General features: G+C 35.3%; 2 protein-coding genes across 2 annotated transcripts in view; both read right to left on the bottom strand.

Annotated features, from left to right (window-relative positions):
• Positions 1-12,299: 12,299 nt before the first annotated feature.
• HSPA4L (heat shock protein family A (Hsp70) member 4 like) lies at positions 12,300-57,810 on the bottom strand. Its single transcript, XM_080797450.1, has 19 exons — positions 57,367-57,810; positions 45,803-45,860; positions 44,150-44,290; positions 41,867-41,989; positions 38,909-39,008; positions 38,416-38,549; positions 36,234-36,478; positions 36,020-36,096; positions 35,024-35,175; positions 34,457-34,563; positions 31,799-31,932; positions 29,791-29,990; positions 24,419-24,517; positions 22,785-22,922; positions 19,517-19,642; positions 18,897-19,004; positions 17,294-17,413; positions 15,806-15,967; positions 12,300-13,934 (listed from the first exon to the last, which is right to left on the bottom strand). The coding sequence occupies exons 1-19, from the start codon at positions 57,471-57,473 to the stop codon at positions 13,743-13,745; spliced, it is 2,523 nt and encodes an 840-aa protein (XP_080653576.1). The 5' UTR covers positions 57,474-57,810; the 3' UTR covers positions 12,300-13,742.
• A 9,395-nt stretch (positions 57,811-67,205) lies between these two features.
• The window catches only part of SLC25A31 (solute carrier family 25 member 31), a gene marked incomplete at its 5' end in the record, with an annotated part of 26,588 nt that continues 21,704 nt past the window's right edge, over positions 67,206-72,089 (bottom strand). Inside the window, one exon of the mRNA XM_080830753.1 lies at positions 67,206-68,466. Coding sequence (XP_080686879.1) covers positions 68,266-68,466 — 201 coding nt within the window. The 3' untranslated portion in view covers positions 67,206-68,265. The remainder of the gene's footprint in view (positions 68,467-72,089) is intronic.

Genomic DNA, 72,089 nt, shown 5'->3' with positions numbered 1-72,089 from the left:
AAGACAGGAATGTCTACTCGTTGTTATTTATCATAGTACTAGAAGTCCTAGCCTCAGCAATCAGAGAACAAAAAGAAATAAAAGGCATCCAAATTGACAAAGAAGTCAAACTTTCATTCTTTGCAGACAACATGATCCTCTATGTAGAAAACCCAAGACTCTACCAAAAAATTGCTGGAACTGATACATAAATGCAGTAAAGTCGTAGGATACAAGATCAACATACAGGAATCTGTTGCATTACTGTATGCCAATAATGAAGCCAAAGAAAGAGAAATCAAGGATTGGATCTCATTTATGATTGCACTGAAAACCATAACATACCTAAGAATAAATTTAACCAAGGAGATAAAAGATCTGAATTCTGAAAACTATAGAACACTTATGAAAGAAATTGAAGAGGACAAAAAGAAATGGAAAAATATTCTATGCTCAATGATTGGAAGAACATTGTTAAAATGTCTTTACTACCCAAAGCAACCTACACATTTAATGCAACCCCTATCAAAATGCCACCAGCATTTTTTACACACCCAGAACAAACACTCCTAAAATTTGTAGATTACCACAAAAGACCCCAAATAGCCAAAGCAATCTGGAAAAAGAAAAGCTGGAGGCATCACAATTCCAGACTTCAAACTATATTACAAAGCTACAGTGATCAAGACAGTATGGTACCAACAGAAAAACAGACACATAGATCAATGGAACAGAACAGAAAACCCAGAAATGGAGCCAAAACTATATGGTCAACTAATCTTTCAACAAAGCAGGAAAGAATATCCAATGGAAAATAACAGTCTCTTCAATAGATGGTGTTGGGAAAACTGGACAGCAACATGCAGAAGAATGAACTAGAACACTTTGTTACACCATACACAAAAATAAACTCAAAATGGTTGAAAGACCTAAATGTGAGACAGGAAGCCATCAAAATCTTAGAAGAGAACACAGGCAGTAACCTCTTTGACCTTGGCTGTAGCAACTTCTTACTAGATATGTCATCAAAGGCAAGAAAAACAAAAGCAAAAATGAACTATTGAGACTTCAAGATACAAAGCTTCACAGCAAAGGAAACAATCAATAAACCTAAAAGGCAACCTTTGGAATGGGAGAAGATATTTGCAAATGATATATCTGATGAAGGGTTAGTGTCCAAAATGTACAAAGAACTTATCAAACCCAATACCCATAAAACAATCCAGTTAAGAAATGGGCAGAAGGCATGAATAGACATTTTCCTAAAGAAAACATTAAGATGGCTACTAGACACATGAAAAGATGCTCAACATCATCATCATCAGGGAAATATATATCAAAACTACAATGAGACCACCTCACATCTGCCATAATGCCTAAAATTAACACAGGAACCAAGAGGTTGGCAAGGATGCTAAGAAAGGGGAACCCTTTTGCACTGTTGGAGGGAATGAAAATTGGTGCAGTGGCTCTGGAAACAGTATCGTGCTCACTTCAGCAGCACATATACTAAAACTGGAAAAGAGTATGGAGGTTCCTCAAAATGTAAAACTAAAACTATGCTATGATCCAGCAGTTGCATTACTAAGTATTTATCTGAAGGATATGAATGCTGATTCAACGGGATACATGCACTCTGATGTTTATAGCAGCATTATCAACAATAGCCAGATTATGGAAAAAGCCCAAATATTCATTGACTAATGAACAGATAAAGAAGAGGTGGTGCATATATATACATATAATGGAATATTACTCATCCATAAGAAAAAATGAAATCTTACCATTTGCAATGATGTGGATGCAGCCTAGAGTGAATTATGCTAAGTGAAATAAGTCAGAGAAAGACAAATACCATATCATTTCACTCATATGTGGAATTTAAGAAACAAAATGGATGAACAAAGAAGAGGAAAAGAAAGAGAGAAGCAAACAATAAGAGACTCTTTAACTATAGAGAACAGGGTTGATGGAGGGAGGTGGGCAGGGGGATGGGCTAAATGGGTGATGGATAATAAGGAGGGCACTTAGGATGAGCTCGGAGTGTTATAGGTAAACGATGAACCACTGAATTCTACTCCTGAAACCAACATTACACTATATTTTAATTAACCACAATGTAAATAAAAAATTGATACAAAGAAATAAAGATTAAAATACTAGGCCAGTGCAAAAAAGAGGAAATGGAAGAATTATCTGTCAAACTGTGAAATGTCAATGTTGAATAGGACAATGAGCCAAACTGAAAGTAATAATGCTTTATTTGCTTCCTGAGCTACTGCAGGTAAGAAGCAAAGAAAAATGCTAGCTCTTCAATGTTCCGCTTATCATGGAATGGTACCGGGCATGGGCCAGTCTGATGGTGGTGCTGGTAGTGGAAAATGACTCACTGCTGAAGAGTTGGACAAAACACTTCTACCATTTTAAGGACTTTGGGCTTGGGAGAAGGAAAAGGGGTAATGGCTAGGCGTAAAAAAGTTGAAAATAGAAAAGATTGTATTCTTAGTGTTTGTTCTTCCAATCACTGAGTCAGAAGGGAAAAAAGTTTTAGTCAAAGTCCCCTGATGAGGAAGTCTTGGTAGAGTCTCTACTGTATGGAAGCCTCTGAATGGAAGTGGTTGGGCTAGGAATGCTGAATGTGTATGAGCAGTGTTGGCTCAGGGGTGGGATGAAGATCTGAGTCCTTGATCGCAACTCCTTCCAGAGACTGCAATACACTAACCATTCACCAAGTCTGTTGTGAGGAGGGCAGTTTTCCCACTTGTGGCCAGCTTGGTAAAACCTATATAATTGCCTGTCTTTGAACCTGAAGGATCATGTATACGATTTTAGCCTGGAACTAGACTCCTGTGGAATTTAATATTAAAAGTGGTAACAGGTATAAAGAAGGATGTATACAAGGTCACAACAAATTAAAAAGATGTTATAAACCCCTTTGCACTAAGGAAAGATACACAAAAGTATTAGAAATTTAGAAACCTAATTTTTAAAAATGTACCTATAGGCGGCGCCTGAGTGGCTCAGTCCATTAATGTCTGCCTTCAGCTCAGGTCTTGATCTCAGGGCCCTTGGATCATGCCCCACATCAGGCTCCCTGCTCAGCAGCGAGCCTCCTTCTCCCTCTGCTGTTCCCCCTGTTTGTGCTCTGTCAAATAAATAAAACATCTTAAAAAAATAAAAATGTACCTATAGGAGATAGCATCACAACAGTGACATTCAGAAATGGTATTGAATTGTAATAGATATGTGTGTATATATATACACACATACACACACGTGTATGTAAGTTCACATAACAGTTCACATAATTCATGACTCATGAATTATTTCAGTTGCATTTCATTTGTGTTGCTAAGGAAGAAGTGCATCTAAGACAAAATTTGCAAAACTCTGAGGCTGGTTTTGGTTCTGTGTTTTTTTAGAGCACTAATTTCTTGTCATGTGTTATCACTTATATTGTGATCAAGACTTTTTTTTAAGTAATCTCTGTGGGGTTGACGCTGAGATCAAGAGTCACACGTTTTACCCACTGAACAAGCCAGGCACCCCGAGACAGTATTTTTTTTTTTTTTAAAGATTTTATTTATTTGTCAGAGAGAGAGTGTGCACAAGCAGAGGGAGTGGCAGGCAGACAGAGAAGCAGGCTCCCTGCTGAGCAAGGAGCCCAACATGGGACTTGATCCCAGGACACTGAGATCATGATCCAAGCTGAAGGCAGCCGCTTAACCGAATGAGCCACCCAGGCTCCCCAATACTTTTTTTTTTCAAGTATTTTATTTATTTATTTGAGAGAGAGACAGACAGTGAGAGAGGGAATACAAGCAGGGGAAATGGGAGAGTGAGAAGCAGGCTTCCTGCCAAGCGGGGAGCCTGATGCGGGGCTCAATCCCAGGACCCTGGGATCATGACCTGAGCTGAAGGCAGACGCTTAATGACTGAGCCACCCATTGCCCCTAAAACACATTTAAGATTTAGATTTACCACATTTCTATTTTCTGGTGCTTTCTTTTCCTTGCATTTTTCTTCTGTCTGAAGAGTTCCGTGTAAGTATCACTTTGGGTGCAGATTTAAGAGCTTTTATATGAGAGAATATTGTGCCTTTTGAAGGATATTTTCAATGGGTATAGAACCCTAGGCTGGTAGGTTTTTGTTTCACTTTACTATGTCAGTAGTGAAAATCTTTCTCTTAGATTCTATCATTTCTCTTGGAAAGTCAGTCATTAACTAGTCTTGTTGCTCCTTAGAGGGGGAAATGGTCTTTGTTCTCTGGCAACTTCTAAGATTTTTCTCTTTATCTTTCAACAGTTTTACAGTGCTCTTAAAACAGATGATGACCATTGTGTTGGAGCTCTGTGGTGGAGGAGGAAGGCAGTAAACATGAGGTAAGAGTTAATGGTACAGATCACGTAGGGCTTTACAGGATATGGTGAGGACTTTAGGTTTTACTGAGTGCTGTGAAGATCTACGGAGTGTTTTAATCAGAAGAGTGACCTATGATCGGATATACAAGTTTTAAAAGGATAAATTTGAGTTGTGTTGGGAATGTCAGGAAGGCCCCTTAGTACAGTACTGTAATAATGTAGATGAAGGATGATGGTGGCTTGGACTAAGTATAAGAATTTTTTATGGGGACACCTGTGTGGCTCAGTTGGTTAAGCAATTGCCTTCAGCTCAGGTCATGATCCTCCAGTCCCAGGATCAAGTCCCACATCAGACTTCCTGCTCAGTAGGGAGTCTGCTTCTCCCTCTGACCTCTCCTTTCTCCCCTCTCATGCTCTCTTTCAAATAAATAAAATCTTTTTTTTTAAATCATAAATGAGCAATGAAATGTACTCTCAAGCAACTGTTAAAAATATTTTCTCTTAGTCAAAGTGACGAATAAGGGATTTCCTAACATTAAACTACTCTTGCATCCTTGGGATAAAACTAATCTAACATTTTTTTTTTAAGATTTTATTTATTTATTTGACAGACAGAGATCACAAGTAGGCAGAGAGACAGGCAGAGAGAGAGGAGGGAGCAGGCTTCCTGCTGAGCAGAGAGCCCGATATGGGGCTCGATCCCAGGACCCTGGGATCATGACCCGAGCCAAAGGCAGAGGATTTAACCCACTGAGCCACCCAGGCACACCCCCTGATAACATATTTTTAATATGCTTATAAATTTAGTTTGCTAGTATTTAGAAAATTTGTAATTTGTTGCATTTATGTGCATGATTGGGTTTAGGAAAGTAATTTTGTTCCTCATACCATCCTTTTCTGGTGTGGCATATCAAGAATATACTGAGACTGGTTTTATAAAAATTAGAAGTTTTCTTAATTTCTTAAGTTTAAAGTTGTCATTTCTAGGATATTTGTAAGACTTTCTGGTCTTGGTTTATCTTTTATGGGTAAATTTTTAACTCATAATTGATTTAATGATTATGTTTTTTCCTTCACCCTTTCTGCTAGAGACTTTTTAAAAGAAACTTATTTTCAGATAGAGGTTTTGACTTTGTTGATCCTTTATTCCACTTGTTTTTTTTTTTTTTTAAGATTTTATTTATTTGACAGAGATCATAAGTAGGCAGAGAGGCAGGCAGAGAGAGGGGTAGGAAGCAAGCTCCCCACTGAGCAGAGAGCTCGACTTGGGGCTCGATCCCAGGACTCCGAGATCATGACCTGAACTGAAGGCAGAGGCCCAACCCACTGAGCTACCTCGGTGCCCCTTTTCCACTTGCTATTAATTTTTCCTCTTATTCTTTCATTCTCATTTCTTTAGGTTTATTTTGCTATTGTCTTTTTCCCTTCCTGGGATGATTAGCGTCATTACATTTAAAAAAATATATATTTATTTGACAGAGAGGGGGACATCAAGAGAGGAAACACAAGCAGGGGGAGTGGGAGAGGGAGAAGCAGGTTTCCTGTGGAGGATCCTAGGATCCTTGATCCTAGGACCCCTGGTATCATGACCTGAGCTGAAGGCAGACAGTTAATGACTGAGCCACCCAGATGCCCCAGGGTCATTAGATTTTTAATATTCATTTTCAGTATATGCATTGAAACATAGAAACTCTTTTTAAAAAAAGATTTTATTTATTTGGGGGTTGGGCAGAGCAATAGGTAGAAAATCCCAAGCAGGCTCCACACCCAGCATGGATCCTGACCTGGGGCTAACCTCATAACCCTGATATCATGACCTGAGCTAAAATTTAGAGTCGGATGCTCAACTGACTGAGCAACCCAGGTACCCCGAGGCATAAGAACTTACAAAATAGTACTCCAGTTGCATGTTACCAAGTCTTTTTTTTTTTTTAAGATTTTTGTCAGAGAGAGCACAAGCAGGGGGAGCTGCAGGCAGAGGGAGAAGCAGGCTCCCTGCTCAGCGGGCTTGATCCTGGGACACTGGGATCATGACTCAAGCTGAAGGCAGACACTTAACTGATTCACCCAGGTGTCCCATTACCAAGTCTTACATGCAGCTTTCATTTATTTAAATATTACTGAGCACTTACGTGCATTCTTGTGTATTGCAATGAGAAAAATAGATCTTAAATCTCAAAGAGGTGCATTTGCAATTTAAAAAATATTTTAAAAATATATAAAATGTTTATATTGCCATTCCATTTGAAGTATTTTCTTATTTTTAACATGCTTTAATGTTTCATGAAGTTTATTTTTTCAATTCAAGCATATAGGAACAAGAATTTCTTTTGGGCTCTCTTCATGGGTTACTCATCATCTTATTGTGCTGTTGTCTGAAAATCTGTATAATGGCTTTTGGTGTTTGTTGAGATTTGCTTTGTGGTTTACTGATATTTTTATAAATATTCTATGTGTACTTAAAGTTTTACCTAATAGCTGAGTGATAATTTATGTACGTCTATTAGATCTAGCTTTTAAAATTCAATTTTTTAAATTACTTATTACCTACTATCAGTTATCACAGATACCTTGGACCTAAATGTCTCTTTGTAGCTGTCAATTGCTTTATAGATTTCAAAGCTTGAGTTTTTAATTCCCAGTGAATTGCTCCATTTATCATTATTAAAGCTCACTTTTTATCCCACTTTTTTTCACCTTAAAATCAATTTTATCTGATTAATAGTTTCACAATTTGATTTGGCATTTTCTTATTCCACCAATTTAAACTATTACATCATTGTATTTAAGAATTATTTTTGTAAAAACCACATAGTTTTTAAATTGGCAAGTTTTCAGTATTTACATTTACTGTAACTACTGACATTTGGATTTCTATTATTTTTTGTGATTTGTTCTTTGCTTCTCTTTGCCTTCAACAGGGTTCTCTTAACTACAAATTATTTCCTACTTATTTAACTTTTAATTTAACCTAACCCTTGCTAGCTCTAAAACAGTACACTAAGCCCTTCAGGTTTACACTGATTTTCACCATCACAGTGAACTTAAATAGGAAACCAAATGGAGTCATTTGGCAATGCAGCTGCTGGATATTAGTTCAAACTGCCTTCTGGCATTTCCAGGCTATGTAAACCATCTTGAACCTATTGTTCCTTATACTTAAAAAGGGAGAATTTTTAAGGACAAAGTATTGGGAGGTACTTATAATAAAAGGACATTTCTTCTCCACCCCTGGAAGGTTCTGTCTTTCCTGTTTAATTAACTAATGACTTAGGTTTTACAAGCAAGCAAAACAAACCTAAATCCTATCCAGTTCTCCCCAGTTCAGGATGAAGAGGAATGAAATGCCAATTGTTAAGCCTTCTAGACTTAACAAGTATTTATTTGCATTTCATTGGACAGTCTACAGTCCATATAAACATTTTTCTAGACAGAGGATCCATTAGCCTTTAATTCTTTCATGTTTTTCTGTCCCTAGAATATTAAGTACTGAATGCTCTAATCTAGACCAGGGGACCTTAATCATTTTCTTATCCCAACACCCTAAACTACTTGATACATTTTTGTCAATAGCAGTTCTCAAGCAGGAGCTATTATGAGACTCACTGGGGCATGGAGCTCCTCTATGCCTACTGAAAATGCCTAAAGTCTTCAAAAATTCATTTCTTCCTGTTTTCTCTTCCAGTATATAAAGCTAAATTTATTCTCTGACAACACATCCAACATTAGCAAACTATTTTAGTTTTCAGAATCAATAGCATTAGGAGATTTCAAAAATTTGCCCAATTAAAAAACCCTCATCAACAAGCAAATTTTTGTAAATGTTTCTGAGGACTTGTCTGAAAACTACCATCAAGTCAGTGAAGTTCAATATGTGAAAAATAAACCTCAGGTGTTTATTTGAACTTCTTGAACGCATGGTTCAAGAAGTATTTATAGATTTATTCTGATTACATGACTTGTCAGTGTGCACTGTCATCCAAAATTTAATTGTATTATCAATTACTATTTGTTCACTAGTATTAAGATGTCAATTTACATACATAAATTGTTTTATATTCTTTGATCCTGCCATATGTAAACATTTTTTAGGAGGTTTGTGAACCAAAATTGTATGCCAAATATATATTCCTAGAATGTTACCAACATAACATCACAACCTATTCTCATGTTGGCTCACTAAAGCGGAGGGTCTGTAACATGCAAAAATCAGTTGATTATTTTTATAGACACATCATACTTGGCAATGATTTTATGCATTGCACTGGTTACTCTTTGTATTGAAAACAAACTGGGAAATGAAGAAATCAAGTGTAGTTTCCTTAAAAAAAATTAGCTAGTAGGAACTAAACTGCCAGAAATTGTTTTACACTAATGACTAGAGTCAGAGTCACCATGTACAGAAATTATTTTAATAACGGTTGAAGAAAAGAAAAATGACTTGGATGCCATATTGTTAGAACTAAAACAATGATAATATTTAAAAAACTGCTTCTATATACTGTAGTATTGAACAATGACTTCATCCTACCAAGTATAAAAGGTAACCACTTTTAATGTAAGTCTCCTAAAACACTAAGCCATAAAATTTTATTTCAGGGACAAAAGTACAATACTTTAAAGCAGTACCTTGCATTACCTTGATTTCCCTATCTCTAATGACATTTTAACATCTTATTTTGATTTGATCCATATAATTTCAAGAGGATTTTACTCAAGGTCTTGGAAGCAAAAAATTTAGGAAATTCTAAGAAAACAAAGATGCATAATAGCACATGTATGTAAATCAGAAAGCAACAAAAAATGGAAGGTGGCTAACCCTTTAACAACTATTTTGAATTTCTGAACCTTGTTATTTTTTCACATTGATATTTGTATTAAAAATAAGGAATGCTGGGTTTCTTAATACACAGTAATTCACAAAACTGACCTCTTTTGATCCAGAAGTACTTTAAAGTATTCTACTTAAAAGTATTCTAAGGCCAAAACATGAAAAATCTAGAAGCCATTATTAAATTTTAGAGATATTTATATATGGAAACTTACAACACAGCTCTTCAAGTATGAATTTAAGAGTCAAAGCATTCTTCACAGTAAGATTTGGTATTTAAATGGGACAAAGGTAATAAAATTAGCTATCGAAGTGATAGGATAGCAGTGAAACTATTTTTAAAAATCCATGAAATAAAGCACCTAATGAATCTAAGATTAAAAAAAAAAAACCAAAATGTGCTTGCGAAAAATAGATTATTTCAGAGCTTAGAACTGAATGAAAAGATAAATAAAACAAGATTAACCAGGAATAATAAGATCATTTCCATCTATAAGTTTATACACTATAAAACATACTGAATTTCACTTATCTCTATACAGGATGGGTTATTTTTAAGTATCAATTTACTTCCTTAATAAATCAATCCTGTAACTTAGAACATGACAGTAATAGATTCCAAAGCAAAGATGATACTGTTAATTTTTATTACGGTTATGGATTTTGACCTGCTTGACAGAGTCGAATGTTCATGATTCAATTATTTTCTTCTTTGATTTGAATGTTCCTAGTCATTTAGTAATATATTTTAATAGATATGCATTTTCTCTTGGTACCCACTCTAATAATATGCTAGAGGACGTGTCCTTAGGGATCTGGAAGATGAAAGAACAATTACCACCTAATAGGTACTTGACCACTGCCAGAGAGATTTAAGTTGTCTTCTTAAGCAGTTTCAGTTTAATATTCTAAGAATTCCAGGTGCCCTTTTTTGTGTGAAACAAATAGCCTTGAATTTAGCAAGAAAAGAATTGAGACATCTGTTTTATAAACTCAAAGCTGCTGTTTTCTTGGGAAACATAGGAATATGTGGAAGAACATTAATTTTAGTACTTTTTTAAATTAGAGATTGGAAGCAAAACAGCTGAAATTTTTTGTTTTGATAAAGAGTTTCGTTTGGTCTTTTTCATCTGCATTAAAGTTTTGTTACATTATTGAAAAAAAATTATATGCTTCCTGGGAACTTTAAAATGGTAAGACCTTAGATTAAATAAGACCTTGACAAAAAACAAAAGGTAACTATAAACCTTTTTCTTTTTTGATCAAAAAAAGTGCTTTCTGAAATTGACTGCTTCAAGATTAGTTTGCTAAATGATAGTTACAAACCACTGTAGAGTAAAATGATAATAAAATATTAGAATCACACTTTATAAGCATCGCTACTACCTATGTCATTTGAAAAGTTCTCAGTTGCTCACTTTAATTAGTGCCATCAGATTTTAAATACTGATAAAATTAAGTTATGCTTATCATTTTGTAGGATCAAATATCACAAGGCAAATTCCACTTAAAACTTCCAAAGTTTAACCACAAAATAACATTTACCTTAGAACTGCAGTTATTGGTTGTAAAACTCTAAAATGTTAGGTAAAGTCATATTTTTCTTGTCATTTAAGAATCACTTCTATATGTAAGATCAATGCCAGAGTTTCATTTGTTGTAAACTACCAAATATCAGCTATTTTTAAAAAATCCTAATGGGAAGGTTTATTATTAAAAATCAGATTTATGAAAATGGAGGAATGGTTCTATTTCAGGTCAAAATGAAGTCAGCTAATTGGTTTACTGTATTTGAATGCCTATTGTCTTTAAATGTTGATAATTTCTCAAAACAGTTCAAGATGTGCTAATTTGGATAAAATGCTTTAACACTTACTATACTGAAAATTGAGCCCCCAAATTCACTTTAATATAGACTTCTATCTAGGAAATAATCATAAATATACTAAAAATTGGCCAAGAAACTCTAAGAAATCTTTATTCCTTAATAAAAGTCTAATTAATTACACTCTTAAACACAGATGACCTGTTTATTCCAAAAGCCCCATTCTTTGGTGTGCTGTTTCTAGTTGTTTAAAACTTAAGAATTCTGTATACTGCTAAGGAATTGAAACATCACGAACTTTCTTATTTAAGCAATTTTTGTTTTTAAAATCACAGTATTATTGACTATCAGGAGTTGGATTCTGAAACCAATTTATACTTTTCCAGAGTGTACTAATCTATATTTATTAATCATCCTAGGTATTTTCTACAGACTTAGTTCATATTTGATTATAGGAAAACATTCTAATTTTTTATGTCTTTTAAAATAACTTCTAAAATAGTGACCTTTTATTCTGAAAAAAATTTTGTCTAGTACTGAACATATTTCAGTGACTAAAATTAAACTGAACCATGCCTTCTACCCAAAACTGTATTAAAGAGAACATATTTTCCTTTATTAATATACTTGATAAATAACCACACCATAAGGTTAAAGAGCTTTTGAAAATATTTAAGTTGAATGAGTAGGAAAAGTTATACATATCTTTGTTAAGTAAAGTGTTATATAACTGCAAAAATTAGAATGTTAAATATCTGACTAAAACAGAGCTACATGAACTGAAAAGAAGGAACAGAAAATATCAAGTATAGTTAGACAATTCAGATGCAGAAAGAGCTATTTCCTCATTTGTCTACAAGAAGTTATGGGGCCATATAGCTCCTAATGAAGTTCCTGGAGATTTTCTTGTAACTCAAGAAAAAGCTATAAACTCCCTAATGTGTACTGTTGAAATATTCCTTCCTATCTTTGATGCTCTTCCTGAAATGAACCTACATATTTAACCTATAAAGGAAAAGTAACTGCTTTAAAGGAAAAAAAAGTACTTCATTATTAACGGGTATAGTCAGTTCACCTTTAGAGTATTAAGACAAGTTTGAAGACTAGAAAACATTAAAAATATCTTGGGTCTATATGATTTTTTTAATGCAAAAAAGGGACATCTCCCTCAAAAAGGATGAATAAAAATCCCTGCAAAATGCACTGCTCCATACTCTCCCTTTCAGTGCAGACTACATTGTAGAAACAAAATCTCTCTTAAGAGCACTATCTCTGAGAAATAATGACTATCCCTAAAGATATTCAACTCTCAATTTTTACTACTTAAGAAAAGTCAGGATTAATATAAAGGTTTAGCTTTGGGGAAAAGTGAGCCTTTCAAAATTTTAATTTAAGTTAATCTAGTTGATTGGCATGAAACACCAGTGCCCATGGCATTGTCTAGGCTTCTTGTAGGTTTGGAAAGTCATTTCAGTCTGCTCCCATACTTAAAACAGCTTCAAGCCTCTGGAAGGAACTGAACAATGTGAACAAGTCTGGTGATGGAGCATAGATTAAGTCCTTAAAATATCTTAATTTCACAGTCCTTTGTCCCATGTAATATATATAAGAAGCACCAAAACTGGAGCCAACATCTGAACAGGTAATGTAACAGCAGGAACTATAATTTAATCACATCATATCATATTACACTTATGTAACATTCTATATTTTGCCTGTTGATATGTAACATAGTTTATTACAAGCATTATTTCCTAAGACTTACGGTAGAAGTACTTCTTTTCAAGTATTACTGCTTATTTAATAGTGTTTATCTACTTCTTAACATTGAGTAAATCAGTGATAAATGTATATAATGCGATACACATTGTGCCCATTTCTCCCTACCCTGTGTTATTAACAAAATCAATTAAGAAAACCAAAACAACTATTAAAACTGAAACAAGGCTATCAACATCACAGATGCATGTCTGAGTAGGTCAACAGAATTTCCCCCTTAACATGAAGGTATTTTCATCAATAATGCTTCTTATCTTTAGGCTAGTATTACTTTAGCAGCAGCTGGTCTTCAGGACAAGTAGATCAGAAGTTTCAAGTGAAAATGACACTGAATTACTCTCAGAAAACATCAATCCACATTACTAATAAAAGATGCAAACTGCTGGTGTCACTGTAACATAAAAATTGTGTTTCCCTTTCATCATGTGATTTCATTTATGTGATGACAACACTTTGGAGTTCTCATTGCACACCAATGAGATCATCTGTTTTAATATTTAAATTATAACTACAATAACTAGAAAAAAAGTCAGTGCCTCAGTGGCTTTAAACCACATCAATTTCAATGTTTTTCAAAATGATGATGCAATTAAATCTATGCTTCTGCAACAATAGTGCAATACAGTATCCTCTCCTGAATACAGGAGCTGAGGTTTATCCAAGTAGAAGCTTTAAATAAGGTAGATTGTTGCCAAATACGTATCAGTCTCGCATGTTTGATAGAACATGTATTAAGAAAGCTAAAACTGACTTGTAAATCTATACTCAGCTAAAGCTTCACATAAGCAGCAATGGAAATGAACAGAGGTGCACTCAATATAAAACACTTTTCAAAACTACTCCAAAAAACAAATGACAAAAAGTGGTTAAGAACAACTGAACGTATGTTGTGTGTACCACATGTAAAAGGAAGAATGGACCTTGTGGTTGCTTGCACTGTTTAAATTATGTGAAGGTAAATTAAGACTTAGTCCACTTCCATCTCTCCAGAAGATTTAGTATGCTGGGAGCTGTCTTTTGTTGTATCTGGTTTAGTTTCAGTCCCACTCTGTCCATCCATTGGTCCATTGTGTTCACTATTAGCTTTTGCTTTGTCTTCAGCAACCTCTACTTTTGGTTTGGGCTTGTAAATGATGGGGTTACAGAAATTATCCAGTTCCTAAAGACATGGAGAAAAATGATATCAAAAATACTACAGAACAGATTACCATTAATTTTCTAAATTTCCACATTAATAAGATATTCCTGAATTTATGTTAGCTCAGTTAGATAACCAAGTTTCTTCAAATACATCAATGAAGCATTTATTTCTGGGTTAGTCCATATTAATGCTGACAAGGAACTCTTCAATCTTTAATAAATTCTTTGTATCTAATCTTCTTAAAAACTGGTTCCTCATAATTGAAATATAGTTTTCTTGGGCAGAAATAATTTTTAATTCATTCCTTTAAATTATGCCTAGTGCTCTGAGAATTATATCAAATAACATTTCATAAATTGGTATTTACATGAAAACAGCTTCATAAGTGGAACTGTAGAACTATGCTGAAGGAAAATTAAGTCATGAATGTAAATGCAACTTAATAATTTAAAGTAAGTACAATGTAATTTCTCTATCTTTGCTTATTTCTTTTTAACACAGAAATAAAAGACCATTAAAATCCCTAAGACCAGTGTCACAGAGATTGGGAAACTACCCTTACCACACTACATCTGATTAGGAGTAAATTATTATGGCTTCTTTGCAAAGCTCTCTCAAAAGGAAAACACTTTGCTTTGATTTTAAAAATACCTGTTTATTGTTTAAAAAAAAAGCAAAAACAAAAACCTTGGAAACATACTGAACTAGATAAGGCAAAACAAACAAACAAACAAACAGCACCTGAAATTCCATCTTCTACAGATTAACATGAACATTTTGGTGAACATCCTTCTAGGTGTATGTCCATGCATACACATACCTGCAAACCTACAGATCTGTGAAGATGCTTGCTAATTTATACAGTGAAATAATGTCATTTAGATTCTGTAATCTTTCCTTTTTCATGCAATATGTTGTACACATCTTTCTATCTAAATAGATCTCTGTATCTAAAATTATGTAATGATTGCAAAGTGTTGAATGGATGCTTCAATTTATCTAATTTCTTATTGCCAGGTATGTGTTTCTTCCAATTTTTTGCTAATTAATAAGCAAGGGTATTTATGTGCCTATCCCTGTGCAATGATCAATTTAGAATGAATTCCTAGAATTGTGATTTCTGGGTTAAAGGGTACATATACGTCCTTTAAATTTCTAAACATATACTGATTCAAAATGTTTTAACAAATTCAACCAAGTTGCTAAGGGAAAACATCTGTTTCTTTGCACCCTGACAACTTATGACAAAGATTATGAATGTAAACACAAAACCATGAATCAGATGAAAAGAGATGGGTGGAGGAGAATGTGATGAGGATGAACACTTTTTCATATATATTTATTGGACATGTATACCTTCTTTTGTCAATTGCTATTCAATGTTTTTACTCATTTTTCTACTAAGATGCTTATCTTTATTATAAAATTTGTCTCCATGTTTTTCATGGTGTTCTTTTCTATGATAATCTTTTGTATTTTCATGGGTAATGTTTTTTAGACTGGGAAATTTATCTCAGAAATAAGATTTACCACAGAATTTTACAGGTTTCAAATTATGTCAAAGACCAATACTGTGAAGTTTTACTATGGAGATTTAGAAGTCTTATCTAATCTAGAAAAGTCTGAAGTATTTAACAGTAAGTTATCACATTGCTTTCTTTCTGCATTACACTTAAAATGTAAAAAATAGCCTTGTGTATGTGACTAAATCAAGGGACAGGGATGTCCCACCTAGAATCTTTTTTTTTTTTTTTTTCAAAATTAAAAATTAGCCTTAAACTTGTTATCTCTAAGTTCTTTCGCAAGTTGATTATTTCTCAAAGCACGGCTCCCATTAAAAATGTTTAATGCTTGAACCCATTAAAAGAAGAATTTTGTAGGTAACTTACCTTTGACTTTGCAACTATTTCTGAAACTTTCACCACAGGATCCTGAGTGAGACTTAGTTTGTTCTGTGCATTCATCTTACTGTTCAGCCAACTCATGGCGTCGCTGATATATTTTTCAACTTTTTCCACTTCAGTCTGATCCAGGTGATCGTATCTTTCATCCTGTCAAAAATTTTTTACTTAATGTAACAGATTTTTATATCAATTAATAATTTCTATTTAAAAGATTTAGATTCTTATTGAATGTATACCTCACATATATCCATGCTAAGAAGCCATATACAAATTATATAGAATTGAAGAGAATGGGAGAAAGAAAAAAGATCAGTGTGCGTTTTTTTTTCCTTAACTTTAGTTTTGAGGTATTGTCTTTTCTTTTTCTTTTTCTTTTTTTTTTTAAGATTTTATTTATTTGACAGACAGAGATCACAAGCAAGCAGAGAGGCAGGCAGGGCGGGGGGGGCGGGGAAGCAGGCTCCCTGCTGAGCAGAAAACCTGATGCAGGGCTCAATCCCAGGACCCTGAGATCATGACCTAAGCCGAAGGCAGAGGCTCAACCCACTGAGCCACCCAGGCACCCCTCTGTGTGCATTTTTAAAAGAAAAGGCTTTCTGAAGAAGTCATTTTTGCCAAAAAATGCCTAGTGGGGAATATTCAAGGGAATAATACTTAGCCAACAAAGAAGCTGTTCGGAACTGAATTTGTTAGGGAATAAAGAGAAATAAGAGAAGGCGGCATACTGCAAGCTAGACAGAAAATTCTCAAAATACAGCAGAACAGCATGGTAAGTTGTTGATAAGGAGAATTACATAATGACATTCTGTCTGAAAAACACAACTGCAGCCACCCCATATAGGAAACAATCTAAGAATTCATGGTTCAGGATGGTAGTCACAAGACCAGAAAGAAAGGGCAATGCAACGTGGATTACAGACTGGACATGGAAAATAAAGGGAAATGGAATGAAAGAGTACTCCAAAGCCAAAACAGTGGGAGAATAGTGATAATGTGTTTTAAAACCACACACACCTAGGGAATTTTAAGAGATTAAAGTCATATACCTGCACTGTATTTTAGGAGCTTAAGTACCCTTTATTGGTAACTTTCCAATAAATAAAACTTTTCTGTTTGTTTGTTTTTTTTTGTTTTGTTTTATTTGGTGAGAGAGTGCAGGGATGGGGGTGGAGATAGAGGGAGAGAGAGAATCCCAAGCAGGGTCCACATTCAGCATGGAGCCCAACGCAGACCTCGATCCTAAGACCTGAGATCATGACCTGTGCCAAAATCAAGAGTCAGATGCTCAAATGGCCAAGACACCCAGGTGCCCCTCCAATAAAAAGAAAAGTTTTAAGTTTGGTGCACGAGGTCTCCAGAATTTGGTGGCAACAACTGCTATCACTTTGTAGCTAAGAACTTACAGATTTACCCCACTGCCACGATGAACTACCCACATGCCATCATCATCAGCTGGCTTTGTGGTTTTCATACCTTGTTTCTGTATGCTTCTATCACTTTCATAACAAGTTGAATCTTTTTTCCCAAGTCGTTTAAAGCTTTTGGTCTCTCCTCATGTTCCATGTACCTCATCTGAATAGGTTGGCCATATTTCTATTAAATTTTTTTAAAAGAAAAAGTTATTAACAGAAAATAACTTTTAACACACACGAGGGGGAGGAGCAGAGGGAGAACTACACTCCCCACTGAGCAAGGAGTCCCTGGGATCATGACCTGAGCCAAAGACAGATGCTTAACCAACTGAGCCACCTTGTGCCCCTCACTGTTTTGTTTTTGAAAAAAGGACTAAGTACTGTATTTTTTAACCATCTCAAAAAAAAAAAAAAATACTAAGGCCTGTGAAGCCTTCTACAACATTCATTTCTATGGTTACTTATATATTTGGGGTAAAATAATCCTTTTTGAGAGCTGCTGGGCTTTTCAGTTTCTTCTACTGGCCTCAGCTGCCTGGCTGCTCCTACCACCCAAAATATATACATTCTTCTAGGGAGATGGGGAGTAATGCCACCATCAAGATAAAATGTGATAAAGCCTAGTTTTGGTTTTAAGTTTTAAGGTTTTTAAAGTTTAGGTTTTCTAGTTGATTTTTAATTATTCCATATGGAAGTAATTTACTGGCATGAAGACAGTTGTAACTTTTTCAAGATATTAACTTTTGCTTTTAAGTAACTTCTCTTATACTCCCCACCTCTCCCAGTCCTAAAGGGCTGTCTTTTCCCATAGCCTAGGAATCATTATCGATGTGATCTATGTTTTCTCCTTGCTACTCAGAATGGCTCAGTGACCAGCAGCATCAGAATTTCTTGGAAGCTTGTTAAAAATAGATAATCACGGGCCCATCATTCAGATATATACTGAATCATAGTCTGCATTTAGTAAGAGCCCCTGGTAATTATGTGAACATTAAAGTATTGCTATGATCCACACAGAAGAAGAAAAGACAAATTTCCTATCATCCTTGTAATATGAACTTAAAACTACTTTTTTCAGGGTAGGGCAGATAAGCAGAAAGGAGTAAATGTGGTCTTTTCTTAAAATCATACCATTGGCCCTAGAAAAGGGAGACCTGGTGGCCACATCTCATTTTTTTGTGGAAGGACATTCAAGAGCAGGAGTGCTACTTTTTAATTTCTTCACTGGCCAGGTGTCCCCCTCAGTTGCAATGTGAAAATACAAAATAGGGCAGTATATTACTCCTCAAAATCATGACAGTGAAGGGGAGAGAAGTAGAGAAAGGGTGTAACCTCTAATGGGTAAGAAGGGATTAGGTTCACAAATCTGTTCTTAATGACATCTCAGAAATATATGGTTAATGTAAAACTGGTAACACTCCAATCATCTGCTACATATTTATATCTGAAAATCTTAACAAATGATTATACATTATTTGATTTCAATTATGTAGCATTATTGCCCTCCAAAAATGCTTTTAAGATTAGAGAACATTTCTTCCTACATGCATCTTGCTTTATTATTTTCTAATATATTTATTAAAAATAGACTTTGCTTTTACAGCAGAATTTTTAGGAAAACTTAATGTTCTATTGAAAACTAACATGGACTTTAAAAAATTTACCTTTAGTTCTTGAAGCTTATCCACATAAATTTGTTTAGGCTGGTCTTCTCCTTCTTCATAAAGCCAATTTTCTGTGTCTTCCAATATCGCAGACAGTTTATTCAAGTCCTAGTTATACATTTAAAAGACACTGACTGAAAATTCCTTAGAAATAAAAGTTATCAAAGAAGGACAGAATGTTTTTCAAGTATAAAAGATTAAATTTCAATTTCTCTGGCTTTTTATTCATAAACACGTTTTTCACTATAGTTCTGCAGTTGGGAGAAATAACTAAGAACCATTCCTAAACGTGGCTCAAGGAGATGGACAACAGTAACACATTTGGTATGCTTATTTATATAATTCGTATTAGCATTGTCAAACAAATCATTTTTTTAAAGATTTATTTTAGGAAGACAGTGTGAGTGGGCAAGAGTGCATGGGAGCGCAAGTAGAAAGGAGGAGTAGAGAGGGAGAGAGCAGTCTCCGCACTGAGCGCAGAGCCCAACATGGGGCTCGATCTCACAAACCTGAGATCACGACCTGAGCTGAAATCAAGAGTCAGATGCTTAACCAACTGAGCCACCCAGGTGCCCCTCAAACAAAGAGTTCTAATAAAAAATTTTAAAATTTAGACTTACTTCTTGAGTGATGAATTTTTCATAGACCGTGCCCAGCTTGTCTCTAAAATCATACACATATTCTTCAACAGCATTCTTAGCATCGTTTCTTTCTTTCTCTAATTTATCTTGCATTATCATCTTCCCCTGTATTCAAAATGTTTAGATTAGCTGCTATTAAGAATATGCAGGAGAGTCATCAAGGAAATGCATATAAAAACCACAATGAGCTATCACCTAATACCTGTCAGAATAGCTAGAATCAAAAAGACAAGAAAAAAGTGTTGCTAAAGGCATAGAGAAAAAGGAACCCTCGTGCAGTGTTGGTAGGAATATAAACTGGTGCAGCAACTGTGGAAAACAGTATGGAGGTTCCTCAAAAAATTAAAAATGGAAGTGCCATATGATCCAATAATTCCACTACTGGGTATCTGCCCAAAGAAAACAAAAATAATTAGAGGTATGCACCTCTGTTTATTGTAGCATTATTTACAACACCAAGATAGAGAAGAAACCCATGTCCATTGATAGATGAAGAAGGTATGAGTTGTGTGTGTGTGTGTGGGGGGGGGGGTGTGTGTGTGATGGAGTATTACTCAGCCATTAAAAAGGATGAAATCTTGCTATTTGCAACAACATAAATGGACCTATGTTAAGTGAAACAACTCGGACAAAAACAAATGCCATATGATTTCACTTAGTGGAATCTAAAAAACAAAACAAATGGATAAACAACGAGTAGAAACAGAACTGATGGTTGCCAGAGAGGATATAGGTGGGAAGATGGGCAAAATGGGTGAAAGGGAGTGGAGATACAGGCTTAGAGCTATGGAATGAGTAAGTCATGGGGATAAAAGGTACAGCATAGGGAATATAGTTAATAGTATAATAATAGTGTATAGTGAGGGATGATAGCCATACTTGTGGTGAGCAAGATGTATAGACTAGTTTATCATTATGCTATATTTCTGAAACTAAAGTAATACTGCATATCAACTAGACTTCAATTTAAAAAAAAAAAAGAATATGCATCAGAAAAATGCAAACCAAACCTGTTCATACCTACTAGAATGACTATAATCAAAAGAAATGGATTGTAAGAAATGGACAACACTGGTGAGGATGTAGAGAATTTTTAACCCTTGCATATTGCTATTGGGAATGTAAAATCCTGCAGCTATTATATAAAACAGTCTGGTGGTTCCTCAAAAAGCTAAACAAAGATTTACAGTATGACAGCAATTTCACTCCTAGGTATATAACCAAAGGAACTGAAAACAGGAACTCAAAACAGGTATTTGTATGCCCACTACAGCATTATTCACAATAGCCAAAGGGTAGACAACTCAGTTGTCCATTAACAGATGAATGGATAAATAAAATGTACATATATATCCAATGAAATATTACTCTATTCTAAAAAGGTGTTAAGTTCTGATACATGTTACAACATGGATGAACTCTGAAAACACTATGCAAAGTATACCAAACCAAACACAAAAGGACAACTATTGTATGATTACAGTCATATGATTTATCTAGAATAGGCAAATCCAGAGACAGAAAGTGGCTAGAGTTTACTGGGGGTTGGGATAAGAGAAGAATGGTGAGTTATTAATGATTACAGACTTTCTGGGGTTATGAAAAAATTATGAAAAAGAAATAGGCAGTGGTGACAATTCACAAAACTTCGAATTTAACAATGCCACTGAATTGCTGTACATTTAGTCAAGTGGCAAATTTTATGTTATATACATTTTACTACAATTTAAAAGATTAGTAAAGTGTGATATTCCAAAAGCCACCAAACTATACTTTAAATGGGTTAACTGTATGGTATGTGAATTATATCTCAATAAAGCTATTTTAAAAACCTCACAAAGACTATGTCATTGTACATACTCGGGTTCAATACCTTGGCTCCCCATTTACTAGCTTTGAGATCACAGGAAGTTCACTGAACCTCTCTAAGCCGTTTTCTTATCCTAAAATAGAGAGAATACAACTATCTGTCTGTTAGGGCTGTTAGTAAGATTGATATAATTCACATAAAATTTTAGTATAGTGCCTAGCACCTAACTCGTGCTGAATAAATGTTAGCTCTGGAAGGGGATATAGTATAGTGGTTGTGATCTTGAGCTTTGGAGACAGATTACCCAGATGCAACTCAAAGGTTACTCTCTGACCTTGTGTGATTAGGCTACCTGTTCCTGTCTCTTCATCTGTAAAACATAAATCTCTAACAGTACTTATACTTCACAGGTTTGAGTATTAAATACGATATCAATGTGTTTTAAGAGGTTTAGCAAATATGATTATTGTTATAACTCACGCAAAGAAGTAAAGAATCTGAGAATTGTTAATACCTGAACAAAATTTTCACTTTAACAGAAACAGTATTTTAAACAGAAGACTACAGTGCACAGACCTTTGGAATTTAAAATAGTAAGACATTTAAAACCTTAAAAAAAATCGTATACACAAAATTTGCCACAGCAGCACTTGCCTACAGTTTATTCCTTTGGGAAAATTAATTTGTCTCAAAACAAATTCTTAATTACTCATGGTCTCCAAGAATGCTTGCTTCCACCTTAATAGTTAACGAACAGGCAATATAGAAAGGTACTAAACAGGGCAATCATTATAAAGTCAAATTCTCTTGAAGAAATTCCCAGAATAATGTGCACCAAGAGGAGAATATGGGCGCTTCAAAGAAAACTGATTTTTTCTAACACTAGCCAAGCCTGTAGAAATTACCACTACTTAAATAGAAGTTTTAAAAATAAAATTATTTCTTACACAACTGCTAGTCAAGAAACAAAACTCTTTTCCTCGAGAGACTATAAAATTAGATACATGTAATTAGACATGTAAAGAAAATTTCAAGAATGACAATAGATCTTAAGAAGTCAGAAAATATTCTGAATAGAGCCTTATCTTTAAGAACACATTGGAAGAGGGGAGCTGCTATGCTTCCCCATACAATGTCTGCTGGGTATTAATGCTAAAGACAAAGTACCAGGGGATAAGAATCCTTAGTATTAGAGTGGTCTTTATAGTGGAGACAATGCATATTTTTCACATAACTCTAATGAAAGCTACAATGTACATGACATTAACATAGCTCAGTATTTTGTCTAAAATAAAATAGTTCAATGACTTAAATAATTCCTTAGGAGTTATGGACTAAGTACCCAAACTGTGGGGGGGGGGGGTCATAATCATTCACTTTTACAAAAATTTCAGACTACACTACCACTTATTTCAATATCAACTCAAATTTATATACCTCATTTTCAATGTAGCTGTTGAGAAGATCTTGGCCCAATTGTCTACACAGGCTACTCTGAATAGGCAGATCAATACTCTTGACTTTTCCTTTTTTAATAGTCTGGTTTAATCGATCTTGTTTGTCTGAGGAAGCTGACTGCAAAGAGAAATGCAAGAGAAGTAAAATAAAACCAGCTTAAAAAAAGATTTAAAAGTGATTTCAGATGAAACAAAAAAGTAAAATCAAAACTTTTACCATCTACTGTACTTAATACTACGTTAATATGGATAGTATTTTATACACTGCATACACTACATCTTTCTACATAAAAGACACCAGGATGGAAATGCAAATTAAAGCCAAAATGAGATGCCACTTCACTTCACACTCATTAGGAACAGCTATAATGAAAAAAAGGAAAATAACAAGAATTGGTGAGGATGTGGAGAAACTGGAGGCCCTCATACACTGCTAACAAGATTATAAAATACTGAAACCACTCTGGAAAAACAGTTGGGCAGTTCCTGAATGATGATAACGCTATAAAAATGATTACAGTAATAGTTGCAAAACTCTGCACTATTACATTTATATAATGGAGTATATTAAAAACCACTGAATTGTACACTTCAAATGGGTGGACTATACGGTATATAAACTATATCTTAAGCTGTTATTTGTTAAACAATTAAAGCAAAAAATACCAAGAAAAATTAAAAATCTAGAAAAATAGGCTTTAATTTTTAAATTACAGAGAGCCTAGAACTGTTTTGTTGTTGTTGTTGTTGTTTTTTGGAGAGCCTAGGACTTGAAACAGAATCTTTTTTTTTTTTTAAAGATTTTATTTATTTATTGGCAGAGAGAGAAATCACAAGTAGACAGAGAGGCAGGCAGAGAGAGGGGAGGAAGCAGGCTCCCCGGTGAGCAGAGAGCCCGATGCAGGGCTCGATCCCAGGACCCTGAGATCATGACCTGAGCTGAGGGCAGAGGCTTAATCCACTGAGCCACCCAGGCACCCCGAAACAGAATCTTTATAACCTCTGGAAAACATCTACAACTAACCTATATAGATTAAATTCTACTCAGGTTAGACAGACCTGTTGAAGATGGTTATTTAGAGCTGCAGCCCCATTCATCTGGGTGATTAGATCAGGGTCTCTCCCTTTTATTGGCAACAACTGTCTCAGTAAAATGATGACTTTCAATAAAAGAATTCTCCTTTAAAGTTTTACCTTCAAAAATATTTTTTTTTTGCACAAAGGGAAATATTGTATAATATGCAGCAAAATGCTAAGAGTGGTTAATTTTGAAATGTGAGGTTACTGATAATGTAAGTTTTCTTCATTTAGCTTATTGTATTTCCTATTTTTCTGGGATTATATGGTTTTTTAACGACACAAAAAATTACTGAAAAATGCATCTTCTTTTTCTCACCAAAGGGATAATTTTACTTACATTGTTAGTGTTCATTCTTTTAAAAATCCTCTATAATAAACTCATAGAATTGTATTTATTCTGGTTATATGCCTCTATACTTCCAGAGTACTAAGATTTAAAATATCAAGTGTATTAAAAGCACGCAGTATAAAGTAAATACGTTACTCAAAATACCAATCTCAAAAAGACACAACCACAAAAACAGTAAAACGCACCTTTGTTTTGGTTCCTGTATGATCAATTTCCTCTTCTGGGGTGTGTTCAGCATGACATTTTTGATGCCCTCCTTCTTCTTGGTCAACTTGCATTTTATCCTGGATAGAAAAATGTAATTGATAAAATGAGTGTCCTCCTTATTCTATTTTTTAAAAATAAACAGCGTGTTAAGTGTTCAAAATTGTAATGTGTGAACATTGTAAAGTACAAGGCTGTTTTCCAAATGAGAATAACTACAAATAAATAGATTAACACACAAAAGAAAAAGATCTATTTGATAATAAGTGAATAAACAGTTTCATTCAGCTGTGGTCAAGTAACTACAAAAGAAACAGAAAACCATTTTCAAGTTAAAGTCACCAATCAAAATTCACAAAGATAAGCTTACCAAAAAAAGAACATTAAATTTGACTTGAAAAATGTTTTTGAAGAACTAAATGTGGGAAAATGAGATACAAAATACGTGTATTACATAAGTTCATTTTTTTAAAATGTAGTAAAATACCCAATACATCAGAACTGTCAAAGTAGATGATTCCAAATTATTACAAAGTAAGCTTCAAAGATTTTTTTAATGTCTAAAAGACAAACTTTCAACCAGTTAAAATAAACTCTACTTGGTAAACAATCACAAGTAATAGATTCTTCTGGTCTGTCTTAACATTATATGGCCATCCTACTAAAAAGAAGCCTGGAATTCAGGAATCAGTATAATTTAAGTCTTCTTATATATTTGGGAGTTAAGCAAATATAAAATACTCAAAGACTATCACGAGGAAATGCTTACTTGTGGCAAAGAGAATAAGTTAGAAGATCATTTAACCAGTGTTCTTTGTAGTTAAAAGGTCAATTATCTCTGAGGTGCCTGGGTGGCTCAGTGGAGAAAGTGGCTGATTGGTTTTGGCTCGGGTCATGATCTCAAGGAGTCCTGGGTCGAGCCCCATGTAAGAAAGTCTGCTTGTGGATGCTGTCTCTGCCCCTCCCCTTGCTAATAAATCTTTTAAAAAGTTTTTTTAAAAAGCCAAGTATTTCTGATATTCCACCCCACCCCACCCCCAGCCAACTTCCAACTGTAGAATTTCCCCGATCCTGATCGAAAAAAGGTGAAAAAAAATGATATAGTGGTGAGTTGGTACAATGTAGGAAGACACAAATACATTTAACTCTACTTCATGAAATACTAAGAAAAAAATACTTCCAATTAAGTGGCCAAAATGCTTGATCAGTTAGCATTTTTATTTGATACTTATTGAAAGAGCTCTTCTAACGTATATATTTATCTCTAAAAGATAAATCATATGAAGTGGTTAAGGTATTTCTAAAACTTCACATTCAAATTTTCAACTCTTCTGAATCAGTTAATTGAGTTGTTCAGTTGTTAAGTATTTTTCTACAAAATATTGTCCTCTCTGCCATCAAAAGCATCAGTGACCCAGCATTTGTTTCAAAATTGTTCCAGTATGGTCTCTTAATATTTTCTTATAAGCCCCTGATACCTATTCTGCAAGTTTTATGATGGTATTTTTTTTTAAGTTTTTATTTTATTTATTTGACAGAGATCACAAGTAGGCAGAGAGGCAGGCGGGGTTGGGGGAGGGGGGAACAGGCTTCCCGCTGAGCAGAGAGCCCAATGTGGGGCTCGATCCCAGGACCCGGGGATCATGACCTGAGCCAAAGGCAGAGGCTTTAACCCACTGTGTCACCCAGGCGCCCCTATGATGGTGTTTTCTTTATCACACCAAAAGGAGTCAGTTTTCGGACAGCAACCAGGACTTGAATTCCTTCCATGAAGGGTCTTGAAAACAATTTTTTGATGGAAGTGTCAAGGGGATGCAATTGCCTAATCATGCCATTGGGAATAACAACCAAATTCACACTTGTACAGGTGATGAGACCTGCATCATGAGTACTGCCACTGGCAACAAACAATACATAAAAGATATGATCATTTGCAAAACCTACCCCAATTTCAGATATATTTAAAAAGGTAGAAAATTGTACAGCTTACAATTGATTTGAGTGTAATATGTTAACCTTTTGAAATGATTTGAGAAGGTTCATACAAATATTATCCATGGTGGGGAAATTAAAAGACATGCTTCTAGACTCTGGCTTCTCTAACAGATTTTAAAATTGCATGAGGGTCCAGATCGTTTTTCTGTTCCCTGCTATATCCATATACATATTCTAGTGCTTTTAGTTATTTGCTGAATAAAAAGTACTTAGGAATAAAATCCAGGGGCACCTGGGTGGCACAGTTGGTTAAGCATCCAACTCTTGGTTTCAGCTCAGGTCATAATCTAAGGGTCATGAGACTGAACCCTGCATCAGGCTCCATGCTCAGTGCAGAGTCTGCTTGAGATTCTCTCTCCCTCTGCCCCTCTAGCTTGTGCTTTCTAAAATAAATAAGTAAATCTTAAAAAAAAAAAAAAATAACATCCAGAATCATTATCATGAACTATATAAAGGCTTTACTGGATTTGTCCCTTTATCTGCCTTCTCAATTTTTTTTCTTGCCACTCTCCCCACCTTCTCCACTCCTGTATCTCATGTATCAGCTACCCTTGCACATTTGTTACAACACAAAAGGGCTTTCTGCCTCAGTGGCTTTATACTTGTTACTCACTCTGCCCAGACATCTACCCACACCTTAACTCCAAACTGCTTTCTCATCTTTCAGGCTGGTTTACCTGTTCCTTCTTCACAGAGGCTTTCCTTATCACTACCACACAGTTAATTTCCACTATGCACCCCCCCCCCCATTAATTTCCTTTATATTTAAATGGTATCTTGTTGTTTCCAGCTTGTCCTTTCCCATTAGAATGTAAGTTACAGACAGACGGAGACCTTTTCTTTCTTGCTTACCATTATATTCTCAGTGCCTAAAACAGTGCCTTGTGCATATAAGTAATCAGATATTTTGAAAAAATGGCCAATTGGGGATTAGTAAAATCAAAGTATAATAGTACAATAAATGGCATACAGTCTTTCTGATCTCTGGTTTTGTGACAAAGCTATGATATCACATCCTAAGCTGTGATAACTTCTTTGTATGACTATATATATATATAAACTTAATTTTGAGGTATCTTTATATTGAAGAAAAGTCAGCAATCTGTTATGATTTTTTTTTGGGAAAATCAAAGCTATCCTAACTTTTAATTAAAAAAAAAAAAAGAGGCCCATAAAATAATCTTTCATAAATCAACTCATGGAAAAGCCAAAAACAAACAAATAAACAAACAAAGATTCCTGCTGCATACTGGGTTTACGTCAAAGCCAATAGTGTCTGCAAGCAGGGGAGAGTAAAAAGAACTTACTACCCTCTTAGTTTCCCTCTAAAACTGAAACAATTAAATTCCAAAGTCCACTCTAATTTGGTTCACATTTTTTGGGAAGAAGGAAGAAGCGACTTTATAATGGTATGTAAGACTTAGCTCTTAAGCTTCTGGATACAGAATTTTAAAAATCCGAGAGAAAACCATTAAGAAATAAATACAGCATACAGGACGTTTTCTACACAGGATACTCAACCATCACTCCTTGTTAGCAATGCTTTGGAAATAAACTACAATTTATTCAACACTTATTATATCCAGCTATGGTAGGGATTTAAAAGGAGATAATATATGTGGTACATGCCTGCTAAAAATGCCAAGGATATGATCCACAATATTAACCTTTCATTTTCTCTTGATTATGTATGTTGTAGAAAGAATATTTAGGAACATTTTACTTATCTAGAAGAAATCCCTTATATGGGGACATCAACTACCTGGAAATGTTCCTATAAGCCAAAACATTCTTGGGTAGGCAAGTAAGTCTCTTGAATGGCCAAAGCAGCTGTCATAACTTCATACCCTTTATTCACAGGTGCAATCTTTTAAGCCCACATCCAGATCATTCTTTTAAGCCCACAAACAAAATAAAAGCAGCAAATAAGAAATGCTAGAGGTGGCAGAAAAATGGATGCTGTATTATTGTTTTTAGTGCCTAGGATCTGCTATATACAGAAAACGAAATAAAGGTCTCAGCAGAGATTTTTAAGAAAAAGAAGTGAAGAAAAACTGAACTAGTTATGAAAAATTCATCCTAAAGGCATAAAGAGTGCTCTCAATATTAGTAAAAATAAATCTTAATGGATTAAATTTACATGTCTGACAAATTATTATGAACTACAACTAAGAAAACTAACTTTTCAAAAAAAACCTATTCTTACATTAATTATAAAATATTTATACTCTTTACTAATAGATTAAGATACTTCTTTTCTCCTCAGTTCAAGGAAAGATATAATAGCAAAATAATACATGGGAAGAAGAATGAAAGAAAATGCCATGATCCTTCTTAAATGGGTACTTTAAACAGTAGTAGAATTCTGATCAATGTGGAAGATTTTAGTATAAGTATTAATAAAAACAAAGAGACAAACTTCACAAAAGGGAGAAACAGTCTTGAAATTTAACAAAACAAAATCCACTTTTTAAAAAAGATTTCTTCTTCTATTTGAGAGAGAGAGGGCACATGAGCAGGAATGGCAAAGGGAGAGAGAATCTCAAGCAGACTCCCCAACGCAGGGCTTGATCTCACAACCCTGAGATCACACAGCCTGAGCTGAAATCAAGAGTTGGATGCCCCATGAGCCACATCACCCAGGCACCCTCAAAATCCATTCTTAATATACACAAAACACAAAAAACCTAGGGCAGATTTCCAATTATGACCAAAACAAAATCTAATATTCCATTAAAAATAACTTATAAATGGTACATATATAAAAAGATGAAACCTTTGTGTAATGGAAAATATCACGTTCTCCTACGATTCCTGCATCTAAAGTATACGAAGAGTAATATAGTCTTAGGGTCATGTAACTCTTTCCTAGGGAAATAAACAGTCTAAAATCTATATTAACATTACTGAATGTATAGCACACTCTTATGTTCAAATACCACAGATACCCACTAAGCCCAGAAAAATAGCATTAAGCAGGTACTTTATCTAAAAAAAGGTACATGTATAGTTCAAAATATATCAATCTGAATGGATTTATCTCTAAGCTAAAAAGCTAGCCATAATACATGTTTTTAATGGAAATAAAGAAGAATTTAGGAAAGATGATTCCAAACACATGTGTTTCATATAAGGCTATTAAAGATGCAAAACCTCTAAGAGTTTAAAAAATGTGAAAGATGTACAGCATTTAAAATTATACTTAAAAAAATCATTCTTTGATGCTTTTATTAAAAAAGTTTACATCAATTTTTACAGTAAAATCTCAGAGATTAATATTTTCAACTTTTAAGCTATCAGTTATAATTAAGAAACTAAATATTTATTAGAGGTACCTTGCAATAGGTTTTCTACATACCACATCGTCTTTGCTTTCATTCTTAAATGAAGTTTCTGTCTCCATAGGAGCATCACTGTGATCGCCTTCCACATTTTGCTTCTCAATTACTGATGCACTGGCCACACTGAAGATTCCATGAATGTTAACACGAACTTTAACCTTCACTTTGGAACTGTCACCATCAGACTGAGGAAACACATTCTGAATAGTGAAGCTCCCTTAAGGAAAAAAGAGCTTCCATCAGAACATGAGCCTCCAATTAATTTATTCATTCATTCTTTTAGATGAAGGCAAATAATCATAAATTATATCCAGAATAACTACTGTGGAAAATGCACTGACCCTAGATCCCCTCTTTTTTATATCTTAATGGACCTAATATTAAGATTTAGAAGGGTTAAGTAGCCTGCCCAAAATCATCAATGCTAGGACAAAGGTAAGTTGGAATTTCAACAAAGGACAATTTTTTAAAAAAATATTTTATTTATTTATTTGATAGACAGAGATTACAAGTAGTCAGAGAGGCAGGCAGGGAGAGAAGAGGAAGCAGGCTGACCTGAGCCAAAGGCAGAGGCTTTAACCCACTGAGCCACCCAGGTGCTCCAACAAAAGACAATCTGACTCAAGGCAATAGAGCTTTTAAGTATTTTATAAATTGCTATTTTAAAACCAAAATAACAAAATTCAATTTATGAGCTTGATAAAAATGGACATTATCCTTTTGCTCCAAGTTTTGCAAATCATAACCATCTTGGTAATTTGCAAATAAAGCAATTTTTTAAAATTTCACCCTATAACAAAATTGCTAAGTTATTCAGTCACTAATACCTACAGAGATATTAACCTCTCACTTTAAGAAACTATTTTATTATATCTTTTAAAATACCTTATTTTTAGGTAATCTCTACACCCAACATGGGGTTTGAACTCACAACCCCAAGATGAAGATTCACACAACTCTTCCAAATGAGCCAGCCAGGTGTCCCTCTGATGTTTTATTTTTAAAAATCCATAATACATAATGATATCCATAGTAGAGAAAGGACACTAGGCAGAAAAACTGAAGTAAAAAATTTGGTTGACCTTTGTTACAGGTTGAACTGAGACCCTTACCCTCAAATTAATATAAAGTCCTATTCTCAAGTACCTCAGAATATGACCTTATTTGGAAGACAAGGTCTTAGCAGAGGTAATCAGGTTAAAATGAGGTTATCAGGGTAGGCTTTAATCCAGTGACTGATGTCCTTATATGGAGACAGATACACATACAGGACAAATGTCACATGAACATGAAGACGGCCATCTACCAACCAAGGACAGAAGCCTGGAACAGATCCTTTCCTCAAAACCCTCAGGAGGAATCCTATCAACACTTTGATTTCGTACTTCTAGCTTCTAGAACTGAGACAACAAATTCTGTTTAAGCCACTCAGTTACAGAAGCAAGGGCAAATGAATTCCACCTTCCCTGACTTACTTCTACTGCTTTAAATAACGTATTTGAGATATTCAGATTGTTCCCTTTTTAGTCTATCAATAAAATCAATACAAATAGAAAATTTAAAGAATTATAAATTATTCCTTCTCTTAAATGTTATAAAAATCATACTTTGTTTTATATCTCTAAAAAAGATTACTCAGCTAAACCAGTTATTACAGTCCCCAATTTTCACTTTTGTATTGATCCAATGATATACATTCTGGTTGTTGCCAGAATACATAGTCAGTCTAACAGCACAATTTCAACTTACTGTTTAAGGACTTTTTCCATAAAAAAAATGACCCTTACCCAAACCTTTCAGGCAAATTACAGAGCATTTTAAATAGAGAAGTCAAAGTGAATTAAACATATTCAGATCTGCTGTTATTCCAGGATAAACTGAGTACTAAAAGCACATATTTAGAAAAAGTATGAATAGCTTTCAGTGCTAGCTTAGCTCAAATATTGATTTATTAATTACTTGATTCAAATGTTAATATATTTATAAAGCAAAAGTTTGTGAAATTTTTTTCTTGAGTTCTCTTACCAATTCTTGGATCAGGATAAGGCACTTCATGTAAATTAGTATAAAATGCTTCTAGTTCAAATGGTTCCTTCTTGTGGAAAGTAATGACTTTTGAAAATGGGGCAGGATGGTTCTTACAGAATACTTCACATTCTCTAAAATGAAGTGGGAAAATAGTTCAAAATAAACAGAAAGTTGTCTATGAATCTAATTACAGAATCCATGTGATTCCTAATTCAAAAGCAGCAACTATAAAGACCTCTATCACAAATGTAAAGATAAATTACTGGTTTTGCTATGAACATACAATTTGATAGGTTTATGACTCAAAGTTTTTAGAATGTCTGTCATGAGACAATTTTATCCTATCAAAAAAAAGAAAAATGAACTGAGACTAGGTATATTTTGAGGCCAAAATACAGGAACTAGTTTTTTGCTCACATCTGTGGACCAAATCCTATCAGTTTCCAAAATACTTGTCATATGTAACCCTTTTAATTCTAGCTCCCTTTAAAATAATTTAATTTGAAACCAATTTCAAACTTACAGAAAGGAGCAAAAATAACAGCACAAGGAACAAGGAACACCTATATATCTTTTACCTATATTTACTGCCAGCATTTTATTCCACTTTTCTCATCACTTAAGTGCCCACTCTATGTACATGTGTATTTTTTTCAGAACCAGTGGAGGGTGTTACATACATTACAGCCCTTTACATCTAAGTACTTCAATGTGTATTTCCTAACAGGGATATTTTCTACTATAACCACGGTACAACTGTCAGCTTTATAAATTTGCACTGATACTTCCATATTCCAACTTTTTCAACTGATGTAATAATGTCACAGTATTTCTTCCTCTCTAGTACAGGAAGTTTTAAAATCTACATAACAAGTCCCACTCTTACTTAAACAGTTTAACAGAAATAGCTTAAACTATTGTTTATAGTGGCCCAGAAACTTACTCTATAATACTATACCATTACCCTATTCATTATACAAGGTTTGCAAATCTCATATTCATGGACCTTGCCCTCTATCCCAGCTTTCAAAAACCTACATTATCTTTTACTTTCTTATTGTAATCACTAGGATATGTTTACTTTTCAATTTAACTCCCCATATGTTTTTTAAAATACTTTTCTGGATCACTGTATCTGCAACTGAACTTAACTTTAATTGTCTTCTTTAAAGTTTATTTAGGGGCTCCTGGGTGGCTCAGTGGATTAGGCATCTGCCTTCAGCTCAGGTCATGATCCCAAGGTCCTAGGATGGAATCCTGCAATGGGCTCCTTGCTTAGCAGGGAGTCTGCTTCTTCCTCTGCCCCTCACTCTGCTCATGACCTCTCTCTCACTCTCTCTCAAATAAATCAATCTTTATAAAAATAACGTTTATTTAAGTTAATCTCTACACCCAACACGGAGCTCAAACTTACAACCCTAACATCAAGAGTCACATGCTCTTCCAACTGAGCCAGCCAGGTGCCCCTGAAGTTAACTTTAAAGAACAGCATTTCTTGCCTCAAAATTGACATTAGGACATGCCATTTAAATGTTCTGCAAAACATTCAGATCAGAGTGATGATCCATAGTTTCAGAATTTGTGTAAAACTTTTAGTTTCTTGGGGGTGTGGATGTATAGAGCACAGAACAAAATTTTAAAAGTAACTTTAAAATCTAAATACAGGTTTACCTTTTTGTACAAATTTTAAGCTCTGAAAACTAGTCAGATATATTATTGGAAACACAAATTTTTATTTTGGTAGGGAAGCAAGCTATTTCAATCTTAAGCAGTTCATGGAAAAGGAAAAGTAAATGTCAATAAAAGCATGAAAAGACTGGCTCATGAAAGTCAGAAATGCAAATCTATTAACAAAGTACTTATTTTCACTTTCAGAATCTTATCTTTAAAAGCATAGAAGAAATGAGCCACAACAGATAATTCAGCAATGTTAAAAGGAATATAATTGGTATAATCCTTTTGGTGAATAGTGTGGCAATACTGGTTATAATAATGCTCATATCCTTTGGGTCAATTTCAGTCCTATATAGTCATCTTACACATATACTAAACCCAACTAAACAAGGAAATGTGTATAAGGATGTTCCTAATAGCACTAACTGAATCAGAAAAAATAAGACTTTAGGGTGTATTCGTTAAATTAATTATGGCACACACGACTGCTGGGAAAACAGTCACTATTGACATGGAAAGGTAATATATAACATTTTAAAAAGGAAGTTGCACTGGAAAACACTCAGATAATGATGTATGTATTTAAAAAGTGCAACTTTTATTTTTGGATATTCAAGAAAATGGATAGATACAAGTGTAGCTATTAACAAAGGCTACCTTTGTAAAATGGGCTAAGTAGGAGTTGGGGTAGGGGCAGATGCAGATTTTTTAAGTTTCTGTATTTCCATATTGTGATTTTATTTGAAAATAAGAATGATTTGCTTTATAATATTAATTAAAAATATGCCATCATGGTTCACATATTATATTTTATAGTTCCTTTTCTCTAACATTTTATTCAAAAGTATTTGAGTTTTCATAAATAAAATTTAAAAAAAAAAGTATTTGAGAGTTTTAGAAGCGTAAATTCCTCTAGTTCAGAAAGTTGTTTCAATTGGCTATCTACAACAAGCTCTAACCAAGGCTTTAAAAGTAACTTACCCAGTTCCATCCTCAAAAGAGGTCTTCCATCTTAATGTGATTGAATAGGGAACAAGGTCTGTTATAGAAAATTCACGCACTTTAAATGCTGGTGAGAGAATCGCACACTGAAAATAAGATGTATACCATATTTAAATCAACAAACACAAAACATACCGTAGGTTACCCTGATTGAACTACTTGATAAAGTCCTTGTAATAAAATCGTTACAACCTAAAAATTACAGTCTTTTGGTAAGAGCTACTTTAAAATGCCAAGAGTACTCTTTATGACCTTACAAAAATATAAAATATTTTTAAATCTGAAAAAAGAATTTTAAATAGGAATAATTATAAGAATTCATAAAGTAAATGTTCTTTCACTACAGTGTAGACATTGTCCTATGACAGTTTAAAAACATAAATTGGAAAAATGCAAGACTTACTTATCAGGAATAATTTCAATTTATTTTTAGCCTATTGACAAGTGGTTCGAACAAATAATATTAAAAGGTCCCTTTAGGCTTATCACCATATTTCTGGCAAAATATATACTGTAAAAAAGGGGGGGATTATTAAATAATCATACCTGTAATGCACATCCTCTTGCAACAGCTTCATCAGCATTTAATGTGGTACTTATGTCTTTAAGAAAGAATTTAGTGATTTGTTCTTTCACTGCAGGAATTCGAGTTGCTCCCCCTACAATTTCTATACTACTTATGTCTTCACGTTGCAAGTCTGGAAAACAAAATGTTTTTAATTGAGAAAAATAAGATAGTCTTTATTAAAATGTGACCAAAAGACCTTGAAAAGTACTTTAAAAAAAAATCGATTTCGTTTTTGCTAAAAACAAGACTAAATAGAAAGAAGATAAAAACAAATTTTAGAAAGAGGCAAAACTTAATAAATAGTAACTATCCACGCGTCAACCACTGCACTTTTCCAGATGATAGAGTGACAATAAGAACAGACGAGTACCTCATGGGCTCTCCAGAGTCCTTCAATTTTCTAATTTTCACCTCACAAATATCCATAGAAAGTACTGGTCACCAAAAACCTTAACAAAAAGCAATCATGACCCATTTCTACTTTTTTCTCATCTTAGACTTTACAGGATACTTACATATAAACACCTCCAAATATAACTAATGTTAGTTTTATGATGTAAACAATAACATAAGTCAGGAATTATTCTCATAAACCCAGATTCATAGTGCCCTTACTCTTATGAATGAAGCTATAATCTCCCTCTCTAAAACGAGAGATAAAGGTGCGCCTGAGATAAAGGCTCAGTGAGTTAAGCCTCTGCCTTCGGCTCAGGTCATGATCCCGGGATCCTGGGATCGAGCCCCACATCAGGCTCTCTGCTCGGGAGGGAGGCTGCTTCCCCCACTCTCTCTGCCTGCCTCTCTGTCTACTTGTGATCTCTGTCAAGTAAATAAAATAAAAAATCTTAAAATGAGAGATAAAAATCTTCAAAAAACAAATGAAAGTTTTCATCGCTTTTACTGTTTCCTACCCCATTCAAGTGAATTAATGCCATAATACAATTTTGATGGTTAGTCTAGTAATTTACACTTACTAGCTTGTTCCATTACTGCTTTTAATGGCGGCTCAACCCTGGTGAAGAGGGAAGCACATAACTGTTCAAATTGAGCCCTGTGGGAAAATTAGATAAAATTCATCATTTTGGGATATAAAATTCAAGTAGATTTTCTAAACAGGATGAAAAATATCAGACATGATCTAAACATAAAATAAGCCAACACTTCTTAAATTGAAAACATAAACAGTACCTGTTCATTTTACTAGAAACATCAAGGTCATTCATGAAACACTCAATGTTCAGTGGAAGATCTGATGCATTTGCACTCATTAGCTTCTTCAGTTTTTCACATTCCTGATATAAACGCAACAAAGCCCGAGAATTTTCTTTCACATTTATCTTATATTTGGTCTTGAACTCCTCACAGAAGTAGTCTACTAAAGCCTCATCAAAGTTCCTGCCACCCAAATATGGATCAAAGGTGGTAGCCAAGACCTGTTTAACCAAAAAACCAGAACTGAATTTTAAGAAATATAAATGCTTTCAAAAAGATAAAAACCAACTTTTAAAATAAAAATAAAGTTAAAGGCAAAAAACTTGTCAAAAACTTGTCCAATGGGGTGCCTGGGTGGCTCAGTGGGTTAAAGCCTTTGCCTTCGGCTCGGGTCATGATCCCAGGGTCCTGGGATCGAGCCCCACATCGGGCTCTCTGCTCAGCAGGGAGCCTGCTTCTCCCTCTCTCTCTGTCTACCTCTCTGCCTACTTGTGATCTCTGTCTGTCAAATAAATAAATAAAATCTTTAAAAAAAAAAAAAAAAAAAAAACTTGTCCAAAAGGGGTGTCAAACTTGCTATCACTTATACTAATTATCACTTATATTTAGCCAACATACTTACCCATTCTGAATTATCTATTTTGGGTTGCAGACCCATATACCATAATTATATTTAATTCTATTTCTGAATAATTTAGTTACAACAATTAAAACTTCACCATCTCATATCCGTTGATTCTATAACAACACGGAACAGACAGGTCAAAAACCAAGTTTAAGAGAGCAAAGGAACAGTCTAAAACATGAAACCAAAACAAAACAGCCAAGAAAAGCCAATTCAAAGATTAAATCTAAAACAGCACAATTGGTCAATTTTCAGGTCAGGAATTAGGCCTTCTGACTACCATGGGGGGCGGGGGGGAAGCCAAGCCATTTTTATACCATTTTTATAAAAACATAGAACAAAAGAATACATGAAAAACCAAAAAATAAAACAGAAGAAAGTGAAGAAAAGAAACAAAAATTAATAATATAATAAACTTGTTGACCAATGAGCCCCAGCTAGTGGATGGATCAAAGAGGAGTAGAAAAGTCACAGAACTTGAACACCATACCTCTTGAAAATGCAGGAGCAAGATATCTAATCTCTCTCTCCAAGGTAGAGGACACAAATGACTACTTATACTAGTCATTTAAAAAACAGAAACCCCACCGTTGGTGTGGCTCCTCAGGTTTTTTTCACAAGAATGTGTGATGGAACAATAGTAAACCCTACAGAAAGCTGTCAATATAATGTGATTGGGTTATCAGCCCACAGACTAGTATGGAGAATTCATGGATCGACTTCTTGCTAGGACCAGTACTATACAAAATTAACTGCAAAACTATGTTGGTATGTGACTAGTGCAAACATGCATCCTTCTGGACGGCTACTCGAAATCTACTAAAAAGGAAGGGGGGAAATATTCTTAAAATTCAAGACTAAACAACAGATTAAACCAATTTACAGAAAACTATCCTATATGTGTCATTACCCTTGTGTTTTCTGATTACAAGGATGTTACTATAATCTGTGAGACAAAAGGCTCTAAAAGGTCTGTTGGATAGTATTTCATCTTCTAAGTAACTTCTACACATGTGACTGATGATGAGAGACAAGATGATAAGATGACCAATGTAAAAATGAATGTAAAATCAAATACAAACTATAAGATAAGCACACAGAACTAAACGATGCCACATTCTAGAAAATTATAATTAGAACTCCTGGATAAGGAAAGTTTATAAAACAAAGGGAATCATTTTAGAAAATGTTTCCTAAATATATTTATGGATAGTGATGTACTTAATGCTCCCTGTAGGTGACTTAACACCCTGACAATAAAAATAGCTAATACATATTACAGTATCTATTATAAGGCATTCCAAGCATTTATCATACATTAAAACTAATTTTTCCTCAAAAACTCTGAGGTAATTACTGATACTATCTTCAGGTGGCAAACCTGAGATTTAAGGAGAGTATGTAACTTGCTCAAGGTCACAGTTTTTAAGTGGCCGAGCCAGGATTTAAATCTAGGCACTAAGGTTCTCTATATTGTCTTACCTGCTCCCTTAACCATTAAACTTACATATAGCAAATCATTTATTTACTTACTTTAAGTTTTCCTTTGTTAAAAGCACAAACGGAGACCTGGTAGGCAGAATGTCCCATATCAATAAATACTACATTTCTTGGTTTCTCATCCAGTGGGGGAAGATCCTGTTTATAAATTCCATATGCTAGTGCAACTGTGTAAGAACAAAGAAATTACATTAGTATCAGGATAGGAATCACTTGGAAAGCAAAAGATAAGTCCTTTTGATACTGTACTTTAATAGAGAGTAATATAAATTATATTCATTTAAAAGTAAATTAACTTTTTATAATTTGGTTACTGTTTTTATTTTTCCCTTAGAATCATTTATGTTATAGTTAATTCTTACAGAAAATATAAACATATTTAACTTTTAGCAAAATACTGTAGTATAAAACTAAAGGTTAAAAGAGCCAGTACACAGTAAGTTTTAAAAAGATAAATGCTTTATATTAAAACAAAAACCGGAACAGTATTTTTCTGACAGTGATTTTCAAACTGCAAAGTGCTCACCTGCAGTAGTTTCATTCATCAACCTTAAACAATTTAAACCTGCAACCTGGGCTGCAGCCATCACAGATCTTCTCTCAGCATCAGTGAAAAAGCTAGGAATCTGGTATTTTAAAACAGTAATTAAATATATTGGTTTGATGTAATAGATTTTAAACATTTCATCAGTTAAAAATGTAAAATAACTGCTCTAAAACTTGTGTAGGGCTTAAGGCAAAGAATGGTGTTCTAATTAAATAAACAAGAAAAAAAATACTAGTTTTTTTCTTTTTGGCAATTTCTATACCATGAAGTGTTGACCTAAGTTTGAACACAAATTTAAAGCAATTATTAAGATGACATTATACTTCAAGATTTCCAAAATGTGTTCATCTAAATCCTTCTTGTGTTGGGTCTCCTCTATGGAAAAAAAAAAAAGTTTATTCATTTTTAATAATGAAAAATTGAAAGCCCGAGACTGTTAAAATGAGAATAAATATATCTTGGTATTTCCATATAATGGAATACTATGTGGCTGTTAGAATCAGGCAGATCTGAATGGTCATGGAAGAGTATCTATACTGATTAGAAAAAAGGACACGTGTAGCATGATTTTTGTGTAGGTGTATGTTACCTAGGAGAATATAAAACCCAAAGGTTTGCAGTGCCTATCATCTCAAAGGGAGGGGATACCTATATTGCAGGGGACTTATGAAGAGCACGTACTTCTTTTAAAATCACCAAAAACCACTATATGTTTAATTAATGTTAATTAAACAAAGATTTTATTAAAAGATAACTGACTTTTAAGATTTACATATACTTAGTTCTGTTAAACTTTGATTTGTGTCTACAGACAGATTTCTGAGAAGCTAATTAAGTAGGAATACCTGGGTGGCTCAGTTGGTTAAGCATCTGACTTAGGCTCAAGTCATGATCTCAGGGTCCTGGGACAGAGCTCTGAGGTGGGCTCCACACTCAGCAGGGAGTCAGCTCTTCCCTTCCCCCTCCTCCTGCATGTGTGCATGTGTACTGCATGCTCTCTCTCTCAAATAAATCTTTAAAAAATGAAAAAGCTAATTAAGTACATTCATGTACAAAATGACTTGGAGCTCTTCCAATTTTAAGTAAGTTGTCTCCAATTTTATTGCTTTTTGAAGTCAGAAATTTCATTTAACAGATACTAGCAACAGGAAAAGAACTTGAATTTTGATAAACTGTTTATCCTGATTTTGCTATTATCCTTCTGACAAAAATCCAAATTCTAATATAGACTTCATTTAATACTCATTGAGCACTTATGTACCAGGTACTTTTCTAACCACTTAGGGATATAACAGTGCATAAAACAGAGAAAATACTTCCCCTTATATAGCTCACAATGTGTCTTATCACACTAACTACAAAGTAAATAATGGCCAAAATGTTCATCATGCTCTCTTCGGACATTAACTTCTGATGTGAAAGTATTATCAAGTATAGTCAATGAACTTGAATTTAAGATGGATTTTAAAGCCAAACCCACTATGATGTATACTTTCAACTGGTAGTACAAGGGAAGAGTTATAGGCAGAGGCTTGGGAATGAAATTCAGGGGTGTGAATTCTGGCTTACAACTCATTAGCTCTGTTGATTTGGGGCAAGTTATTTAACTTCTCTGTGTCTGCTTTTTAATCTACAAAACTGGAGTTAAAAATATCCTACCTTCATAGGGCGGTTCTGAGGATTAAATGAGTTAGTACTTATGAAATGCCTGCAACATTGCCTGGCCACTCTATTATTTGCTATTATTAAATGGTCAGAATAGAAAATATTAAAGCTCTATTATTTTTCTCTCATTCAAAAAATTCTAAATGCCTATAATAATCTAATTACTAAATTCCAGTGGAGTTTATAATCCAATTCTATTTTTCTGAGGACAGGAGACTGTTGAACTTAGGTAGAGAAGTTTAATAGTATTAGAAATATACTCACATTTAAGTGACAACATGTAACTTTAAAAAGTTATCAGTATATAACGGGATCTCAAAAGATAGAGTAAATGATGAAATGTTCTATGAATCCTTAAAGACCTTTTCTTTCTGAAAAATATTGCATGCTCTCTTATATGTGGAATCTACAAAAGTTAAATTCATAGAAGCAAGAGAGTAGACTGGTGGTTACCAGGGGCAAGGAGGTGGGGGAAATGGGGAGATACTGGTCAAAGATTGCAAAGTTTCAGTTATGTAGGATAAATAAATTCTAGAAATCTAATGTATAGCATATGGTGTCTAGAGTTAGTAATAGTGTATTATATACTGGAAATTTGCTAAGAAAGTAGATCTCAGGTGTTCTTGCCACACACACAAAAATAGTACTTGAGATGGGTATGTTAATTTGCTCAATTGCAGTAATCATTATCATTTCACTATGTATATGTATGTCAAAGGATCATGCTCACACCTTATACCTAAACAACTTTTACTTTAAAGGAGATACAGTGGGATTCTGGGGGGTGATAAATATGTTTATAATACTGACAATGACTGATGATGGTTTTGTGTAAGCATATGTCAAAATTTCTGAAACTGTAAAATGTTAAATATATCCAATTTTTCATTTAAAAAATATTTTTTCTTTCTGGTACAAAATATACAAATATATATAATCTCAAATTCCCAACTGGGAATTTTCAACTTTTCCGTGAAATGTTAAGGTCCCTACAGGTGGGAAGTTAAGAGTGACCAGGAAAGATTCTTCAGAATTACTGGCAGGTACAGCAGTCACTAATCATATACACTGTTTTTTTTTTAAGATTCACAGATTATCATAACTGACTTTTTGGGAAACTCAATTCTAAACTTTACCAAATAAGGTGTTTTCTTAAATTTTTTTTTTTTAACTAAATAAGATCAGAAAGAGTAAAGAAAAGGGAAGAAAAATATTTCAGTAGAATGTTAATATACTGGAAGGTGCGATTTCAAAGTAGTGAAGTAAACTTACTGAAATCACACAGTCTGCCACTGGTTTCTTCAAAGCATTTTCTGAAGTCTCTTTAAGTTTAGCCAGCAGCATTCCAGTAACTTGCTCAATTGCAAAAGGTCTCTCTTCTTCTAGGTACCGCACCTAAAACCAAAGTTGAGATATTTATTAAGAGTCTTTTATTCATCAATATATATTCTGTGAGGATCTACCCTATACATGATAGACAAAACAACAGCGAAAAAGACAGTCTTTGCTCAAGGAAGTTATATTCTGAAAAAGATTATTCTAGTATTACCACCTCTCATTTCTAAAATTCAAGTGACTTACACATAGTAATATAACCAAATTATTCTCAAAATGTCTTCCTGCCTTAGATCTCTCCTTTTCACAAAAGCAATTTTTAAAAAAGATTTTAAGAGAGAGAGAGAGTGTGCTAGTGTACACAAGCAGGGGGAGAGGGACAGAAGCAGGCTCCCCACTGAGCAGGGAGCCTGATGAAGAGCTCAATCCCAGGACTCTGAGATCATGATCTGAGTTGAAGGCAGACGCTTAACGGATTGAGACACCCACATGCCTCTCATAAAAGCAATTTTTATCATTCACTTTCCAGGCATATATTGAAAGAAAAAAAGATCAAATAATCTTTCTTTTGAAAGTTAGAACTCTTCTGGGTTTAAAATGAAAGATTTAGTCATACAGTTTTAGGAAGAGGAAATTAGAATATCAGGAAAGAAAATTTCTTATTAAAAAAAAGAAATATTTTATCTATTATTCCAAGGTTTCTAGGAATAATCATAAGTTAAATATTAGAGATGTATATATGAAATTTCAAAATTGTGTTTTTTAGACCAAATAACCACTTCATCTTATACACAGGTTTAAGAGTAAGTTGCATTTAAGCACACAAAAGGAAACTTTACAATGCTTCTTGATGAAGGAATACTGGAAGATGTGTGCTTTAGATGATTAAGCCCTTTTATAATAACCAATAAATTTATGAGCAATATAAAGTTACCTTGGAACCCATATAATAACTACATTTAGTTTACTGAAGAAAAAGTTATGTCTTACTTCTGCGTCCTTAGTGAACCAAATTTTATTCTGTAACACTAAACTCTGGAAGATCTTTTCTCAAGCAGCACAACATACGTGTGTGTAAGTGTATATATGTATATTTATGTGGTCCTGTTCATCTCTATGAAGTCACTCTAGTTTATGGCTAAATATTCCATTGTATAGGTACCACAATTCATTTAACCACTCGTCAGATGATGAACACTTGGACTGTTCCTACTTTTTGGCTATTATGAACAATGCTATTGTGAAAATCAGGTACAAGTTTTTGTGTGCACACATCATTCAATTCTCCGGTCTATATAATGAAGCGTGAATCTGCTGGGTCATATGGTAACTGTGTTTTGAGGAAAAAAACACAAACGCTACCATGTTTTTGTTAACCAATCTATAACTTACCATTTCAGGATGTAGAATTAAAAATCAAGAATCCATCTCTTATTTGGAAATAGAGTTTGCTTTAATATAACAATTAATATACTGATGGAGTCTATTTTTCTAAATCACTTATGCCTCTGCCTTTATTGCTTAAATACTGTTCACTTCTAAAAGTTCTTCAAATTTTTTTTTTTTAAAGAAGACCACTGTCCTCAGAGTTTTGTTTTTTGTTTTTTTTTAAAGATTTTATTTTTATTTTTTTGACAGACAGAGATCACAAGCAGGCAGAGAGGCAGGCAGAGAGAGAGGGAGGGAGGAAGCAGGCTCCCTGATGAACAGAGAGCCCGAAGCGGGGCTCGATCCCAGGACCCTGGGATCATGACCTGAGCCGAAGGCAGAGGCTTTAACCCACTGAGCCACCCAGGCGCCCCCAAATAATTTTTTCTTGACAATAAAAGTATTGTCTGGATTTTAAAAATTATCTAGGGGCACGTGGGTGGCTTAGTTGCTTGAGTATCTGCCTTCAGCTCAGATCCTAGTCTCCCGGTCCTAGGATCCAGCCCTGCATTGGGCTTCCAGCTCAGCAAAGAGTCTACTTCTCACCCTCTCTCTCTCCCCCTTTGCCCCTCCCCACTGCTCATTCTCTCTCTCAGATAAATAAAACCTTTAAAAAAACGAAAAAATAAAAATAAGAATTATCTAATTGTAATTGTTCTGCACTCACTAAAGCTTACTATAAAAACTGAATCTTGGTACATACATACTAGGTCTAGTGGAAAAAAATTATAAACAGGCAGTATTATATTTGGCTTCTTGAATTTAAATACATTTGTACTCTGAGAAGCTTACCTTAACTCCTGCACTTCCATTAGGCATCTTCTGCAGTTCATAAGGAAGCCTGATCCTTTCCGTTTGCACAATGGGATCATCAAATGATCGCCCGTGAAGCTTTTTGAACCCATGAATTGTATTTCTTACATTTGTGACTATCTGTTGGCAGTAAACACTTTTATTTATTGATATTTAATGAATGCAAAATCAACATTATGCTAATATTTAAGACCACCAAGTCTCTTTATCCTACACATTTAAATTTAGAATTATACACAATCATTTATCTGGCTTCCAGCTGACAGTAAAATTATACAATAAGAATGTATGCATCTTATATATTCCTCCACAAATTCTCTTCCTATCTTAGGAATGTAGACTCAAAATTAATGTTTTCAAAAAAGAAAGAACAAAAATGTAAAACTTTTCAAGTAATACAGTGAAAGTCTATCTACAGCTCATCTGTTTGGTTTTCCTCACCTTTTGTTTTAGTGAATTAGTACGTTTGACTTCTCTTTCCTCCACTTTCATTCCTATGTTTTTATTGAAACACTCTTCCACATTGCCCCCTTTTTCTTTTCCTCTTAATATCTAGTTCTTTGTGAAACTTCCCATGTAGTGAGAATGAAATTTCTTACTGTTGAGAAGTGCTTCTAGGCTGGTAAATTTAAACTCCTTCCGTGTAGCATGACGCAAAGTTAAAGTGTCTGAATTTGCAAATGGCTTGTATTTTAGCAAAGTAATTTTTTAACTAGAACATCTAGCTCAAACTATACACTAATATTGAGATCTAGTTGCTGTCCTCTTAGTTAAAGTCAAACAGATCTTGCTCTTCAGTTACAAGTTACAAGATGAAAGCTACAGGGACGCTGAATTACCACATTGGTCTCTTTAGGAGGAATAACTTTTAGTTTGCATTCTTTATGTGAACTTTAGTGAAGAAGTCATTTTGGCACAAAATCAACATTTGTTAATGTACAATATGAAAGTGTAGAAGATAACATTTTCGTATATAGGCCAATTAGAAGACAACCTTGAGGAAAGTCTTAAGCAAAAATTCCTAGATAAATGAGTCAATTATTCCCATAAAGTCAGGAGGGAAAAAAAGACCTATTAAAGTTATTTTATGACAAAAAGAAGACCAGGTACACGTTAAAATATAAGAAGTAATTGTTAAGGGCTTTTGGTTCAGGGAAATAAAGTCTGAGGAAAATGAACCTCTAACAAAAAATGTTAAAAGTAAATGTTCTACTTATAAGCACTTTGGAAGCTTAGAAATATGAATACTTAAGCAGATTCCATGCAAAAGTAGCCACACTGGGTTACTCTGGATATTAGTTCTTCCATCTTTCCCACCTTCTTTTACAAAGACATTGCTTACTTGTTGAAGTGTATATTCTAGATAGGATACCTCATAGAAAAGTGACCATACAGGGAAAAATGTGATGTCATACACCCTAACTTCACAACTAAATAAGACTTTTTAAAAAATAAAATATAAGAAATATTTTACAACCCCAAAGCAAAATATATCTATTAAAATACAAAGATATTCGAGTTTATCAAATTTCTCTCCTTCTCTTTTCTCACTAACTAATAAATTGGGAGCTTGGTTACCAAGATTCCATTAAATTCTTCCTGTAAGTCAAAACATCTACATTAACAATTTACCTGGCTCTTAGCTGCATTTCCAATGGCTCGAGTTCTTGATCCCAAAGATATACAGGCCCTAAACAAGGGAAAAATACAAAGTTTGTTCCCATGGTATGTTTATATTGATATGCCATTACTCTATCTCTTGTTATGAAAAAAATGAATTAAATGGATTAACATAATGATGTATATTCTAAAAATAGTTTAATGAACATTAGAATTTTGCATGGTTTTGTTTCATAAGTAATAGAACAGTAGATAAAGTCAGAATGTTAGAATTTTTAGAATAAATGTTGCTAATAGCTGGCAAAGCTCTGTTGGCCCCCAAAATTGTTTAGTAGGTCTATGACCTACTAAAAAAATTAACTGTGTTTAGTAAGGCCAGGTTGCATGGATCTAAATCCAAGCTCTGTAATCTTGTAAAAACTACTTAACCATTATTTGTCTCAGTTTCCCGTCCAGAAGATAGTGTTGATAATACCTACTCACAGGTTTTTAAGAGGATTAAATGAGTGAATATGGGCAAATGCTTTGGACACCATGCTATTTTTTTTTTATTACTGCATTTAGATGTAATTCTGCTTACAAAAGCAATTATAGAGCAACATTTTCATCAAAGTATCATTTCGTGTTATAATTTAAGAAACTGTTTCCATGATTTTAGTTGTAACTAGAGGTACCATTCATTCAACCACTAACTAGGAGCACTGTGTGTATACTAGCTACAATCACTGTTGTTGGAGAATTTATAGTCTACAGAAAAAAATCAACATATAGGACCATGAACATATGGACATGAATACTAGTGAAAAAGAATAACCACTTCTATATGATAAGGCTTAGGAAAAGCAAGTGGAAGAGGTAATTTCTGAATTAAGATCTGAAAGAAGAGAAAAAATTTTAATATGTAAAATGTCCTTTGTCCAAAAGGACATTCCCAGTATGTAGGTATATACCTATTCTCAATACAATAATCAGAGTGATTCTCTTCAAGACTAGGGTCATGAATTTCAGCTGCTGAAACCCTCCAATGGTGTCTTGTTTCACAAAGCAAAAGCTTAAGTCTCCCTAAAAGCCAATAAAACCCTTCCTGGTCTGGTCCTTGGCTGCTCTGCCCTATAACTTCAATCTAGACACACCAGTCTCTTTGCTATTTCTAGAATAAGGTAAGCACACTCCTTCCTCAGGGCCTTTGTACATGCTATTCTCTATCTCTGGAACACTTCTAAATATACCCATCCACATGGCTTACACTCACTTTTTTCATATCTCTGCTCAAAAGTCAGTTTGTCAGTACCTTTTCTATATTACATAAACAACATTTTCTGCTCCTTCCCAACATATACATCTCCTACTGTTTACCTAATTTTATTTTCCTGCATAATGTATCACCATCTGATACAGTTTATTTACTGACTATCTCCATACCAGGGCATGAATTCCATGAGGGCAGATAACATGTGCTCCATTCCTTTGATCTGCAATATCCAATATGGTAGCCACTAATCACACATGGCTAGTAAGATTTAACCAAAATAAAAAAAACTCAGTTCCTCAGCATTATTCACATTTCAAGTGCTCAACAGTCAACTTTCAAGGGCTTAACAGCCATATGTGACCAGTGAGTATAGAAAGAACAGATTATACATACAACAGAAGAGATATACAGTAGAATAGAAAGTTCTACTTGATGGTACTGGCCTTGATCATTATCTGCTAATATAGTAAAAGTACTTATTGAATGAATAGAAAGATGGCTCCTAAGGATAATGTTTATTTGGAGAGTAGGAAGAATACAACTTGGCTAGTGTCATTTTTATAATATTGGGGTCAGATTACACACAGCCTCAAATGGCAAGTTATAAATTTGAAATTTATCTCAGTAGGTAAAGTAAATCAAAGGCTTCTGAATAAAGAAAAGAACAATCCCTGCTTATACAGAAGATGAACTGAAGAGGAAAGATCCAAGAACAATGCCTTTCTTTTAGTAGGCTCCATACCCAGTGTGGAGCCTAACATGGGGCCTGAACTCAAAAACCAGAGATCAAGACCTGAGCTGAGATCAAGAGTCTTAAGAACAGTCCTTTTTTTTTTTTTTTAAGATTTTTATTTATTTATTTGACAGACACATCACAAGTAGGCAGAGAGGCAGGCAGAGAGAGAGGGGGGAGAAAGCAGGCTCCCTGCTGAGCCTGATGTAGGGCTCGATCCCAGGACCCTGAGATCATGACCTGAGCCGAAGGCAGAGGCTTTAATCTACTGAGCCACCCAGGTGCCCCCAAAACAGTGCTTTTTAAGGGTTGAACAGGATACTGTTACACTGGGGGCCACAGCATTTTCAAGGAGGGCAAACAATTAAATTCGTCAGTTAACAGATTTTGGTTGAATAATTACTTTACGTCTGGCACTCAGTTACTAAAAATATAGCAAGGGGAAAAGACATGGTTTTGGCTCTCTTGGAACTTACAGTGCTCACACAAATGAAAGTAAACTAGATGCTACAAGAGAGGGTGTACATGATGCTCGAGGAGTAGATAATAGAATTGATCTAGAGGAGGAGGATCAGGAAAGGCTAACCCAAGGAAGCGATGAGATTTTAAAGAATAAATGATGATGGGGGTGGAATTAAAAGATTTGGGAGAGATCATTTTGACCACTGTGAACTAATGGGAGGAAGGCTAGAAGTTATCAGTAATCTGTATCAGGATGATGCCAGTTGAGAGAGAGAGAAGGAATTAAGAGTTATTTAAGAGGTACAACTCAAAGGACTTACTGTCCAATATGGTAGCCACCAGCCATATGTGATGATTAAGCACATGAAATGTGGCAAGTAGGAATTGAGATGTATTCATTTTAAGTGTGAAACATAATCTGGACTTTGAAAATTTAATATTTAAAAAGAAATATAAAATATCTGATTTTAAAATATGGAAATAAGATTTTGGACATATTGAGCTAAATCAAAAATATCAAAATTAATTTCACCTGTTTCTTATCTTTTTGGTGTAACTACTGAAACATTTATGGATATTGCTAACATTTTTACTGAACAGAGCTGGAATATATAAGAGGAAGAGGCAAGTATCATGACTAATACCTAGGTTTCCCATTTGCAGAAGAGGGTAGAGTGGTGTCATTTAATGAGACAGAAAACACTGTAAAATGGATGGGTTTGAGATGGACCATCGCAGTGCTCACTGGACATGCTGAGATTGAGATATGTTTGAGACACCCAAGTAGATCATCTCTTCCAAATAACTCCTTGATCAACATAGTACCTGCTAGAGTAGGTATTTGCATACCTAATATGGTTATTTATGTGGATGGCTGGCATTCTGTTCTAAAGTTCATCAGAGAAAATATGGATTTGTCTTCTTTTAGCTTACTTTATTATAATCTGTCCTTCTCTCTTGTCCATTATTTGGACACACTTAAGAATACTTTTAATTTTTTAATACTAGGCGACCATCACTTGAGTATATAGAAAATCTTACTCTTAAGATTGATTCTCAGGAAGTTAACTTTTCTTAGAACACTGAAGCCAAATAATAGATTCAATGATCTATTATTAAGTGCTAAATTCTTTGAAACATGCTGCACACACATATCACTTCACAGAGAAAACTAAATAGTTACCATTATTATTCTCTGAAGTTAAAAGTAGACAACTTTTAAAGTTTAAACAATTTAGTGTTACAGCTTGGAAATACCTAGTTTCAATACACAGAAAACCTTCCTTACATAGCTAAAAAAGGGCTTAAGACTCCTTCCTTGATTTTCTTTCAAAAAGATTCTGGAATCAAAATACCTAGCATCTCTCAAAACTTTAACCTGACTTTACTAACACAAGGAAAATAAACACATTATACCATACCTCAGAGGCTGACATAAAAATTTTTATAGAAAGGATATTCAATACTTTACCCAATTATATTATATAATCCATTTATATCATACTTTCTATATTTTATTTCAACTGCTATTTAGAAATTCCATCTTATACCTAAAAACAAACTTTACAATGCAGCTTAAATCTCTAATTTCCAATCTGATATTGCCACCATAGTGGTAATCCCAGATTCTCAGAAAATGCCACAAAATTCTAAACAAACAAAAACTTCTAAATGTCCTATGTCACTTTTGGTAGATGAGGGGCATAAAAATCAAATGACAAGTGTTAATTTAAGAAAGTTGTATTTTGCGGCGTCTGGGTGGTTCAGTGAAGCATCCAACTCTTGATTCTGGCTCAGGTCATAATCTCAGGGTTGTGAGATCAAGCACCACTTGGGCTCCACCCTCAGTGGAGAGTCTGCTTGAGATTCTCCCTCTCTACCTCTGACCACCCCCACAGGCATGCTATCTCAAATAAATCTTTAAAAAACAAAACAAAACAAAACAAAACTGTATTTGTATTTTCCCTTAAAACTTAAGATTAATTTTCTTTCTCTCTTATAGAGCCTATTTTTATAAGGCCAAGCATGATCAGGCTGGAGAAAACACATAATGCCAAAAGACTATGAGATTTCTCACCTAAGAGGTCAGTACTCTTTAAATTTGTTTATTTTGTCAGTCTCCACGAAGGATTCAAAGCCTCTTGACTGTACCACTTTCATTTTAAAAATAACCCTATTTTAAAAATTGTCAGCTTTCCCTTGCCAGTTTTCATAAGATCACAATTACTATTTATAGCCTCTTATGTTATCAAGTACATATTAAGAAAACAATAGCAGGATGAATAATGATATGAAAGGGCAATCAATTGATTTAAATCAGAGAGTCATCTCCTGAGATTCCAGAAGCACTCCCCCCATTCCTCACCCCCAGAGTGTCAACCAAAAATGTACCTTCAGACATTGTCAAATGTGCCCTAAGGCACAAAATTTCCACCTGAGACCACTGCCTTAAAGCATCATTTTCCAAATACTGTTCTATGGAATATAATTCCTTGGAGATTCAAATAAGTTGGGAAAAACATTCTTTCCTGGGAGTGTTTCAATGCCTATAAACAAATGAGCGGATTTGAGAAGCTCTGCAGTAAAGAAAACATATGGTTATTTTTCAAGGTTAACTATCTCGAAAAAAATTGCCCCAGAAGGAAGTGGGGGAGGAATGTTCTCCAAAAGACTTCTGATTGCCATTTGCTTTCTAGCTTGCCACTTAGAAAAATAGGCAATTTTTTTTTTAAAAAAAAAGATCTGAGAGAGGGAGAGAGCGCGCAAGCATGCATGCATGCGCACGGAGGGGTGGGGCAGAGAGGGAATCCTCAAGCAGACTCCCAGCCGAGAGTGGAGTTGACTCGGGCGGGGTGTTCTATCCCAGGACCCTGAGGTCATGACCTGAGCCGAAATCAAGAGTTGGCCACTTAACCTACTGAGCCACCCAGGTGTCCCCAAAAGTAAGACTTCTTTTAGGCATACATGATTTAGTAATAACAAAAACTTCCCGGTCTTTCAGTATGGACAATGGATAAAACTTTTTAACATATAAAAAATAAAAATTTCTTTTATGAGTTTCTAAATGCTTTTAATAAATGGGCCTAATTCATAAACTGGTTCACAACTTGAAGCTATTAACAGAAATCACACACAGTTGAACCCTGAACAATGAGGGAGTTAGGGATACTGAATCCCTACACAGTAGAAAAGCCATGTATAATTTTTAACCCACACACAACTACTAATAGTCTACTGCTGACCAGAAGACTTAATAACAGTTAACACATATTTTGTGTTGTATTATACTCTGTGTTCTTATATTAAGCTAGAGAAGAAGAAACATTAAGACAATTATAAGAGAAAATATATTCACAGTAGTGTACTGTATTTATCAAAACAAAACAAAAAGCCCACCTATAAACAGACCTGTACAGTTCAAACCCATATTGTTCAAGGGTCAACTATAATTATATAGACATATTTTAAAAGCTGATTAGTTACATTAAATTAGATGTATTTAACTATTAGATACATTATTTTAAAAGCTGATTATATTAAAATTCGACAGGTCAAATTCTAAAAGCAGTGCACCATAATTTTAAAGTTCTTTTGATTATGACTGACTAGACAAGGGGTTTGCAAATTACCATTTGCCACCTATTTTTGTAAATAAAGCTTTATCGGAACATGGCTATGCTGATTAATTTGTATTGTAGTGACTATATACGAAAGACTACCATAGCATGCTAAATACCTTAAACTCACAATAGTATGTAATTTGTACTTATAGTTCCTTGCCTTCTAGAAACTTTTCAGAATTCCTCACCCACAAATTTAAGGCAATAACTAAAGATTCATTTTGTTTTGTCATAGAAAATATTAACACTAAAAGATTTTATAGCCCTAGCTTTGGCCTTACTAATGTGTGAGCCATCTGTCTTTCCATTCTACTTAGCACAATTAAAAAAAACAAACAACAACAAAAAAACAAAGATACTCATTGAATTTTTGTTTTTGTCGATGGCAAAATAATAATTTGAAACATTAACTAATAGTGCACTTATCAATGGATGTACAGCCATTTAAATAAACAAGGTAAATTAGGTCAGAATGGCTAAAATCAACAAATCAACCAAGAGGTGCTGGCAAGGATGTGGAAAGGGGAACCTTCGTGCACTGCTGGTGGGAATGCAATCTGGTGCAGCCATCATGGAAAACAGTAGAGAGGTTCCTCTAAAAGTTAAAAATAGAACTACCCTATGATCCAGCAATTGCACTACAAGGTATTTACCCAAAGGAGCTAGAGAGTATTATGCTAAGTGAAGTAAGTCAGAGGAAGATAAGTACTGTATGATTTCACTCATATGTGTAATTTAAGAAACAAAACAAACCAGCATAGACTAAAAAAGAGAGAGGCACACCAAGAAACAGATTCTGAATTACAGAGAACTGATGGTTACCAGAGGTGAGGTGTGTGGGGGGATGGGTGAAACAGGTGATGGGGATTAAGGAATGCACTTGTGATCAGCACTGAGTGCTGTATGAACGTGCTGAATCACTAAATTGTACACCTGAAATTAATATTACACTGTTAATTGAAATTTTAAAACTTAAAAAAAAATTTTTTAAATGAGGTAAATTAGAACTATACACACGAGTTTGAGATGTTCAAAATATATTTTGAGAAAAAGTTGCAACATACATACCATGTAATTCTACTTTCGTTAAAAAACACATAGAAAAACATACCAGTTATATACACACACACTTGTATAAAACTAAAAGCATACACACTAAAGATTATTAGGTGGCTGGGAAGGGCTGGAGATTTACTTTCTTGGATGTATTTAAAATATTTTAAATCAAAGTTAACATAAGCTCATAGTAAGATATAAAAAGCCAATTCATATGATACGAAGAATATTTAAATAAAATGTTAAAGCCTCCCCCCCTCCCACCTCCCCAACTGCTATCACCAAGAAAAGTTCTCCTACCCAACTATAGCTACTATTAACTTCTGGAGTTCGGCGTTTCCTATGTATAAAAATGTTTATTTTTAATAACCCAAAGTAAGTGATTTCTACCTGTATGCACTGAAGAGGACAGCTCAAAGTAAGGTAAAAATAGTATATTCCCATATTTCTAAATTATTCATACACTGGTAAAGAAACAGGGAAAAATAAGGACAGAAAACCAGAGAACTGAAAATTCAGTCTGATCATACAGAATTTTGAAAATACACCTAACAAAAATGTCTTGAAATACTTTCACCTTAAAAAATTCCACTTTCCTTATTGTAAAATATGTTCATAAAAATTCAAAACATTACACATTATGTGGTAAAAGCACATCCTCCATAATTCTACCCACAAGAAATATGCAGTTTGTAGTTTACAATCTTCCACACTGCTTTCCTCCATATACTTATAATAACCTATTTTGTGTTGGTATGCATTTTAATAAATTTGTTAAACAATATAAATTTTTTACATGTTCTTAAAATAACTCAAAAGCATTTTAAAACCGTAGTTCTTAGAAACTAGTCAAAAACAGGTGGATTTATTGATACTAGAGCAAAGATGCTTCTCAGCCAGATAATTTGTTCCTTTGATTGTTATGTCCCCATTAACCTAATATGGATATACCAATGGATAATGGAAGAACTTTGGGGTTCTGGGGGTAAAAGAGGCCTGAAACTGAATCAGTTTCATTGCTTCCAAGTTCTTGGCCAAAACAGTTAAGTTTGCTTTAGGCTTATGAAAAAAACTAGTATTACCAAACTCACAGAATTGATGTAATATATATGACAATAGAAGCACAACACTTGTCACATACCAATCACTATTATCAACAAAAGTTTTGTTTTAGCTGATCACATGCTTTAGTCTAATTTTTTTTTTTTTTAAAGATTTTATTTATTTGACAGAGAGAGACACAGCGAGAGAGGGAACACAGCAGAGGGAGTGGGAGACGGAGAAGCAGGCTCCCTGCGGAGCAGTGAGCCGGATGTGGGGCTCAATCCCAGGACCCTGGGATCATGACCTGAGCCGAAGGCAGACGCTTAACGACTGAGCCACCCAGGCGCCCCGCTTTAGTCTAATATTGAATGAAGGTTCTTGGCTACAGTTTTCTTTTCCCATGTATGAAACTAATCACTTTGATATAATTAAGTCTGGGATGGAAATTCCAATCCCCCACATCTATGCTTAATTGAACAATACAAACATCCCAAAATGTGCATATTCAGTTATTCTACTTCTAAGAATTAATTTGAAAGAATTATAAGGGTCAAAAATTCAGTCACAAAGATAGTTATTGCAGTATGGCTTATAAAAAAATATAAACAACTTCACTGTCCAAAAAGGGATGGAATTAAAGAAAGGATTATACAAAAACACTGAAACTAATGGTATAGAAGTATGTATTACATAAAAGTTACCAAACAGGATATAAGTGTAAAAAGTATAATCGATCCTTGAAACACAGAGAAAACCATCTGGAAGTTTTATTTCTGGGCAGAGGAATTAAATTTTTCCTTTAATCTTTTAACATGTCTACCTCTCTACAACGAACAGGTACTATTTGTGAAACAGTTGCTTTAAATAAGAAAATGTTCTGAAATTAATTTTCCTCTTCAACTTATGCATGTTAATTTCCTTCCCCCTCTTCAATTTGTGCGTGGGAGGAGAAGAGCAGCTAGTCCAGGCCCTCCAACTTTACACAAGCCCAAAACTTAAGCAATTATCTTTTCCATTAAACTGTCCTTGGTTTATACACCAGACCTTCCCATGTATAATCAAGTATGTTAAGGAATGAAAAAAATGTTAAAAAGCATAAATGCCAAAACGAACTAAATGGAACATTTCCCTCCTCTTTCCACAAGGTCCTTTTGTAATGTATTTAGAAACACCTATGTCTTATTACCTTGGTGTCAGTGACTGGAACAGGGGAAAAAAGTTTTTGAAAACTAGTTTATATCATTAAATACTGTATGTATTAGATGTATTAGAAAATTTATAGGTTCTCTAATAGTTATGCTTTTTGCAAGATACATATTCAATAAACAAAGGTCCAGAGACCTGGAAAAGATATGTTTTCACTCAATAATTTAAGTTCCACAGAGTAAATACAGTGTAAGAATAGACTACAGTGAAGTATTAGTTCAGTAACAATAAAAGATCCTGAGGTAAATAACAGTACACAGCCATGAAAAGAGGGGCAGAGTTGCTAACACAAGCTAAGAATACTTCCACCTTAGTAATTTTCTAGTTTGGACTAGGTTCACTAAATCTAGTTATTAGTGACTCTTACACACAGATCAGAAATATATTAGATCTCAGCCATGCAGAATTAGCCAATGTGTCTAAGAAACATGAAAATGAGCGGCCTAATTTTTAAAGAATTAAGTCTGGCCTGGTTCTTTAAAGAGTCAATGGACTCGCTACTAAGACTTCTGAGCTGGAAATGCAGCATCTATCTTAGAGTTCTGGTTTGTGATCTTTTAGGATAAGACTTTAACGATTAGAGGAATATTTATGCTACCCCTCACTTTTTCTCCACAGTCTTAAGTCCCTGAAGCCAGAGACTGCCCCATTAACCTCTACTCTGCCGAAAGAGGACAATGGAATTCACTGCTTCTTTTCTGGCAGCCTCTATCTGTTATGGCTTAAAACAAGATCTTGCAGAAATAAAGTCATGAAGCAGTTCACAATTTCTGCTTGAGCCTCTCATTGTGCATAAAGGCTGGGAAAAGATATAAAAGGAAGCAAAAGTTGTAACAGTACTATGAGGATTAACTGATCTATGCTCATACCTGAGAATTTAAACATGAAAAATTTCAACAGAATATAATGTATATACCTAGAAAAAAGTGGTATAAAACCTTCCAGAATATTCTTTGAAAGAAACCAAAGCACAGACTGCTTCAAGTAAGCTACTCTTCAACATCTCGACATATTTTTAAATTACTCATGCAATCATAGTAATTTTATCATTTAAAGGCTTAGCTTAACACGGATCTTAAAATTAGTCTCGTATTTATATATTTTGGGTCATCTTAAAGCATCAAATCAAGATGTTTAGTTACTTTCCCACAGAAAGGAAGACATGAACAGTTGGTTTGTTCACAAAATTACCAGTAACAGGAACTGACAATAAAAGGCTAATTTTTCATAGACCTGTCTTAATTATTCTTTGTCTAATTATTCTTTGCCAACAAACTTCGCAAACCAGAGAAACAATGAAACGTGTAGAAACACGTTTCCGTGACATAAGGCCACTCCTAAGTCTTTCATTAAGTGTTCATAAACGAATCACTCCACGATCCTGTTTATACAGGACACCCGCCTCTGATTCTTCTATAATTCACTCTGTAGAAATTCGCTTTTGATAGGTTCTGGCTGCACCGCTTTCCATTCATGGACATACATAACCAATACAATACAGGAGGCCAACAACTCCCATCCCCGATTCCCTATTAATGCATCATCAATATACGCCACTGGAAACCAGTCCAATTCCCACGAATTTTCAAGGACACGGGGTAAAACCCCGAACACCTCAACAACTTAGCAAAAAAAAGGGGGGGCTTTCTGCAACTCATCTTCTGATGTGTGCAGCCTAAGCCCTCTTTTTCTTACTTTTCTGAAAAGCCGTCACGCAGAGAGATGGGGAAAAGAAGAAGGGCAGAATGAAGAATTCTTTGCTCAGCTAATGGGAGATACCCGCCCGCGGCCGGTAATCCCCAGCAAGCCCCGCTAGAGGTAACCAGACATCTTTTCATAGATTTGTTCAGGATATCGAGGAGGTTCTACACCACCCCACCCCACCCCACCGGAAAACTAAAGCAGGCCGGCTGGGGAACAGAGGCAGGGTGGGGATGTGGGCGTGAGAGGGTACTGAAAGGAGATGCGCCAACTATTAAAGTGAAGTCCCTTGTCCTTTAAGGAAAAGCAGCTTTGCAGTGCGACGAAGTCCGACTCCCACCTGGGCCCGCCAACCAGCGGTCTCCAGGGATTGCAGTTGATGGACTGCACCTGTCATCACAAGGTTCGGCTCGCAGCAGAAGCAGCCAGCAGGCGGGACCCACGCAGGGTCGGGAGGAAACGTTTGTTAGGGTCGGGGTTACGATCAAGCCAAGGCACTTACGGGGTACACCTGTCGCTGTACTCATTGGCGATGGTCTCGATGCCGCCACTCCTTGCTACAGCGATGTAGCAGTTGAGAAAGCCGAGATCAATGCCAACCACAGACATCCCGCCGCCGAATCGTCGGGGAGCTGGTGCTGAAGCCTCCTGTGTGGGAACCGCGTCCTTTTCTGAGCTGTTGCTCCAAGAATTGGGACTCCTACGAGAAGCAGAGGAGAAATGACCCGAAGTCGCTACGCATTAAATCTAGGGCAGCGCGTCCGGGACCAGAGGAGAAGATAGAGGCCTCCCGCGCAGCAGGCTCCGCCGCCTCGGTCTCTCTCCACTGCGGTTCGACCGCCTCCAACCGGCAGTTACAGAGGTCTGCGCCTGCGCGCTCGGCCGCCGGGGAGGTGCGCGAGCGGCCGCTCTGCGCCCGAGGCTGCTCCTCGCCTCCACTTCGGCCGCTTCCGTCAGTACTCGGGCAACGGCTGCCCGAGAAGCCGAGGGTTCGAGAAAGATCTGGAAAATGGAGGCGGCCGGGCCAGCCTGGGGTGGGAGGGAGAAGGCGGAGCGGAGAGGATCAGGGAGGAGAGGACGGAAAGCAAAGGGAGTTTGCTTGCCATCGCGCGGCAGCTGGGAGAGCTGCGACTGGGTTAGGTGAGAGGCAGCCGGCCGACCCCGCGCGTTGCCAGCGTGTTTTGAAGCACCCCTTTTGGGTTGTTTGTGGCAACCAGAGGCACGCCTTTTACAGCAGCTGGATGCTGCCTAGGCTTGCTCGAAGTGGGACGCGCAGGCCGGCAGCGGCTGGCCTGCACCGCCTCTCCTTCCCAACGAAGTGCCACCCGCAGCCAGGGAACCCACCGGCCGGCCTCGCCGCCCCGAGGGGCCCATGTGCTGGCAGCCGGAGCGCTCGCAGCCTGACCGCGCGGTCCTGCCGCCCGCCCGCCGCGCCCGGTTCTGTGAGGTGGCGCCCATTGTGCCGCATGGCGGCAGCCTCGCCTCTTCTGCAGGGGCGCCGCCGCTCGCAGGTTAAGGAACCCTTTTCATTTCACTTCCCGCAGTGTCTTGTGTGAAAGCCCGCTGAACAAATTTCAGGGTTTTGTTTTTCCTTATCAGGGCCTGAAATGGCAAAACCCAAACTTCTACCAGGGAACAAGAGCACACTAACAATTTGACCTTCCTGTAACTTCCTTTAAGCCATTATAAAGATGCAGTCTCCACTAACCCTTACCTCTGAAAACCAGTTTCACAGAAAACTGACCTTAAAATAAGTCTGTCGCTGTGATACCAGGCAAGACAGTGCATTGCCTCCAGACTCTACCCTTTGGTCCGTAGAAAAGGAGCCTAGTGTGGTCCCGTTGTCTGCCTTCATTTGATCTGCATCATTGTCTAGCTGAAATTTAATCAAATTATAGTTTACACTTACAAAGTTTGGCTGTCTTGTTTCTCCTCGTTCACTTCTTCGTGGGTTTCCTGTTCTTTCTCACCCAATTCTTTATGTGTTTCGTGTTTCCTATTTGTTTCCGTCTTGGAATTGATTTTTTTACTACTCTCATTGTTCCTACTTGTTCTCTTCTTTAGAAAACTTAGACTTTTTACTACTATCAATGCGGTAACAGCAGCAGCAGCAAGTGTGACTACAGCTCCTGCAGCTGTTGCTATGAGTAACATGAAATCCATTTTCAAGGGTAATACTAAGGAAACTGGAATGTACGGTATTGTTTTGACTCCAGTCTTTCTTTATTAAAGAATCCCATCTCTCTCCCGTGTCAGGAGCACACAGCAAGACAGGAAGCTCCTGACTGACGCTGGCGGGTCCTCTTGGATGTGGCTAGACTGGGTGGGGGCCTCCCAGCAGGCAGTGCGTGAGCAAAGCAGGGATTGGGTACTGCCGCCCCCAACAGAACCCTGGGCCCCCAGTCCTACTGGGCATCTCATGGCCTCTCGCTTTCCTCCCCAGATGCCTCTTCAGCTAGCATCCTTCTGAACCCGCCACCATCTAGATTTTTTCCAGAATTATCTTGAAACTCTCCTACGACCATTTATTTATCCCTGCTTTCTGTCTGTAGAATTTGAGGACATGAGGATGATTCATCTGTTAAAGAACACTTAAAACATTAGAGTAAAAAGAAACAGTTGAGGTCAGGAGCAAGGGGATATCACCACATTCTTACATAACTGGGGAGGAAATCACAGAATCTAGTGGCTAAAAGCATGACAAGCTTTGGGGTCACATAGACCTGGGTTGTAGTCCCAGGCTCACTTAATTAACAGCAGTAGGACCTTTGCCATATTACCCAATTCACCAAATCCTAGGTTCAAAATCTGTTAAAATGATGACAAATATACCTACTATGCTCTTTTTATGATTAAATAATGAAAGTGTAACAATAGTGCCTTGCCGGCACTGAAAATGCCAAAAAAATGGTAGTTATGCCTGTTGCTAGAATATAGGAATTATACTGATTTATTTACACTGATCCATGTATACAGCAGCCATGCTGTACTCTCATAAATTCTAGCATTTGTAGAGTTTCTTTAATTTCCTGTGTATAGAAACACAGGAAACAACTATTTTTTTCTTCATTTTTAATCCTTCTACTTCTTGTTTTTTCTTATGTTGCCTAAACTCTCTGATGTTGAATATGAGCAGTAATGATGAGCATCTTTGTCTTATGACTAATGTTAAGTACTTTTACTTATGATGAAAGAAATTAAAATTATCCTCTTTTCCTAGTTTGCTAAGTTTATCTCATATGTGGACATTGAAACAACAAATGTTATTTATCTATTGGTATGACCTTTTTCTTCTCCCTTAATTTATTAATGTGGTGAATATTAATAGATTTTTCTAATATCCTTGTGTTCCTGGGACAAACCAGTTAGACCATGACATTCTGATTATTTTTAGATATATTGGATTTGGGTTATGATTATTTTATTTAGAATGTTTACATTTATATGTAAGATTAAATTTTCCTTTCTTTACTCATCTTGTGGATATCAGGATTATACTAGCCTCATAGAACTTGAGAGGTTTCTCTCTTTTTTCTTTTCTCTGGCAAAGTTTTGGTAAAATAAGGCTGTAAACATCTTGACCTGGAATTTAGGAGATTTATGACCACCGATTAAGTTTCTTTAGTGGTTATAGTCTATGTTTTCTATTATTTCTTGAATCAATATTTATATTTTTATTGACAATTTACCATTTCATCTAAGTTTTCACATTTGTTGGCATAAAGTTGATTATTCACTTGGGAGTTTTGAAACTTTCTTCTGTAGTTATATATCCACTTTTTCATTCTTAATATTGTTTATTTGAATCTTTTCTTCTTGTTTCTTTTTTCTGCTCTTTCATCTGCTCTTTATTATCTCCTTCTATATTTTTTATGTTTACTTTGTTTTTTTCCTAATCTCATGAGTTTAACACTTATAGCATTAGTTTTTAGTCCTTCTTGTTTTCTAATAGATATATTTGTAGCCATAAATTTCCTTCTAGATACCACTTTGGCTGAATCTCTATCTGAATTTTCGAACAACTGAGAAGAGTAGGCAATGGAGATAAAAAAATCAATATTATTACTGATAAAACTGGTATTACAGAAATGCATGTGTCTTGTAGGCTTATAATTACTGCACCCCAGAATTAAGCAAACTCACCTAGTTATAATAAAACACATAGCTCCACACGGAGGCCTGTCCCTGAAAAAAATCCAAGAAAGAATGGATCAGAATGTGTGTAGGCTCTCAAGAGAGGTGAGAACGAGGCTTAATTATTCCCAAACTCATCAAGTGAAGTTACTTTCCCCACCAAAAAGTGTTTTAGCCAGTGCTTATTTAGGTTTACCAATTTGTTCTTTGCTTACTGCATCCCATTCCTTCCTTCTGGGTTTTTAATTTTGGTAATTTTTTTTTAAGATTTTATTCATTTATTTGAGGGAGATAGAGAGTAAGAGAGAGAAAGAACATAGGGAGAGGGATAAGCAGGCTCCCCACTGAGCAGGGTGCCCAGTGTGGGATGCAATCCCGGGATTCCGGGATCATACCCCAAACAGAAGGCAGACCTCCAACCAGCTGAGCCACCCAGGTACTCCTCAGTAAGTATTTAAATAAAGTCCTCTAAGTGGTGAACTGGTTTGTTGTTCTCTGAAAAAAAAAAAAAAATTTCTTTACCCTAATTTTGAATAATAATTTAGCCATGTGTAGAATTCTTGGTAGTTACTTTCCTGAAACAGTTAACAAAACCAAAAGACAACTGACAGAATGGGAGAAGATATTTGCAAATGACATATCAGATAAAGGGCTAGTATCCAAAATCTATAAAGAACTTAGCAAACTCAACACCCAAAGAACAAATAATTCAATCAAGAAATGGGCAGAGGAGGGCACCTGGGTTGCTCAGTTGGTTGAGCGACTGCCTTCGGCTCAGGTCATGATCCCGGACTTCCAGGATCGAGTCCCGGGTCGGGCTCCCGGCTCCTTGGGGAGTCTGCTTCTCCCTCTGACCTTCTCCTCTCTCATGCTCTCTCTCACTCATTCTCCCTCAAATAAATAAATAAAATCTTAAAAAAAAAAAAAAAAAGAAATGGGCAGAGGATATGAACAGACATTTCTGCAAAGAAGACATCCAGATGGCCAACAGACACATGAAAAAGTGCTCCACATCACTCGGCATCAGGGAAATACAAATCAAAACCACAATGAGATACCACCTCACACCAGTCAGAATGGCTAAAATTAACAAGTCAAGAAATGACAGATGCTGGCGAGGATGTGGAGAAAGGGGAACCCTTCTACACTGTTGGTGGGAATGCAAGCTGGTGCAACCACTCTGGAAAACAGTGTGGAGGTTCCTCAAAAAGTTGAAAATAGAGCTACTCTACAACCCAGCAATTGCACTACTGGGTATTTACCCTAAAGATACAAACATAGTGATCCGAAGGGGCACTTGCACCCCAATGTTTATAGCAGCAATGTCCACAATAGCCAAACTATGGAAAGAACCCGGATGTCCATCAACAGATGAATGGATAAAGAAGAGGTGGTATATAAATACAATGAAATACTATGCAGCCATCAAAAGAAATGAAATCTTGCCATTTGCGATGATGTGGATGGAACTAGAGGGTATTATGCTTAGCAAAATAAGTCAATCAGAGAAAGATAATTATCATATGATCTCTCTGATATGAGGAAGTTGAGAGGCAACATGGGTTTAGGGGGTAGGAAAAGAATAAATGAAACAAGATGGGATCAGGAGGGAGACAAACTATAAGAAACTCAATCTCACAAAACAAACTGAGGGTTGCTGGGGGTGGGGGTAGGGGGGTAGGGAGAGGGTGGTGGAGTTACGGACATTGGGGAAGGTATGTGCCATGGTGAGTGCTGTTAAGTGTGTAAACCTGGCGATTCACAGACCTATACCCCTGGCGCTAATAATACATTATATGTGAATAAAAAAAATAAAAAATAATAAAATTAGTTACCTTCCCTTATCTTTGGGCTTCCTTTGGGCTTATCTTTAGTCTCAATAGTAATGGGGACTATTGAGACTAAATATTGTTCCTTTGAAAGTCATGAGTTTGTCTTTCTTTTTTCTTTGGTATTTTGTAGCTTAATTATGTTGTGTCTAGGTGTGGATTTCTAAAAATTTATTCCGAGATTTTTGTTAACCAGAGGATGAATGGTTTTTCATTTTTGTTTTTTGGAAGGGTTGGTACTGCAGAAGTCTCAGACATTCCTTTGATTATTGCTTCTCACCCATTCTTTTCAGTTTCTTTTGGATCTCCTGTTAGAATATATAGGTCTCTTTATTCTAACCTCTATGATTCTTAGCCTCTTTTTGTTATCTATTGTTAATTTCAAGCACTCTGCGATTTTTAGATGTTTGTTTTCAAACTTGTCTGTTCTTTCATACTGTACTGTCTTATTTCTCCTCCTTTAAAAAATCTATTGTTTTAAATGTTCTAATTTTATAGTCTCTTTTATCACCTTTTTAGTTCTTGAGGGCTAATTCTGATTGTCTTATCTACCAACTCTGCCACAATGTACTTTCTTACTTCCTCATAAGATTTAAATATTTGACCATAAATTCATCTTCACTAAGGCAACTTTTACTGTAGGGTTTTTGTGTACCCTGGGTCATAGAAGTGTCCCAGAGATGTTTTGTATTTGTCAGAACCCTGAGGAGTCTTACTGGTCCTAGATGAGTTTTAATTTCTCAGTTTGGAGTTCATATACCATGCACATAGTGCTTATGCGTATATACGGTTGACCCTTGAACAACATGGATTTGAATGGCACAGGTCCACTTATATCTGGATTTTTTTTGTTAACTACAGTTCAGTTCTGTAAGTGAATTTTCTGTTCCTTATGATTTTCTCAGTACTTTTTTTTCTCTAGCTTTATTGTAACATTACAGCATATAATATGAAAAGTGTGTTATCGGTAATGATTCTAGTCAACAGCAGGCTATTAAGTTTTGGAGAAATCAAGAATTATACATGGATTTTTAACTATGCAGGGTCGTGGCCCCACTAGCTCCCATGTTTGTTCAAGGGTCAACTTTACTGTGTCCTGGCAGAAGCCTAGCTGTTTTGATTTCTCATAGATGACTTTTTCCCTATTCACTGCTTTGAGATGGTTGTCAATCCACTTGTCTACTATGGTTTGGTGTCTATTTTTCTAGTCTCTCTTCTTAAAATAAAAATAGGAGTCTCTCACTCATATGTGGAATTTAAGAAACAAAACAGATGAACATAGGGGGGATAAACAGAGAAGTAAACCATAAAAAAGACTCCTTAAAATGGAGAAAAAACAGGATTGCTGGAGGGGAGGTGGGAAGAGGGATGGGTTAAATAAGTGATGGGTATTAAGGAGGGCACTTGTGATAAGTACTGGCTGTTATATATAAGTGATGAATCCCTAAATTCTACTCTTGAAACTAATATTACATTATATTTTAGCTAACTAGAATTTAAAAATTGAAACAAACAAAAAAGGAAGCATATGGGAATAGCCATATGCTTAACTCTTAAAAAAAATTTTTAAAAGGGACACCTGGGTGGCTCAGTCATTAACTGTCTGCCTTTGACGCGGATCACGATACCGGGGTCTGGGGATCAAGCCCTGCATCGGGCTAGGCTCCCTGCTCAGCGGGACGCCTGCTTCTCCCTCTCCCACTCCCTCTGCTTCTGTTCCCTTTCTTGTTGTGTCTCTGTCAAATAAATAAAATCTTAAAAAAAAAAAGAAAAAAAGAAAAAACACTCCTTCCAAGCTTTTAGTACACATGATGTATTCAGTTTCAGTTCCCTTACCTTACCAGGGCCCAAGCTCATAATCCTATCCACATGAGGGTGTTGAAACTACTCTTAAGGTCTGTAGATGTTTCTGAATCCTCTGAGATGTTATACAATATTAACTCCCAGCAACGTTCCTAGCCTTGAGTATCTTTGTTGCTGACATTTTTGTTAAAAAAAATTCTTTTGGATATATTTTATCCAATATCCAACATATCCAATATCTTCATTATGTTTGTGGGGAAGGGTATCTGTGTCAATTCAATCTACCACATTGCCAGATATTTAGCTCATATACTTGCGATAAATATTTGATCCAGAATCTCTACTTCAACTGGATTATTGCTGTAATTTGCTTCCTGGTCTCTCCACATTCAGCCTTTTCCCTATTAACTGTGCCAACCTGTCTTCCTAAAGCATTGCTTTGACTTTGTTATTCACTTGTTCAGAAAATTAGTGATGGTTCTTCCACTGTGTAAATTCTTCACTCTGGCATTCAAAGCCTCTCACAGTTTGACCCGCAACTTACTTTTCCAACTCTATTTCCTATCATTTTTCTACATCAACTGTTTTACCCTAGCCAGCTTGACCTCTTACTGTTGTTCAATATGACAAATTTCTCTACCAAGTTTCTGGGCCATTGTGTTTTTCTGGGACATAGCTCAAATTTTACACCCTTATTAAAACCTTACCTTCAATATTGTTTAAGGGTATCATGATGCCTCCCAAGTCTGCCTCAAGTTAACTGTTTCTTTCCTTTGCTACCATTTTGTACCTTTCTTTCTTATGATATTTTCCACATTCTGTTCTCCACCAGTTTGTTTTGTCCATTTTACTAGATTATAAACTTTAAATTATGACCTTTACAAGATTATGAGGGTATAGGATGTATTTGTTTTTGTATACTTCAAAACTAGTCAAGGCGTTGAACTAAATAGTGTACAATAAATACTTGTGAGATAAGTAGGAAATTCACCCTAATAATAAATGCTATGGTAGAGATTTGCATTGAAGTCTAGAAACTTCTGTGTTTGAAGGGCTAGAAATGGGACACCTGTCTGTCAAGGGAGGGATCCTTTGAAGCAGGAAGAGCTCAGAGGAGGCAACTTTAGAATTACACTTTAAAAAATAAGTAACTTTCAAGGTAGATAATGAAAAGGAGCGAGCTAATGAGCAAAGAGGAAAAAAAGGTACAAAAAAGATAAATGACATTGAAAAATAAGGTCCAATGGCAGAGGCATCAAACAGCATGTTGTATTTGGGGATCAGAAGTTACTGGTAAGCCTATAATGCCTAGGAGGACAGATACGATACACAGCTGAAGTCTAGAGCTAGAGCACAAAGGATCCTGTATCCCACAGTAAGAATAAGAAGTCTTTCATTTATCCTGCAGGCTAGCCATTTACCTTTTCAAGAATGAAGACACATTTTTAATGTAACAAAAACTATGCCTCTCAAAGCAACTTTTTTAAAGCTTTTATTGAAATAGGATGTCCATGTACTACCATGAGTTCAAAAATATTTCAATGCAATCTTGCATTTTGCTAATCCCCTAAACTTGTACATATGTAAACAAAATTGCTACTTTAAAATTCTATTTTCATTTTTAATTGGCATATGGACTCCTAAATTACTTGCAAAAACTGCCCCCCAACCTTGCCCAATACTGATGACCTGCAAGCCAGGAAGTAGTACTATAACTTACTCAGAAAACACTGAAATATATGGAGACTGACATGATCAGATTGAGAGTTTAAAAAATACTCTGGTGGCAGTGTTAAGAATGATTAGAAGACGGTGAGAATGGATACAAAAAGATTACTTAAGAGACTGCGGAAGACTACTAGCAGTCTTTCAAAATCTAATATTTTGTCTTGTACACATGGCTGCTTAACTGCAGACTGTATTTCCCACCCTCTTTATAACTAAGTATGGCCATGTGACTGAAGTCACCAATGTGTATATTCAACATGTGCAACTTCCACACGTTGCCTGGTTAAAATTTCTTCCACCTCCTGTGATTTATTTTTCCCTTTTCCTGTCAGTGGCAACACAGATTAGCCAGCGACCCAACTTTGATTATACAAATGAGTACAATGTTCTAGGACAAGTGTTCTTCACCTTGGGGGGGGGGTCCCCATATCCCCAAAGGATCCATAGGTAGAATTAAACAGGGATTGTTTTGAACTAACCTTTAACTAAAATTTAACATTTCTTTCAATTTTGAATATAAACACAAATAAACACAGTCGTATTTTTAAAAAGATTTTATTTATTTTGAGAGAGACAGTGTGAGTGGGGGGAGGAGCAGAGGGAGAGAGAGAATCTCAAGCAGACTCTGAGTGTGAAGCCCGACACTAGGCTCAATCCCAGAACCGAGATCATGACCTGTGCCAAAATCAAGAGTTGTACACTTGACTGAGCCACCCAGGCACCCCACAAATTACAGTAGTATTAATAGTATGTGATTTTTCCCACCAATAGAAATCAGATATTTTCATACCATATTATAATTATTGGATATATGTTATTTTTGTTTTGTCTTTTTTTTTTTCCCTAGCAAACCTTGCTGTGAGAACACAATGTTAAACTCACCAAAACATAAGAATATTTATACTTTTGCCACTGTGCACCAGAAGTTCAGCTGGCTCCATTTTTGTTCATTCACAGCCTCCAAAATCTCTCCCTATAGTTTATCCCCTCTAGTTTAACATTCCTTTACTCACTAAAATGTTAAAATCTTAGGGATTTCAAATGTACTATCTTCTACAACATTTCTGAAAAAACAAGACAGACTCTTGTATAAAGCCTTGGAAACCCTGTTTTCTGTCTTTAAGTCAATTCCGAATTCTGACAAAAATTTTGTTACTCTCTGCTTATTAATGAAGCTAGAATCAAGGAAAAAAGCTCATCTATAACAGTTTTAAATTTTATTATCAATACACAGCACACAAACTAATTTTCAAAGGTATATTTTTTGTTCCAAGATATATTCACATTAGTCAGATTTTTTTATTTTAAAGATAAAAGCAGACACACCGTTTTATATCTTTTCTTTTCCACCAACATGTTTATAGTGTTATAAAGTTATTAACTTTTTATGATCAGATCTATAATCTATGCTTATAACAGGTATATGATAACATAAACTACACATAGTAATACCTGAGCTGTCTTAATAGAGATGTTGTAGAAGAAAGTTTACTTCTGCCCATAAATATGATGACATCTCCTGATAAGCTTTTAAGAAATATTTGTCATATGATTTTAAAAGATGATAAGGCAGTTATATTAAGAGAAGAGCATTTAAAAAGAGTATACTTTCATTTTTTAGATTTTAGTATTATACATTTTAATTTTTCATTACAAAAGAAAAGGATTTTAAACTAATAGAAAGAACACATACTACTTAAAGGCAAATGTCTCATTAAGGTTTGAGTCTAAGTAGGAAGGAAACCCACATTTATCTGATTTTTAGTATTTAAAATCCTTGAAAAAGCATATGCTTTATTGTAAAATTAGCATTCTAAAATATACTGACAGTAGTAACACTCTACCAAATCGTACACAAATGGCAGCTATATAATTTGTATGTTTAACAAGTTAAGTACATGTGTTTCTTAATCTCCTGATGAACTACCTCCAATATCAATATTAAGGAATTCTTTAATTTTATCATATAGTACCAACACCAAAGCACCCCCTGTACCACGAAGGATATTGGAGAAGGCACCACGAAAAAAAGCACTGATTCCCTCATGTTGGTATATCTTCACAAAGCAGTCTAAAGTTCCTTTATATTGCCGTTCCACCTCACCACTCTATACAAAGGGAGACAAATAGTTTGCCGTTATTTTACTATCTTTCATCTTTTTTTAAAAAAATATTTTATTTATTTATTTGACAGGCAGATCACAAGCAGGCAGAGAGGCAGGCAGAGAGAGAAGGGAGGAAGCAGGCTCCCCGCTGAGCAGAGAGCCCGATGCGGGGCTCGATCCCAGGACCCTGGGATCATGACCTGAGCTGAAGGCAGAGGCTTTAACCCACTGAGCCACCCAGGCGCCACTACTATCTTTCATCTTTAGATTTTTTTCAGCACTAAGGACATATAAAATTAACACTGTGTTGAATAAGTATGTTGCATTAATGGGCATACATAGAATATTGTACCCAGTGGTTGAAGAATACTCATACTTCTCTGGCCCACCTAAAAACTGATCATATATTAGGCTTAGCAAATTTCAAAAGATGGTTATCACATACTATCATTTACCCTCTCACAACATTGCAGTTAAATGAGAAACTGACAGCCAAAAAGATAACTAGTAAACCATCAACTGTTCAGATACTAAGAAAAAGACATGTTAGAAGAGATTTAAAACCTAATAATAACCATAAAACTCCTTAATAAATTTGCAAGATGCAGCTTGAGTGGTAAATTATAAGAAAATTAATGACTTTGAAATATTAGAAAGGAAAAGCTGAAAATTAATGAGCAACCTGAACATTTTTAAACCAAAAGAAAGTAGAAATAAGAAAGTAGTCAGCAGAAATTATGGAATTAAGAAATGGGAAATAAACACAACAGAAAGCATGCAAAGTCAAAGTTAGTTATTTGAAATACCTTACTGACAAATTTCTAGAAACACTGTTTGAGGAAAAACAAGAAAATGTTCCAAAATTATTAGAAACATCAAAGGTATCATCACTGTAGATGATCCAGAGATTAAGATGACATTAACAACTTCATGATGCCTATTTTGAAAACTCAGAAGAAATGGACAAGTTCCTAAAAAAGTATAATTTACCAACAGAATAAAAAATAAAACATTAGAATAATATATGAAATTCACTTAATAAATCTAATCAGTTGTTGAAAATCCTCATATAGGAAACCATGTGTCCAGATAGCTTTATATGTGAGCTCTACTAAATATTCAATTTAATTCCAATCTTACAGAAGTTATTCTAGAGAAGAGAAAAAGTGGAAGATTCCACTATATATTTTATAAGGCTTGTATAACCTTGATACCAAAATTAGGCTAGGACAACACAGGAAGGAAAAATTATAAACTAAAGTCACTGAAACAATGCAAAACTCCTGAACAAAAACTAACCAATCAAACCCAGCTAAAAATACAAAATACAATACATAATGACTAAGCTGGGTTTATACTAGACATATATGGTTGGTTTAGCTTTGGAAAAGAGATAAATGTAATTTATTAACATATGGAAAAAGAAAAATGAAATCATCTCAAGATACAGAAAATCATCTCAACAGATATACAGAATCACCATCCATGATTAAAAACTGTTGTAACCCAAAACAGAAAGGAACAGTCGTAATATGATAAAGGATAACTACAAAAACCAGATAGCTAACATTAAATGATGTAACTTTGAAGGCATTCCTATTAAGACTAGCAAAAAGGTTGTTAGTTATTACTTCTTTAATACAATAACACTGAATCATAGGTCTCAGCCAGTGCAGAAAGGCAAGAAAAGGAAATAAAAGGTACAAGAATTGATAAGAGGAAAAAAACCTAGTATTACTCACAGATTATATACCTGTGTGTAAAAAACAACAACAACACACAATTTCAGAGTGCACCTATAGATTAGCTTTTGTACTTGGGTTTAACAAAGAAATGAAAATAGAAAAATTAAAGTACCATTATGGGTTTGCATTGTATCCCCCCAGAATTCATATATTGAAGTCCCAATCCCCAGCACCTCAGAATGTTACTATATTTGGAGACAGGGTATATATGTATGTATGTACATATGTATGTGTGTATATATGTATGTATTTACAGGTATTATTTGTTTCAGAGGTACAGGTCTATGATTCATCAGCCTTACATAATACCTAGTGCTCATTAGAACACATACCCTCCCGAATGTCCATCACCCAGTTACCCCATCCCTCTCCCCGTCTCCCCTCCAGAAACCCTTAGTTTGTTTCCTATGATTAAGAATCTCCTATGGTTTGTTGCCCTCTCTGGTTTTGTCTTGTTTCATTTTTTCCTCTCTTCCCCTATGATCCTCTGTCTTGTTTCAGTTTTCATAAATATCAGAGAGATCATATGATAATTGTCTTTCTCTGACTGACTTATTTCACTTAGCATAATACCCTCTAGTTCCATTCACATCGTTGTAAATGGCAAGATTTCATTTTTTTTTAAGATTTTATTTATTTGACAGACAGAGATCACGATTAGGCAGAGAGGCAGGGAGAGAGAGAGAGAGGAGGAAGCAGGCTCCCCGCTAAGCAGAGAGCCCAATGCGGGGCTCGATCCCAGGACCCCGGGATCATGACCTGAGCCGAAGGCAGAGGCTTTAACCCACTGAGCCACCCAGGTGCCCCAAGATTTCATTTTTGATGGCTGTGTAGTATTCCACTGTATATACGTATCACATCTTCTTTATCTACTCATCAGACAGGGTCTTTATAAAAGTAATTAAGATTAAATAATCTTGTTAGGGTAGGCCCTAATCCAATTTGGCTATCTTTATAAGAAGAGAAACAAAAAAAAGGACCATGGAAAGACACAAGGAGAAAGCTATCTACAAGCCAAGGAGAGAAGCCATCAGAAGAAATCAACCCTGCTGGACACCTTGACTCAGACTTCTAGCCTCCAGAACTGTGAGAAAAAAATTTCTGTTGCTGAAGCCACTCAGTCTCTGGTGTTTCATTATGGCAGTCCTAGTAATATACACATGTATCTAAAACCCCATACACTCAAAATTTTTTTCTGAATTATTTTGATAGTAAGTTACAGACTATCATGTTCCTTACCTTTAAATACTTCTGTGTGCATTTTCTAAAAATAAGATTATTTTCTTGCAAACCCAAAGTACAGTTAACAAAATCAGAAAATATAACATCAATACAGTACCATTCACCTAATCCACAGTCTGTATGCAAATTAATTTTCCATTTAAAAAGGTTTTTCAATGTATTAAACTAGAGCTAGATATAGATTAAGAGGAAACACACATATAAAAGGAGTAACTTTAAAAACAGTCTGTAAGTGAATAATATAATAGGTATGCTTTACCTTTTCATGTGGCCTACAGGGTTCTCCAGGACCAGTTTGTAGACATAAAATGAGGATGAGGATAATGATAGTAACTACACCTCATAGCATTGTTTTGAGAATTAAATGAGTTAAAGTGCAAAATGCTTAGGACAATATCTGGAACACAATAAGCATTATATTACTATTCTAGCTTTCTGGCCTCATTATTTCTATTTCCAATTGCCCTCACGAACCCTATCATCTGCTATTCAAACCGTATATCTACGTATGTTTTTTCCCCTCTGCTTAGAATATCCTCTCACTGTCTAAAGAAAAAATCTATTTATAGAGATTTAGCTCTCCAAGGGGCTACATCTGATCACTTTAAGCATTTAGGTATCCTTCTGTTGCATTCCTGG

This window comes from Martes martes, assembly GCF_963455335.1.
Source record: "Martes martes genome assembly, chromosome: 2".
NCBI lineage: Eukaryota > Metazoa > Chordata > Mammalia > Carnivora > Mustelidae > Martes > Martes martes.
This window is presented reverse-complemented; position numbering and strand designations above follow the sequence as displayed.

What these genes read in the sequence shown, in the direction of transcription:
- HSPA4L (XM_080797450.1), bottom strand. Translation starts at nt 57,473, where the DNA reads ATGTCTGTGGTTGGCATTGATCTCGGCTTTCTCAACTGCTACATCGCT. An exon ending in ATGGAAGTGCAGGAGTTAAG is followed by an intron (nt 41,990 to 44,149) that starts GTAAGCTTCTCA and finishes CTTTGGTTTTAG; the next exon opens with GTGCGGTACCTAGAAGAAGA. An exon ending in AAATAGTTGCAAAGTCAAAG is followed by an intron (nt 13,935 to 15,805) that starts GTAAGTTACCTA and finishes CCATGTCTTTAG; the next exon opens with GAACTGGATAATTTCTGTAA.